Consider the following 72,089-nt stretch of genomic DNA (forward strand, 5'->3'; position numbering starts at 1 on the left):
CCTTCTTGGACAGATCTGTGCTCACCTTTGGAAATGTCTTAGTGAGTTGCAGTGAATGGTGAGTCATAACGGTACACCCCCAAAGGTGATGAGTGTGAAAGGAATTGCTTGGGCATTGTAAGGATGCTTTATGGTGATGGTGTGGGGTGGTTCCAACCTGCTGCATCATGTGGCAGCCAGGGTGTGCAGTGTCAAGTGATGTAAATTTGGCCATGGTGATGCCATCGCTGGCCTCCTGGGCAGCAATGTTGTCGGGTGCTGATGCCATGTCCTGTGCAGCATCAGGTGGTTGCGGAGAAGGTTGGTAATTTTGTTGGTGATGTTGGTATGCCTGGTGATGTTGGTATTAAGGCTGATTGTGGTGAGATTCAGAGGACCAAGGTGAGATTTTTTCAAGGGCACTGATGTTGTTGGAATAGATGGCAGCTGAAGTTGAGATGACAGAAGTGATCTGTCAATGGTGAGAGAGTTTGCTCCAAGGAGGTGAAACTGGATAGAGAGTTTACTCCAAACACTTCCAAACTGCAAACAGCTCAAAAGTGTCTTCCAAGTCCTGAAGGCTCAAGCTTCTGACATTGGAAAGTGATCAGCTGTGAAATGGTAGCTTTCAGACCACTTTTGCAGCTGTCACCTATTCACAGCAATGGGGAGACATAGAGAACACGACCTACTTACCTGACGCGATCTCTGAATGACGGGAATCCTGTTAAAAAAGTGGTAAAAAAGAAATAGGCTGGCAAAATAGTAAAGAAGTGTCTAACAAGCATTTAACTATCTTAAATGCTTCCCCTGCCGCTTGGTGTTGGGTCTGTTCTAAATTCGCTGACCCAACACTTTGGAACCTTACATTGAGGCGGGTTCGGAGTGGGTTTCCAACCCGCTGTGAATCATTTCGATTTTGACAGTGAACCCGCCTCTGAACCCGCCCTCTGAGCGCCGGCAAAATCGCGGCCATTGTCTCACATGAGGTGTCGCAGCCTCCCTGCAACATGGAACTGCGGACAGTTCTCATGCTGGGAAAGAACAGAACAGGCAGAAACCTCTTTCACACCAGATTTTGTGGGGTGCTCAGGCTGTCATCTCCCGAGGCACAGGTCTTGTACAGCTGGCCACAGCCCCAAAGTAAACTTGCTGTATTTGCGAAGACCAGTAGCTAGATCTTCCTGGCCATTGGCCTCGCTGAGTCAGACAATTTATTTTGCAGTAGCTGAAGGCTCCTTGGAACTTGCAAGTCTGAAGCCAGCACCCTTAACATGTCACTAAATCCAATACAAAAGCAGCTAAAGAGACATGAAGAAGCTGCAATTCTCTCTTTTGGATCAATTTGCAGAACGCTCCCTTAGTAATCTAATTTTTACCGAATATAGGATGATACTAGGGTGACAAGGAAATTGAACCTGAGTGAATGAATCTGCTATCGTTTATGAGCACATAAAGTCTGAAGAGAGAAATGGCCTTTCAGCTCATCAAACGCATTCCATCCAGCGCTCGTTCCCTTTGTTCTATCCTGGACATCCCTCTCATATTAATTATGACTTTACATTAAATAAGTGAAACCTAGTTTAAATGAATGAAATCTGAGAGGAAAAATTGAGAGGTTTTCTTTCGAGGTAGACAATAAAAAAAGTGCATGTAAATAGAAAACAAAAATGGTCAACAGTCAGAATGACTTATAATTTTATTCAAATGAAAGGACAGCCTCTTACTAGCAACTTCCATTTGTCAATCCCCTTGAAGAGCGCTGCATTTTATAGGACCTGCTCAACAGCATTTACAGCAGTTTTCCTGTTTATTATAGGATGTTCCCATCAGCAGGTTTCTAATACATTACCTCTCGACATGGAAACCCTAAGATCTGGGAGATGCGATTCCTTCTATTCAAAATGGAGACCCAAATATTTTTGATCCCTCCTTTTCATCTCTGGATTTCTACAGCCATCAGCCCCCCCCCCCCCCCACCCCGGCCTCCATCTCTCTCTTTCCCTCCCAGTCCCCCCCACCCCACCCCACCTGCCACACACAAGCAATAACTGTGACAGGAGGAACTGAACTATTTGTTTGCTGCATCTGTAATGTTGCAATTATGGAGGGCGATCCACAGGTCAGCCATTTCTGGGATTGAGACACAACAGGGGTGGTAAAACAGAAAGGAATAGTTAAACATCTCTGAAGGCTGCAGCCGTCAAATTTATTGCAGAGACAAGACTTTCAGGGCACACTGCTCCTTTCCAGGCATGCAGAACACATTAAAGTGATAATAAATGAATAGGCTCCCCTGCTGAGGTGACTGCTGACTCTTACTACAGATAGCACCAAGAGCCTCTGAATTGGAGTCACAGCTAGCCTTGATTGAGTTAGCAAAAAAAATAGACAAGCAATAGCAGGTGGTGTTAAATTACATTTGGGAAGTGGGGGGCAGCGGGAAATGCATTTACTTGTAGGCATCAACAGTTAAGTTTTCAATTTATTGCAGGGTAGCAGCGAAAGAGCCCATGATGATTACCTATTTTATCTCATTTTCCATAGCTGATTGGAAACAGTTCTTCCCGTACTGTGCCAAAAAAGTTAGAAAGCTGCGGGCGAGCGATTCATTTCTGGTCAGATTGTTATGGTCAGTCAGTGTGAAGATCCTTCATTTTCTCAGTGAGTGCAGTGCAGTGTAAGGCAGGGAGCCAGCTTACATTGTTGTACTCAAGCAAGCACAGCGCCTGAATTCAGAACACACAATAATTCTTCGAACTGACCGATTCTGAATAGCTTATCTCAGCTTTGCAGCGAGTTGAAAAGCAAACTCGCTGCAATGATGCCGAGCCCAGACTCAGTCTCATTAGATTAACCAGCCTGATTTTGAATTCGCACTGCTCTACGTTCTGATACCATCATAACATTGATTTGATTGAGCAGTGATCAACCAGAATACTGTAAAAGGTCTCTGGAGCATGCATTCAAAATGTTACAATTTTTTGTGATTTTGCTAAACTTGTTGTTCAATAGCACACAGTTTATAGGTACATTTGTGTGCGGAATCCTAGACTGGCGTTATGTCTTATAGTTCAAAGGAGAAAGTACAGTAAGAATAAGCATGCCCACAGAAAGGGCAATGGAGTTTGTGCATCCCCGATTTTAATCGCTCCACCATTGGCGGTTGTGCCTTCAGCTGCCTAAGCCCTAAGCTCTGGAATTCCCTTCCCAAACCTCTCTGTCCCGCTATCTCTTTCTCCTCTTTTAAGATGCTCCTTAAAACCCACCTCCACCTGTCCTAATATCTCCTTACGTGGTTCGTTGTCAAATTTTGTCTGATTAGGTTCCTGTGAAGCGCCTTGAGATGTTTTATTATGTTAAAGGCGCTATATAAATGCAAGTTAGAGTCATATGGGGTGATTTTAGCTCAGGTGTGGGCTGTTGCCGTGTTATCCGAATTTTGTGTTTCCCACACGAATCTAAATGGATGTGGGAGATTGATGCAATTTTAACTCAATTGGCCAATTGATTTCCAATGTGTTGGAAGCCTTTGCAAGGGGGTTTTTCATGACTGAAAGTCCCCTCTGATGATGTTATCATTGCTGCTGCATTTAAGGTCCACAGCAAGCCTTGCTTCTTCTGCAGGCTTCCAAGTTCCTCCATTTGGTGTCAGAGGGACCTGCAGGGGAGATGACAAGCGGGAGGGCAAGAGCAGCTCCTCGCTTTGATGAGGCAGCACTTCAGGCATTGGTGGATGGGGCTAAGGCCAACAGGGAGGTCCTGTTCCGTTCATCAGGGAGGAAGAGGCCTCCCACTCAGACAAAGGCTGTGTGGATGCAAGTGGCTGAGGAGGTCAATTCCTTGGGAGTCACCCGCAGAACCTGGACACAGTGCAGGAAAAGATTTCATGACCTTCAGCGCACTGGAAAAGTGAGTATGAATTTCCCATCACCCTCAATCTGATCCCCATTGCCTTTCCTCGCCAGCACTCAGCTTCAGCAATCTCTTCCTCCACATCCCACTTGACACTGACATCCATGCACCCTTACCCATTCCCTCTCTCTCTATGCTCACATTCACATAACTATTCCACCATGCAGCCCTCACACACCCTCTCACTCTGATGCTTGGAACACAACTGATAACACACAGGGAGGGCCCTTGGTCTTGCCACCTCACTCCATCTTTGTCTCCTTCTAAATATCTATGCTATGCAATCTCTACACTCACTCCTTCATTCTCACTCAACCTCCACTTGCCTCCCTCATTGCAGGAAAAGAGAGCTCACAACAAAAGAGAGCGAGCCAGGACAGGAGGAGGGCCACCCTCAATAGCCCACCTGACCGGAGGCTGTCCTGGTCATCATTGGTTTTGAGGATGATTCGCGCATGGGGGACGGACAGACGGGTGCAACACAGCAAGCTGGTAACAGAAAAGTTTCCCATCTCTCTCTTTGACATTGCATGAGTCGCTGATAATGATTGTGAAGCTGTGACAGATGGACTTATGAGCATCTGCAAAAAACTATGTGCATGTAGCCTTTGCATCACATCTCTGACTCTTTCCTTTACTCCCCCACAGGACCATCGCAAGCATCCGTCCCCCCTAGTCAGGAAGAAGAAGCTGAGCAGCCAGACTCCTCAGAGGAAGCTGCAACCTCTGAGGGCGCAGCGTCAGCAGAATTCTGCGCACCCAGCACCAGCGCAGACAATCACACCTCGGTGGGACCTTCGGGACATAGAGTAGTGTTGTCACCTGGTGTATCACAGCTCACAAGTGAGCATCAGCAGATTGTGGAGACAGGGACAGCAGTGGAGAGTCCTAGTCAGAGGGCGCAGGACTCTGCCAGCTCGGCTCAGCAGCATGTCAACCCTCTGCCTCTGGGTCCATCCATGAGATCAGCGGTGATGGACCTCCAGGAACAGATGCAGGAGTCTCTGGCAGGTTTTGTCTCCAGGGTTGCTGCGAGTGTGGAGCGAATGGAGGAGTCCATAGCGAACATGAGCAGAGCCTTTGTGAAGTCATTGGCGCATGAACGCATCACCACGGAAAGGATGACTACCTCCGTGTTAAGGCTGGCTACCATGCAGGAGAGGATGGCTACGGTAGAGGAGAGGAGGGCTACGGCCATGGAGGAGCTTAGTCACCGGGGTATGGAAAACATGGTCATTGTTCAGAATAGAATGACCTCTCTTGAGGAGCGATGGGCATCTATTGAACAGAGAAACCAGACCTTCATGGAAGTCCTGAGTTGGACTGCCAATGCAGATACAGAGCCCCATGGCCCCCCTGATGTGCAGCAAGGTGCTCTCCAGCCACTTGCAGGCGCTGAGGGGGACCTGACCTGCTGTGTATGTACCTTTAAGAGAATAACTGGTCTCAGACTGCAGTACCGGCAGTCACCACCCCTGTATAAAAGGCGCTAGCGAGCCTCTGTTTGTTAGTTTTTCACTATTGACTTCCACCAGTAAAGACTTGTTTGTTTTCACTCCTGCTGGTCCGTGTCTCAATCATTCACGGACTTAACACTAGCGACGAGTAAGAAACGAACTTACCTGCAACTCGGCAGCACCTCAGATCACGTTGTTGAAGGTCGGAGCCAGAAGAAAGAAAAAAAAAATAGAGTCCAAAGAAACTCGGGAAACGGGCGTCGACCGTCAATCATCGGTTTGAAAACTTGCAGGAGAGACTGTCCAGAGCCAGGCTGGGTTCCTCGGTCTGTGGTTTCCCAGCTAATCGGGCTGGTGGCAGGTAGTGCTCTGATCCTTCCTGGGCTGCGGCGGGCTGAAGCTCGATCGGGTGGCTTTTCAACGGGGCCGGGCAGCGAGTCGGGAAGCAAAGAGAGAGAGAGAGGGTGGAGCACACAGGGCGCGGCCGGTGCTTCGAAGCCGGGCAGTGTTCGGACCTAAGATGAGGGAGGGAAGTGTCCCAGAGGGTCCGCTCCATGACGGGAAAATAATAAAAGAAAAAGAATCAATATTTAATGCGCAAGAAACCGTGGAAAGCAGCGCTAACAACAGCGGGAAAGAAGGCAAAACGCGGGAGTCGCCATTTTGTTAAATCGGGGAAGAAGGCAAAGCGCGGGAGGTGCCATTTTAGATTTGCAAGATGCTGAAGACTGGCTGTATCACTGCTTTTGATAATACATTAGAGGACTGGACCACGTATGTGGAAAGAGTCGAGGTATATTTCGAGGCAAACGAAATAACGGAGGGGAAAAAGGCATCGATATTGCTAAACTTAATCGGCGCTAGAACGTACGGCCTATTGCAGGACCTGATTACTCCAGCCAAACCGAAGGCGAAGAGTTTTAACGAAATTGTTGCTGTCCTACAGGAACACTTAAACCCTGCACCGCTGTTGATAGCAGAAAGATTTAAATTCCACAGGAGAACTCAGCACAAAGATGAGAGCAATGCTGAGTATCTTACGGAACTACGCAAGCTATCAAAGCACTGCCAGTTCGGAGCAGGACTGGCAGATACCCTACGGGACAAATTTGTCTGTGGACTCCTGAGTGAAGGAACACAGAAGAAGTTACTCTCAGAAAAAGAGCTGACGCTAGATAAGGCTTTCAGCGTGGCAGTATCGTATGAAGCAGCAGCCAGGGGAGCTGCAGAAATTCAACAAAAACCACAGGAATACGGCACCCACGAAATGACACGGGGATTTGCAAAATGTTATCGCTGCGGCAGAACTAATCATGACCAGAAGGACTGCTGGTCCAAAGACAAAATATGCAGACAATGCGGGAAGATTGGACACATTGCACGAGTTTGCAGGTCTGGGAAGAAGACCAGCGACAACAAAACGGCTACTAAGGAACCGTACAAGAAAGTACAAAAGATGACGGACAGTAGTTCCGAAGACCAGATGAGCGATAGTGAATCCGGAAACAGGAGACTAAGCTGTCTCAAACTTCACAATGTAATCGCAAAAGAGGATCACCGAACCATTTGGGTCACCCTCACGATAGCAGGGTCCCAAGTTAAAATGGAATTGGATACAAGATCAGCGCTAACCATCATGAATCGACGAGACTACGAGCGGCTATTTTCACACATACCCTTGAGAGAGACATCCATCGTCTTGACGACGTATACGGGGCAAAAAGTATACCCCAGAGGAAAAATAAGGGTGCCTGTCGAATACAATGGCAAGAAAATACGGAAATTGTATCTCTACATACTGCCAAATGGTGGACCACCGTTATTGGATGGGAATGGATCAGGAAGATAAACTTAGATTGGCATTCCATTCATGCAATGACGGTGGACGGTAAAAAAGATGAAGACGTCACTCCTGGACGATTGTCAACAATCTTAGCTAACGCCAAAGAGGTATTTCAACAAGAACTGGGCACGCTTAAAGGCGTAACCGCCTCGATAAAAATAGAAGAGAATGCAGTTCCCACGTTTTTCAAAGCAAGACCGGTACCATATGCAATTCGCCCAGCCGTCGAGGCAGAGCTGGAGAATCTGGAGAAGGCAGGCGTGTTGTCTAAGGTCGACTGGAGCGAGTGGGCGACACTCATCGTTCCTGTCATGAAGAAAACGTTAAGCAATAAGTCCGGAGAGCCAAGGAAGATTCGCATCTGTGGGGATTTCAAGGTGACGGTGAACCCTGTCCTTCACACAGTACAATATCCTCTTCCAAGGATAGAAGACATCTTCGCCTCACTGTCTGGAGGGAAGCGTTTTACAAAAATTGACCTAGCACAAGCATATTTGCAGATGGAGGTTGAAGAGTCCTCTGGGAAGTATCTCACGATAAACACTCACAAAGGTCTTTACCAGTATCATCGATTGGTATTCGGAGTAGCATCGGCTCCGGCGATATGGCAAAGAGCGATGGAACAAGTCCTGCAAGGGATTCCGGGGCCTCAGTGTTACTTGGACGACATCCTTGTGACAGGTGAAGATGACAGTGAACACCTTAACAACCTAGAACTGGTGCTCACTAGACTACGGGAACATGGGCTGCGAGCCAACCGCCCCAAGTGCGAATTTTTTAAGAAACAGATATCGTATTGTGGCCACGTGATTGATGAAGAGGGGTTACATAAGTCCCCTGACAAAATTGAAGCGGTTGTTAAGGCCCCAGCACCTGAAAATGTGTCGCAACTGAGGTCATTCCTCGGGTTGGTGAATTACTATCATAAGTTTTTGCCGAATTTGTCGACAATTTTGCACCCACTGAACGCCCTGCTACGAACGGGGGTAGCATGGAAATGGAGCGATGATTGTAAGCGTGCTTTTCAGAAGAGTAAGGACTTAATCACTTCAAGGGAAGTATTGGCTCACTGCAACCCAGCACTGCCAATCAGACTGGCGTGTGATGCGTCTCCCTACGGCATTGGGGCGGTACTGTCACATAAATTCCTGATGGTTTAGAGAGGCCGATAACTTTTGCGTCACGCTCGTTAACTTCTGCCGAGCGTAACTACGTCCAGATTGACAGAGAGGCCCTCAGCCGAGTGTGGGGGGTGAAGAAGTTCAATCACTATCTGAACGGTCAAAAATTTACTCTACTAACCGATCATCAACCTCTTGTCTCCATTTTCAACCCTCAGAAGGGCGTACCGATAATGACGGCACAACGGCTGCAGAGATGGTCCCTTTTCCTAGGGGCACACCAATATGACATCGAGTACAAAGGAACTAAACAGCATGGAAATGCTGATGGATTGTCACGCCTACCGTTGCCGATGGTGGAAGAAGAAGACCTTGCAGTGGATCCAATGGAGTTATTCCACTTGACCATAGTCGAATGTCTCCCTGTGACGAATGCAAACATAGAAAAGGAAACACGGAATGACCCGACACTATCACGGGTCTGTGATTTCACGGTGAAGGGATGGCCAGCACATGGCGAACCACTGCTGCCAGCATTCTCGCCGAGAAGAGAACAGCTGTCAGTGTGCAGAGGAACCTTGATGTGTGGATCCAGAGTAGTAATTCCACCTAAATTGACGGATAGAGTACTCAATGAGCTTCATGAGGGTCATGTGGGTGGGGTAAAAATGAAGAACTTGGCCAGAGCGTTTGTGTGGTGGCCGGGAATCGATAGAGAAATCGAAGAGATGACCAAGAGCTGTGCAGGATGCCAGAAGGTCCCAAACGCCCCACCACAAGCTCCTCTGCATCCATGGGAGTGGCCCTCATCTCCATGGCAATGGGTGCACATTGATTTTGCTGGTCCCTTCATGGACTCGATGTTTTTAATTGCGGTGGATGCACATTCAAAGTGGCCAGAGGTAATAAAAATGTCCTCAACCATCACGGAAAAAACTATCACAGTTTTGCGAACCATATTCGCCAGGAATGGGCTGCCTGAACAGATTTGCTCTGACAATGGACCACAGTTTGTGTCTGAAGAGTTCCGGAGGTTCTTAAAGAACAATGGCGTTAAGCATTACACATCTGCCCCATATCATCCAGCCACTAATGGATTGGTCGAGAGGTTTGTCCAAACAGCCAAGAAGGCTATCAAGGCAATGTGTAATGAAGATATACCCCTACAACACAAGGTGGACAACTTCTTGTTTGCCTACCGGAATGCGACACATGCGGTTACCAACCAAACTCCAGCCATGATGTTCTTCAATCGAAGACTACGATGCCGCTTGGATTTGGTTAAGCCAAACGTCCGATGAGATGTGGAGAACAGGCAGTTTCAGAATATGAATGAAAGGCCGACCAGGAGTTTTAAGATAGGTCAACCAGTTTTGGCCCGGGACTACCGCACTGAGAAATGGCAGCCAGGAACGATTTGTACACAGCAAGGACCTCTCATGTATACCATGGACGTTGGAGAGAGCATTGTAAGGCGCCATGCTGACCAGATTCTAGAGTCACTGGAAAACGTCAACTCCACACCACGATCTGATACACCTGGCAATGAAATCGACGTACCAATTGCACCTACCGTAGAATCGGTGATATTGGAAGTAGATGAACCAAACAACGACATTGATCTCGACTCAACATTGCCAGAAGAACCTGATACCCCAAAGAGGCGTTATCCAGACAGAATCAGGAAGCCTCCTCAAAGACTGAACTTATAATTGCTTAAACTTAACCAATGTATCTAGCAACCATAATTGTGATTGTAATTAGTTATCATTTAGTTGTTAAATGAATGTTATGTACTGTTTATCTAAAAGGGGAGGAATTGATGTGTATGTACCTTTAAGAGAATAACTGGTCTCAGACTGCAGTACCGGCAGTGACCACCCCTGTATAAAAGGCGCTAGAGAGCCTCTGTTTGTTAGTTTTTCACGATTGACTTCCACCATTAAAGACTTGTTTGTTTTCACTCCTGCTGGTCCATGTCTCAATCATTCACGGACTTAACATGACCCATGAGAGGAAGGTTGGTGGCAGACCTCAAGGAAGTGGGGGCTCCTCTCCAAGTGCCCACACTTCCATGCCACTGCAGAGCCCTCGGTCAGAGCCCCACTCCGGAGTCCACACCCAAGTGAGATAAGCGTCTCAACCCCTGCACAGCTGCAGGAGCAGCAGACTGTTGACGAGCCCTCACAGACTCGCAACCCCAGAGGACGCCCGCCAAAGGTGTCAAGACAGTAGCAGCAGGAAAGTGAGCAAGGGGCCTCCACATCTGCTGAAGCCACAGGGAAAGTACTACGTAGGAGCATGCGTAAGAGGAAAATTCTGCACAAGTAGTCACAAGGGTAGTCACTTGGGTGAAATGTGTTTATTGTAAAAATGCAATCAGTTGGTTCTTGTACATAAAAATTCTGATGGCAACTGTTGCAGTTGTGGCGTGTGTCATTTCGCAAATGGGACTTTCACATTGAGGGCTTAGGATTACTTGCACTTGTCAGTGTGCTGGTCAAATAGCTGGGAATCCACAGGGTCTTGGCCATTGTCGATGCTCAGGTAAGAAGCTGCTAAGCAAAAGTGTTTGATTGACTAGGCTAAGCAAATCTGGCCAGGATGAGTGCGTTCCTTGCATCCCGGGCAGCAATATTCTCGCGTAATGCTGCCGCTGGTTGATGGGCCTCTGCAGGATCTTCGTTTTTGCCCTCCTCCTCCTCCTCCTCATCTGAGGAGGATATGTGAGGAGCCACTTGGTCCTCAGGAATCTGTAAGCCACGACGCTGTGCCATGTTGTGAAGTACACAGCAAACCACGACAATTCTGGAGACCCTGGCTGCTGAGTACTGTAGGGCTCCACCTGATCTATCCAGGCATCTGAAGCACATCTTCAGCAAACCGATGGTTTGCTCGATAATGGATCTGGTGGAAATGTGGCTGGAGTTGTAACGCTCCTCAGCTTCGTTGGCTGGCCTCCTCAACGGCGTTATTAGCCACATCCTCAGGGGATAGCCCTTGTCTCCAAGTAGCCATCCGTTAAGTTGGTCTGGAAGACTGAATAGCAGAGGCACACTAGACTGGCGCAGTATGAAGGAGTCATGGCAACTGCCAGGGTACATGGCACTAACATGCAAAATTTCCTTCTTGTGGTCACACACCAGCTGAACGTTGAGGGAGTGGAAGCCCTTGCGGTTGACAAAAATACCTGGATTGTGATGGGGTGCCCTAAGGGCCACATGTGTGCAGTCAACAGTGCCCTGCACCCTTGGAAAGCCTGCTAGATGAGCTAATCCAACCGCTCACGCCGTGACACTTGCTCGATCCTTAGTGAAATGGATGTGATTGTGCGCGAGGGCAAAGAGGGCATCGGTTACCTGCGTGATGCAAGTGTGTGCGGCCACCTGGGAGATGCCGCTGAAGTCTGCTGCTGATCCCTGGAATGAGCCTGAGGCAAAAAAGTTGAGTGCGGTAGTGACTTTGATGGCCACTGGTAATGGTAGTCCACCTGGTCCTCTGGGCAGCAGGTCTTGCAGTAGCATTGCGCAGATGTCAGTCATTACCTGTCGCGAAAGTCGGAGCCGCCTTTGGCACTGCTGCTCAGACATGTTGAGGTAGCTGACCCTGCGTCTGTAGACCTTGTTTGGGGGGTATCTCCTGCGACGACGGGCATCCATGCGCTGGCCCCTTCTGGCTTGTGCAGCTTCAGGTGGGTGAGCAGCAGCCTGGCGCTCCTGCTGCTGCTGCTGTTGCTGGTGCTGCTGTTGTTCATGGTTCTGCTGGTGCCACGGCTGGTGCTCGAGCTCCTCTAATGCCCAGATGGGAAGGAAATAAATGGCTCCCATGCTTCTGGTATATGTCTCTGTTGAGGAAGCGCTGAGTAAAGGTGGCGAGAGGGGTTTCCCAGGAGGTCACAATGGAGATGGGTGTGAGGCTCCAACCTTCCACAGGTGTGGTAAAGCCTTGTAAAAGTTGCTCCAGACCTGAGACCATGAAGTCCTGCCACCTGCAAATCATGGCTGATCAAATCTCAACTTTAATGGTTGACCTGCAGTTGAAAGTCACCAATGCAATCGTGCTCCCGCCAGGTTTCACATTCGTGATTCCCACCAGGTGTGTTTTACGTGGGAAAAGGGTTAAAGTTGCAAGGGCCTGTTAAAATAGGATTATAGAGGTCATTTAGTGGTAATTAAGGGCCTTAAAGACCAGTCCCAACTGTTGGATGCGGGACGGAGTCGGGACCATCAGACACGCCTGAGTTAAAATTGCTCGGAGTGGGGAACCAGGCAGTGGGGGGGGGGGGGGGGGTCCCGCCCGCCATTTTTTGCGATTTTAACACCCCGCCTGCCTAAAAGCCCGCCTCACGGCCGAAAGAAAATCGAGGGCTCGAATTTCACAGGGCCGTGGAGGCGGGAATGGAGGCAGGTGGGGTGTTAATATTGCAAAAAGTGGCAGGCGGGCCCAACCCCGCCTCCATCCCGCCTCCAAGCAATTTTCAAGCAATTTTCAAGAAATCATGTTTACTGCTCTCGTCTCCGTCCCGCCTCCAAGAGGTGGGATAGGCCCTTAAGGCCCTTATCAAGCACTAAATTACCTCTAATATCCCATTTTGAAAGGCCATTGTGATTTTAACCCTTTTCCAACGTGAAGCACACCTGCTCTGAGACACAACAGTGAAACCTGGCGGGAGCACAATTGGATTGCTGACTATTAGCTGCAACTCCACCATTAAATAGGATATTTGATCAGCCATCATTTGCAGGTGGCAGGACTTTGTTGTCTCAGGTCTGGGGGAGTAGGGGTTGATGGAAATAAACAGACTGCGAGACTTTCATAGCAGCAAAGAAAAACGCGTGTTAGCTTTATTAACTCTCCGCATGGACTGAGGGACTCGGCCTCGTCGCAGGGCTATGATGTCATCACACAATCGACGACTCTTAAAGGGACCCTGCCCCGATAACCCAACCAAGTTCCGTACATAACGTGGAGCGATAACAACATTGGCTATACATAGTGAATTGTGTTACTGTCCCTATGTGGTCTCCACCACATACGTCCCCCGGAATTCACTAGAACTGGCATTGTCAGTCATTGAGGGGCCCGGATCACACGGCCGAAATGGCTCCTTAAGTCCGGGGCGGGGATCGGTGGGGGTTGCAGGAGGGTCCCCGGGCGCTCGGTGGCGGACTGAGGGTGCAGAAGCCGGAGGTCGGCCCCGCCGCGGGGGCTGAGCCAACCCAACGGATCGGTCCAGATCCAGGTGGGCCAGCTTAAGACGGTCCACGGAAATGTAGTCAAGCTTACCGCCGACATCCACCATGAAGGCCTTGTCCCTGGCTTCCAGGACGCGGAATGGTCCGTCGTAGGGTGGGTGAAGAGGTCTCCGGTGGGCGTCGTGGTGGACGAAAACATACTCCGCTGCACGAAGGTCGGGCGGAACGTGGGACTGAGGGAGGCCGTTGTCCAGGAGGGCGGACCGCTGACGGGCTGCGGACCAAGGGTCCGTGGCGTTGGGGATGAAATCCCCGGGAACCCGCAGCGGCTGCCCGTAGACGAGCTCGGCGGACGAGGACTGGAGGTCCTCCTTGGGGGCGGTCCTGAGTCCCAGCATGACCCACGGGAGTCTGTCGATCCAACTGTCGTCCCGGAGGCTGGCCCGGAGCGCGGCCGTCATGGAGCGATGAAACCGTTCGCACAGCCCGTTAGCCTGAGGGTGATATGCGGTGGTGCAGTGGAGTCTCAACCTGAGGCCTTGGGCGACAGTGTTCCAGAGCTCCGACGTGAACTGGGGCCCCCGGTCGGAGGAGACGTCAGATGGGGCGCCGAACCGGGCGACCCAAGTGTTGATGAATGCCCGAACCACATCGGCAGACGTTGTTGATGACAGCGGGACGGCTTCCAGCCATCGGGTGGTTCTGTCGACCATCGTGAAGAGGTGGGTGAACCCACGGGAGGGCGGCAGGAGCCCCACCAGGTCCACGTTAACATGGTCGAACCGCCTCTCGGGCACCGCGAAAGGCGCCAATGGGGCCTTAGCATGGCGATGCACTTTCGAGTGCTGGCATACCACACAGGTATTGGCCCAGTCGCGAACATCCTTCTTGAACCCATGCCAGATGAACTTAGCCGCCACCAGCTTCTGTGACGGCTTCCTGCCCAGGTGGGAAAGGCTATGGACGGCGTCGAAAACCTGCCATCTCCACCCGTCGGGCTCGACGGGGCGTGGCTGCACAGTGGAGACGTCGCACAGGAGCGTGGTACCGGCATCGTCAAACGCGACGTCCGCTAACTGAAGGCCCGTGACAGCCGTCCTGTAGGCCTGGACGTCCGGGTCGGAGGCCTGGTCGGCCGCCATGCGGGTGTAGTCGATGCCGAGGTGTACGGCACTGGCGACGGCCCGGGAGAGACAGTCGGCGACAGGGTTGTTTTTCCCAACCACATGCTGGATGTCCGTCGTGAAGTCGGAGACGAAGGAAAGCTGGCGCTGCTGATGGACCGACCACGGCTTGGAAACTTTGGCCATGGCGAAGGTCAACGGCTTGTGGTCCACGAACGCTGTGAACGGGCGGGCCTCCAGCAGGAAACGGAAGTGTCGGACGGCGAGGTAGAGGCCGAGAAGCTCGCGATCGAAGGTGCTGTACTTCCGTTCGTTGGGGCGGAGCTGCCGGCTGAAGAAGGCGAGCGGCTGCCAGGTGCCGTTGACCCACTGTTCATGGACGGCGCCGACAGCATAGTCTGAAGCGTCAGTGGTGAGAGCGATCAGCGCATCAGGCAACAGATGCGCCAGCATGGTCACGTTAGCCAGGGCCCTTTTCGTGTCCATGAAAGAATTGGCCATCTCCTCGGACCAGTCGACGGCGAGCTTGGCGGGCTTGCCTTTGAGGGCCTCGTAAAGGGGGCGCATAAGCTGGGCTGCCCGGGGAACGAAGCGATGATATAAGTTCACCATGCCCAAAAACTCCTGCAGGGCCCTCACGGTGAGGGGTCGCGGAAAATCCTTCACGGCCTCCACTTTCGACGGCAGTGGCACCGCCCCGTCCTTCGTGATGCGGTGCCTGAGAAAGTCGATCGAGGACAGCCCGAACTGGCACTTGGCCGGATTGACGATTAGGCCGTGCTGGCTGAGGCGTTCGAAGAGAGCCCGGTGGTGGGACACATGCTCCGTCCTGGAGGCGCTGGCGATGAGAATGTCATCCAGGTAGATGAACAGGATTGGCAGGTCCCGTAACACGGTATCCATTAGGCGTTGAAAAGCCTGAACAGCGTTTTTGAGACCGAATGGCATGCGGAGGAATTCGAACAGCCTGAACGGGGTGATCACCACGGTTTTCGGGACGTCCTGCGGCCGAACGGGGACCTGGTGGTAACCCCGAATGAGGTCCACTTTAGAGAAAACAACTTTCCCGGCCAGGCGGGCGGAAAAGTCCTGGATGTGTGGAATCGGGTAGCGGTTGGGGGTCGTAGTGTCGTTGAGGCACCGGTAATCGCTGCACAGGCGCCAACCACCACCTGGTTTTGGTGCGATGTGGAGGGGCAAGGCCCACGGACTGTTCGACCGGCGAATGATGCCGAGGTGCTCCATCGTGTCAAACTCAGCTTTAACAATGGTGAGTTTCCCCGGGTCGAGGCGCCAAGTGCGGGCGTAGACAGGCGGACCGGTGGTCAGGATGTGGTGTTCTACCCCGTGCTTGGTGGCGGCGGACGAGAAATTGGGCTTCGTGAGGTCCGGGAACCCGGCGAGGAGGCGGGAAAACTCGGAGGAGGCCGAGAGTGCGCTGGACAACTTCGTCGTGCTGGAACCACTGAGCGAACACGGGCACGAACTGAAAGTCTCAGCGTTGACGAGACGTCGGTTCTTGACGTCCACCAAAAGGCCATTGGCGCAGAGGAAGTCAGCGCCGAGAAGGGGGGTGGACACTTTCGCTGTAAAAAAGTCCCAAGCGAAACGCTGCCCGCCAAATCACAGCGCCACGCTCCGTTTCCCGAAAGTTCGGATGGAACTGCCGTTGGCGGCTTCGAGGGCGGGGCCGTGGTTCCCCCCCTGTATGTCTACGGTTGACGCGGGCAGGACGCTCACCTGGGCACCCGTGTCGCAGAGGAAACGACGTCCAGTGTCAGTGTCCGTAATGAATAACAGACTACCTGAACGGCCGACAGCCATGGCAGCTAATGAGTGGGCCTTCGCGTTTCCCGACACGGTAAAGCTGCACGGGGGCCGACACTTCTTAGCGTTTAGGCCGAACTGCGCGTGGTAGAAGCACATGCTTGGGGGCTGCCGCCGTTGGGCTGTGGTGGTGGGGGCAGAGCCCCGCATGGCCGCGCAGTACTGTTGCCCGGCGGAGAAAAATTTGTCGGCCTCCTTGGCCAGGGCGCGGAAATCACTAATATGAGATTTGGCTAAAGCCGACCGTACCTGCCCTGGCAGCTGTTGTAGGAACAGTTCTCTGAAGAGGAAGCACGGCTTGTGCTTGCCCAGGAGGGTTAACATGTGGTCCATCAGTTCTGAGGGCTTGGAGTCGCCAAGCCCGGGTAGAGAGAGAAGCTGGCGTGCGCGCTCGGGTTCAGTTAGTCCAAAAGTCACTTTGAGGTGTGTTCTCAGCGTCGCAAATTTGTGGTGCTCCAGGGGGTCCTCGAGCAGGCTCACGACTCTGGCAGCAGTGGAGCTGCCGAGAGCAGAGACGATGTAGTAGTACATCGTGTCGGCCGCGGTGATGTCCCGGAGAGCGAACTGAGCCTCGGCCTGGGTGAACCAAGCGGCAGCCTGCCGTTCCCAAAACTCCGGTAATGTGAGAGAAATGGCGTTCGTCGCCACCTCAGATAAAGTCTTTGGAAACGTCCAAAAGAGAAACGGGGTCACCAATGTAGGGGTCACTGGAAATAAACAGACTGCGAGACTTTCATAGCAGCAAAGAAAAACGCGTGTTAGCTTTATTAGCTCTCCGCATGGACTGAGGGACTCGGCCTCGTCGTAGGGCTATGACGTCATCACACAATCGACGACTCTTAAAGGGACCCTGCCCCGATAACCCAACCAAGTTCCGTACATAAAATGGAGCGATAACAACATTGGCTATACATAGTGAATTGTGTTACTGTCCCTATGTGGTCTCCGCCACAGGGGAACTTTTAGAAGGCATAACCACAGCTGTGGAAGTTTGGAGCCTGACACCCATCTCCAGTGTGACCTCCTGGGAAACCCCTCTCACCACCTTCACTAAGTGCTTCCTCGACTGAGGCATATACCAAGTAATCCTAAGCCCTCAATGTGGAAGTCCCATTAGCGAAATGACACACGCCACAACTGCAGCAGTAGCCATCAGATTTTTTATTTACAGTAACCATCTGATGGCCTTTTAACATTAAACATCAAATCTCACCCAAGTGACTACCCTTGTGACTATTTGTGCAGTATCTTTCTTTTATGTGTGCTCCTACGTGGTGCTTCCCCTGTGGCTTCAGCAGATGTGGAGGCCCCTTGCTCACTTTCTTGCTGCTCCTGACTCGACACCTTTGGCGGGCATCCTCTGGGGTTGCGAACCTGTGAGGGCTCGCCAACAGTCTGCTGCTCCTGCGGCTGTGCAGGGTTTGAGATGCCGATCTCACTTGGGTGTGGACTCTGGTGGGGCTCTGACCGAGGGCTCTGCAGTGGCATGGAAGTGTGAGCGCTTGGAGAGGAGCCCCCACTTCCTTGAAGTCTGCCACCAACTTCCCTCTCATGGGTCAGGTCCCCCTCAGCGCTTGCAAGTGGCTTGAGAGCACCTTGCTGCACATCAGGGGGCCATGGGGACCCGTATCTGCACTGGCAGTCCTACTCAGAAGGACTTCCATGAAGGTCTGGATTCTCTGTTCAATAGGTGACCATCGCTCCTCAAGAGATGTCATTCTATTCAGAACACTCACCATGTTTTCTGCACTCTGGCGACTTATCACCTCCATGGAGGTTGCCATCCTTTCCATGGTGATGCGTTCATGCGTCAATGACTCCACAAAGGCTCTGCTCATGTTCGTTATGGACTCCTCCTTCGCTCCACACTCGCTGTGACCCTGGAGACAAAACCTGCCAGAGACTCCTGCATCTGTTCCTGGAGTTCCAGCACCGCTGATCTTGTGGATGGACCCAGAGGCAGTGGGTCGACATGCAACTGAGCCGAGCTGGCAGAGTCCTGCGCCCTCTGACTAGGACTCTCCACTGCTGTTCCTGTCTCCACCATCTGCTGATGCTCACTTGTGAGCTGTGATACACCAGGTGACAACACTACTCTATGTCCCGAAGGTCCCATCGAGGTGTGAGTGTCTGCACTGGTGCTTGGTGCGCTGAATTCCGCTGACGCTGCGCCCTCAGAGGTTGTAGCTTCCTCTGATGAGTCTGGATGCTCAGGCTCTTCCTCCTGGCTAGTGGGGATGGGTGCTGTCGATGGTCCTGTCGGGGAGTAAAGGAAAGAGTCAGAGATGTGATGCCAAGGTTACATGCACATTGCATATTGCAGATGATCATAAGTCCATCTGTTAAAGCTTCAGAATCGTTATCAGCAACTCATGCAATGTCAATGAGAGAGATGGAAATCTATTCTGTCACCAGCTTGCTGTGATGCACCCATCTGTCCGTCCCCCACTTGCACATCGTTCTCCACTCCCACGATCTCCAGGACCGCATCCTCCCAGGGGGTGAGCTGGGTTACTGAGGGTGGCCCTCCTCCTGTCCTCACTCTTTCCCTCTTATTGTGAGCTCTCTTTTCCTGCAATGAGGGAAACAAGTGGAGTTTGAGTGAGAATGAAGGAGTGAGTGTAGAGAATCCATAGCATAGATGCTTAGAAGGAGACAAAGATGGAGTGAGGTGGCATGACCAACGGCCCTCCCTGTGTGTTGTAAGTTCTTTTCATAGCATCACAGTGATAGGGAGTGTGAGGGCGGCATAGTCGAATAGTTAGGTGAATGTGACCATAGAGAGAGAGGGAATGGGTAAGGGTGCATGGATGTCAGTGTCAAGTGGGATGTGGAGGAAGAGATTGCTAAAGCTGAGTGCTGGTGAGGAGAGGCAATGGGGATCAGATTGAGGGTGATGGGAAAGTCATACTCACTTTTCCAGTGCGCAGAAGGTCATGAAACCTCTTGCTGCACTGAAGCCAGGTTCTGCGGGTTATCGACAAAGAGTTGACCTCCTGGGCCATCTGGATCCACACAGCCTTGGTCCGCTGGGGAGGCTTCTTCCTCCCTCAAGAAGGGAAGAGCACCTCTTTATTGGCTCTTGCTCCCTCCACTAAAGCTGCAGGGCAATATCATCAAACCTGGGAACAGACCTCGGTCTCTCGCTGGTCATTCTACCTCCAGGTCCCTCTAACATGAAAGGCCAAAAGGTTGGCAGTCTGCAGAAGAAGCAAGGCTTGTTGCAGGCCTTAAGTGCAGCAGCAATGATGACGTCACCAGAGGCGAGTTTCAGACTGAAAAAACGAATTGGGCCATGGGTTCTCACACGCTGGAACTCAGTTGCCCACTTAAGTTAAAATCACTTCATTCTCCCACATCGATTTAGAATTGGGTGGCTAACACGAAAAGCGGATTACATGACCCCAGCCCGCCCCAGTAACAAAATCGAGCCCATAGTGTCATAACGGCACAGAAGGAGGCCATTTGGTCCATCGAGTCCATGCCGGCTCTCTGTAGAGCAATCCAGTCAGTCCCATTCCCCCGCTCTACCCCCGTAGCCCTGCAAGTTTATTTCCCTCAAGTGCCGATCCAGTCTCCCCTTGAAAACATTGAGTGTCTCCGCTTCCACCACTTCCCGTCGGCAGCGAATTCCAGGTCATCACCACTCGCTGCGTAAAAAAGTTTTTCCTCACATCCCCCCTGTATCTCTTGCCCAAAACCTTAAATCTGTGTTCCCTAGTCCTTGTACCATCAACTAGTGGGAACAGCCTTTCCCCGTCTAGCCTATTCAAACCCGTCATAATCTTGTACACCTCTACCAAATCACCCCTCAACCACCTTTGCTCTAATGAAAACAAATCCAGCTTCTCCAACCTGTCCTTGTAGCTAAGATCCCCCACCCCCAGAACCATTCTGGTAAATCTCCTCTGCACCCTCTCAAGGGCCTTCACATCCTTCCTAAAGTGTGGAGGCCTAAACAGCGCTTGGTTGTTTTTGTTTGCAATGCAGGAATCCAAAGGCTTGTGCTTCCCCTCCCTTCTGTTCCCTGCAATCTAATGCACCTGTTTAATGCCACTCCAGAAGTCTGCTATCTCCTTTTCTTATAGCGAGGGTCACAGAACATGACACGATGGTTAGAATATCTCACCTTTCCCTGCAATATTGTTGGAGTCGCTAGAAATCAACAGGCTCTGAGATTTTTGTTGCAGCAAAGGCAAAACGCGTGTTACTTTATTCACTCTCCATGAGGACTGAGGTTCTCAGCCTCGTTGCAGGGCTATGACATCATCACGCTACCGACGCATGACGTCATCACGCTACCGACACTCTTAAAGGGACCCTGCCCCGATAACCCAACCAAGTACATACATATAACAACATTGGCTATAGATAGTGAATTGTGTTTAGGTACATATAACCACATTGGCTATACATTGTGAATTGTGTTATTGTCCCTATGTGGTCTCCGCCACAATATCAAGATTTACTGTAATGAGAGCAGGCCGAGGCTGATACAGCTCTAATTCTCAGTAACATGCCCAGACTCTCACAGTGAGGGCAAGAACTGGAGGTCACAGAGGCTTATGGAGGTAGAAAGATTAGCGTCAGATACACAAAACTCTATCTAAAGCGAGGCTCGTTTGGATTACAGTGATGATAGAATTAATGGTGCTTTCTGTCTACAGATAATTTAGAAAAATTATAAGCTGAGAATTCATACATCAAAAATGCTGGATATTACTGCAAGCACACAACAGGATGGTATTCCTATTCTATTGTCAGCACCGACTATACATGCGACTTTGTAAATGCCAGTGTCTGGGATGAAAGCAAAATGCTGCAAAAATCCAGCAGGTTAGGCCGCACCTGTGGAGAGAGAAACAGAGTTAACATTTTAGGTCAATGACCTTTTGTCGACCTGAAATGCTGACTCTGTTTCTCTTTCCGCAGGTGCTGCCTGACCTGCTGAATATTTCCAGCATTTTCTGCTTTTATTTCAGATTTCCAGCATCCGCAGTAGTTTGCTTTACTTTCAGTGTCTGGGATGCTGCTTTAAAAACGGTTTTGTGGCGACACGCCACCACTGGACATAATCCGCTCACGGCGGCACAGGCAGTCTAAGCAGAAGCCCCCAGCCGGGGGCCCTTTCCTCCAGCAACTTGTTTCCCGCAGGGACAGGCTGCCGGGAGCACTTCCTGTCTGGGAAGTATTTAAGTGGATGCGCGGGCTTTTCTAGTTCCTGTTTGTCATGTGGTTGGAATAAAGCAGTTGTGTTTTCAATAGCTCTGGTCTCGACTCCCACGTTTGCTGCGGTATCTCAACACTGGTGACCCCGACGCTCAGGACGAATCCTAAGCTAGCATGGCGGATACAAACGCAGTCACGGTTAAATTACCAGACTTTTGGGAGAACCTCGCCGAAGCCTGGTTCGTTCAAGCTGAGTCCAGATTCCGGCTGAAAGGCATTACAGTCGACGCCACGAAGTACGACTGCCTCGTCGCCTCGCTCACCTACGCTACAGTCCCCAAGGTTTGGGCAGCGCTGCAGAATCCACCAACGGAGGGCAAGTACGAACATCTGAAGGCTGCGCTACTTAAAAAATTTCAAACGTCCTCTTACCAGCGCCACTGCCAACTCCTGGACTTCCCCGGCCTTGGTGACGCTTCACCATCAGACCTGCTTTCCCACATGCTGTCCCTCTCAGACGACAAAAATCCCGGCGCCCTTTTTCGCACGCTTTTCATTCGGCAGCTCCCCACCAGCATCCGCCCGCTCATTGTGGAGTCTGACTCCACGGACCTGAATGATATAGCCGAAAAGGCCGACCGGCTGCTCTCTGCACAGGCCGCTCGCGATGTCGCGCCCGACCTCACGGCAATGACCACGTGGTCTTCCCGGGCCGCTAGGCCCGACCGCCCTACCACTCCGGGTCACTGCTACTACCACACCCGTTTTGGCGCTAGGGCTCAACACTGCACGCCACCATGTACCTTCAAACCCCCCCCCGCACCGGCCCCCGCGATGGCCGCGGGGCAGAAGGAGCCCCTACTGTACGTCACTGACGACAGAACCAACCGCCGATTTCTGTGCGACACAGGGGCCCAGCACAGCATCACCCCCGCCTCCGCCCTCGAGATCCAACGCGGCACACGGGGTATCACACTGGCTGCAGCCAACGGCTCTGAAATCCGCACATATGGCACCCGCATGGTCACGCTCGACCTCGCGGGCCGCCGCTACCGCTGGGAGTTCCTCACAGCCAAGGTCCTCTGCCCACTCATCGGCGCCGACTTCCTACGCGCCCACGGCCTCCTTGTCGACATTCCGAGGCACCGCCTCGTCGACATCAACACTATGGCCCCCATCCCCGGCGCCTTTACCCCGGCCCGTTCGGCCGGCCTGATGACCTACTGCCTCGCCAGAGCCACGGACGACTACTCGGCACTCCTAGCTGAGTTTCCCGCCCTCACTAACCCGACCTTTTCGGCCAAAGCCGCCAAGCACGGTGTGGAACACTATATCCCCACCACCGGCCCCCCAGTTTCTGCCCACGCCCGCAGACTCAACCCGGCCAAGCTGGAAATCGCGCGGGCCGAGTTCACCAACATGGAACAACTCGGCATCATCCGCCGCTCCAGCAGCCCTTGGGCCTCGCCCCTCCACATCGCCCCCAAGCCCGGCAGAGGCTGGCGCCCTTGCGGGGACTACCGCCGCCTCAACGACGCCACCACCCCCGATCGATACCCGGTGCCACACATCCAGGACTTCTCGGCCCCACTGGCCGGACGAATCGTCTTTTCCAAAGTCGACCTGGTGCGCGGTTACCAAGTCCCCGTACACCCCGCGGACATCCCCAAAACGGCCGTCATCACCCCATTCGGCCTGTTCGAGTTCCTGAGGATGCCCTTCGGCCTCAAGAATGCAGCACAGGCTTTCCAGCGCCTTATGCACTCAGTCCTCCGGGACCTGAACTTCCTATTCGTCTATCTAGACGACATTCTCGTGGCCAGCTCCTCCAAACAGGAACACCTCGAACACCTTCGCATCCTGTTCGGGCGCCTAGCCCAACACGGGCTCATCCTCAGCCCGGCGAAGTGCCAATTCGGCCTAACCGAGATCGATTTTCTCGGTCACCACATCAACCCTGCTGGGGCCGTCCCCCTGCCCAACAAGGTGCAGGCCGTCCAGCAATTCCCCCGCCCCACAACCATCAAGGGCCTCCAGGAGTTCCTCGGGATGATGAACTTCTACAACAGGTTCATCCCCAGAGCCGCAGCCCTCATGAAGCCCCTATACGACTCCCTCCGAGGAAAATCTGGCAAGATGGACATAGCCTGGACCACTGACATGGCAGCTGCCTTCGACGCCACCAAAAACGCGCTCGCCGACGCCACTCTGCTCGCGCACCCGAGGGCCGACGCCCGGGTCGCGCTCACCACCGACGCCTCCGACCACGCGGTCGGGGCCGTGTTCGAGCAGTGGGTCAATGGCGCGTGGCAGCCACTTGCCTTCTACAGCCGCCAACTGCGCCCCCCGGAGGTCAAATACTCCACTTTCGACCGCGAGCTTCTCGCACTCCACCTGTCGGTCCACCGTTTCAGGTTCCTCCTGGAAGGCCGCCCCTTCACCGCGTATGTGGACCACAAGCCACTCACATACGCGATGGCCAAGCACCCCGAACCCTGGTCCGCTAGGCAGCAACGCCAGCTCGCGGCCGTCTCCGAGTTTACTACGGACATTCAGTACGTCTCTGGTAGAGACAACGTGGTCGCCGACTGCCTTTCCCGTCCCGCCGTCTGTGCGAATCACCTCGCGGCCGACTACGCACAACTAGCAGCGGCCCAGCTCACGGACCCAGACCTCCTCTCGGCGGCTACCAGCCTGCCAGGGCTATGCCTAGCCAAGGTTGCGCACGGGCCCGAAGCCACGGCAGTCACGTGCGACGTCTCACTCGGCCAACCCAGGCCGGTCGTTCCTGAGACCTGGCGCCGCCGCGTCTTCGACGTGCTCCACGGGCTCTCTCACCCGGGTTCCCGCGCATCCGTCAAACTCCTCTCCAAGCGCTTCATCTGGCGCGGCCTCAGCAGAGATGTTCGGACTTGGGCCACCTCCTGCCTCACCTGCCAACGGGCTAAGGTACAGCTGCACACCAAAGCACCCCTGGGAGACTTCGAGGTACCCAGCCGGCGCTTCGACCACGTACACGTCGACATCGTCGGTCCCCTGCCGCCATCGCAAGGCCAAACTTATCTCCTCACGATGGTCGACCGCTACACACGCTGGCCTGAGGCAGTGCCGCTGACCTCCACCACCACAGCCGACATCGCCAGGGCGTTCGTTAACACCTGGGTTGCGAGGTTCGGCGTACCAGCCGACATAACCTCCGACAGAGGCGCCCAGTTCACCTCCGAACTCTGGACGGCCACAGCACGCAACCTCGGGGTGACGCTCCACCGCACCACGGCGTACCACCCGCAGGCCAACGGACTTTGTGAACGCTTCCACAGGTCACTCAAGGCCTCACTCCGCGCCGGCCTGCAGGACAGTACCTGGACTGACCGCCTACCGTGGGTGCTACTCGGCCTACGCACCGCGGTCAAGGAAGACCTCCAGTCCTCGGCAGCGGAGTTAGTCTACGGACAACCGCTGCGCGTCCCAGGCGAATTCCTTCCGGAGCCTACCAAGCCTTGGTCGGCCGAACAGCAGCGGCTCGACTCTCTCTTCCGCTCAGCAGTTCGCCCCACTTCCGGTCAACCGACACGGTGAACTCGCACCTCACGTCCCGCCAAATTTACAGCAGGCGCGCTTCGTCTTCGTGCGACACGACGCGCACCGCGGGCCCCTGCGACCCCCGTACAACGGTCCGTACGAGGTACTACAAACCGGGGACAAGGTCTTCAAGCTGCGACTCGGCGACAGGGTCGAGACATTCTCCATCGACCGGCTCAAACCAGCACACACAGAACCAGGGGAACAGGTCCCCGTGGCCCAGCCTCCAACTAGAGGCCGTCCCCCCGGCAAGCCAGCACAGCCAGCGGCGAACCGCCCGACCCAACCAACCAGACCGGCGACCACTCAGAGCCGCTGCGGCAGAACCATTAGACCACCGTCACGACTCGTCCACTCCTCCTAAGCGGATTCTGGGGGGAGCTCTGTGGCGACACGCCACCACTGGACATAATCCGCTCACGGCGGCACAGACAGTCTAAGCAGAAGCCCCCAGCCGGGGGCCCTTTCCTCCAGCAACTTGTTTCCCGCAGGGACAGGCTGCCGGGAGCACTTCCTGTCTGGGAAGTATTTAAGTGGATGCGCGGGCTTTTCTAGTTCCTGTTTGTCATGTGGTTGGAATAAAGCAGTTGTGTTTTCAATAGCTCTGGTCTCGACTCCCACGTTTGCCGCGGTATCTCAACAGTTTCAGGATTAACCACCTACTTCACCTGTTTCCCTGGTTCAAGTTGATGTGTCTGCCTTTGTTTCAAAACATCGAACCTGCAGCCTACACGAGCGTTCACTGAGTAAATCGCAGTAAAACTCACTGAGGTCAATTATAGTCACTGTTTGAAGAAGAATTCCCAAACTTTACTGAAACTGTTAATGGCACCCTCTATAGGAGATGGCAAGCAACCACATCATCTAAACTCCACTGAAACTTATTTCCTGTTAATAAAATTTGTTCAGATTAACAGGTTGATGAAGCAATGAGTTGCTCTGTGTAAGTGTAAATGAATTCACTCTCTTCTGTATAAGGTAAAAACACACAGTTTATTATACGAAGCACTTCGGGAGAAGAGTTTAAAGACTCCGCAGTCTAGTAACCCTCTTCTCGCCGTCACAGTGGTAGCGAAACTCCTTTTATACATTTTATGAGCCGGATAAGCAAAATATTACACACAAATGTCTTCACCCAATCACATTCCCTTAGCAACAATTCCCTTGTCCAATGATACACTTTCAATACCAACTTAATTATAGTTTGTGCCTTAAGCTGAGTTTGTTTTGTCTTAAGCTTATGTTTGTTTTGTCTTAAGCTGAGTTTGTTTTGTTACTTCCTTGGTGGACTTCATGTTGTTCTGCACGTACACAGTTTGATTGCTGACATTACTTGCCGCACTCAGATCGGTGGAGCCATTTTGTCTTGGTTCATGTCCCTTATTTATAATTTCACTTCTTACAGTCACTCCTGTTGGTCCCTGGCCAAACCCAATTGGCCCGGGGAACCATTCTGATATGATTAGTCCTTGTATCCCATTGCTTGTATCGATCGTTCTTTTCTGGTTGTATTCGGAATCTTTTAGATGAACAAGTCAGTTCGTCCTTGATAAACTTTTACAACTGGGGCTGCAGGAGCAACATGTTTGGCCATCTGGGCACAGCAACATTTCAACAATAAAAACATACAATATATCACGATTACTATTACAAAGAACAATATCAGTCCCTGTACCAGTGAGGTCCCAAGCGATCCCAACCAACCAGTCGCCCAATTCCACAGGGTCGAGGTAAGTGATTATTTGAGTTTCTCCACTTCCTTTCTTATGTGCTCGGCCAAGTTCTTAATTTTCTCCGATTTGTCTGGGATATATGTGCAACATTCAGTCTCTGTACTTGTGAGAGGTGGTCCACAAACCTAGTATAGGGGACTACGTAGCCTAGGTAGCAAGACCTGATCCAGGTCAGTGGCAACCATGGGTATGTTTTGTGACCATAGGTAAAGTAAGTACCACTATAGGAGGTGAGATTTTGAACTACTGACTCACAGACTCTCCATCTCCATCTGATCCCTTCCATATCCTTTCCACTTGTTTTGTTTAGAACATTTGTTAGTTCAAAGAAACCCTGCCCCCAGTTCTGTGTCCTATTAATCTTCGTAACACTAAAAGACAGGGTACAATTACTATGTCCCACTGCTTGTCCTCCTGTTTCATTTCTACTTAAACATATCGCCCCCTGTGGTCTTCCAGCTCCCGAGGTGTTAGTGAGAACCAAGAACGGGGGTGGTCTGGTGCGATTGTAATTAGGCTGGTACCATCCCTGGAAAGTGGTCAGATTATAACCTGCTGACCTCCATTGTTCCCTATCCCCCTCTTGGCCATCTGAATCATTAAAATCACTACTGTCGTTTTGGCGCATGACCCATTCAGCCGTCTCTGATGCATTAAAGGGGATGGGTCTCAAGGGGATGCCTCCCCTCGAGTGGATGGGCACATGTGCACATACCCAACATCCCTTTGTTTTTCCTGCTTGCGCTGCAGATTGGTACGACATATACAAAAAGGTATTTACATTTAGTTCTCTGGGGTTTCTCTTATTGCTCTCCGGCTCTGGAGCCTGCCTCAGTATTAATAGGCAGACCCCCAATAAACACGTACATAACACCAAAATTAATTTTACCATTTTTACATCAATTTATATCCACACTTATAGAAATTAACAATGTTCAAAAAGGCGTCCTTGTGTCAATTCTATCCAGCCATCTTAATTTCTTCTCTAGCCGTCTTCCTGGTGAAGGTTTATTCTGAAAGGCTGGACAGACATAATTGTCTGGACAGCTATGCTTACACTATGTTTTTGTCCTTGTATATCTCTCCCCCCTGTTGGCCATGATAATGAGCCAGTATTTTTCGCAACAAGGCCCGTACGTTTAATCGGGGTTGTACACTTTCAACTGTGTCCAATGTTTCCATCTACCCACCCCCTTGATGTCAACGCAGGCACAGGTATCCCCGCTGATGATGACCTGATAAGGTCCTGACCATTTTGGGGCAAAACCGGGTTTACCAGGTAAACTTTTACCATGACTTGACTTCCCGCGGGAGGGACAGCTGGAAACTCAAGCAGACTTGTTTTGTCATCTGCCGCAGCCTGCTTATCTCTAATTTGTTGTCGCATTTCTTTTAATTGGTTGCTTAGTTCGAGGACATAGCGGCGCAGCCTATCCTTTAAAGGCCCTACATCAGTTCCTCTGGTAATTATACCTTCTGGGAGTAACATTGCTCTCCCAGTCATTAGCTTGTATGGTGTTAAACTGGTGGTACGATTTGGGGTAGTCCGCAGTTTCATTACGATGATGGGCAGTACATCTACCCATGTTTTTCCCGTGTGTGGTAAACCACTGTTATTGTTGTTCACCGTTGTTGTTGTTGTTGCACACTGTTGTATCTATGCATGCCTCAGCTGGCTCCGCCCCTGGCTCCACCCACATGCCCAGGTATAAAGATGACTGTTCTGCAGCCCCCTGCCTTCTTGGAAACCAGTCGACCATGAGAGGCATGCTCTGTTCTTTGTTAATAAAAGCCTTTTAGTTACTCTCCTAACTCTCCGTCTTTTATGAGTAATTGATAGCGCATCAATTTTATTAACAAAAACAAAATGTCGGCACCAAACGCTGAGCAGCAGGCACTGCAGCAAAGGACGGCACCAAACGCTGAGCAGCAGGTGCTGCTGCATGCCCTCAGACCAACATGCCTGGACCTAGACCCTCAAGAGGCGGGTTCGTCTACCAAGTTCGCACAATGGCTGCGTTGCTTAGAAGCTTACCTGGAAGCCTCAGCCGTGACACTAGATGGAAACAAACTAAAAATCCTGGCCTCCAAGGTGGGCCACCAAGTCTACACGCTCATCCAGGACGCGACTACCTACGCGGCGGCTATCGATCTGCTAAAAGAACAATACACACGCCCGGTAAATACGGTTTATGCCAGACACCTCCTGAGATCCTGCAAACAGCAGTCCGGGGAATCGGTGGAGGCATTCCTACGGGCACTACAGATACTCAGCCGAGCCTGCGATTGTAAAGAGGTATCGGCCGTGACACACACGGAGGGACTTATCCGAGATGCTTTCATTGCGGGCCTCAAGTCCGACTACTCCCGGCAGAGACTGCTGGAGAAGGGCGAAATCGACCTGAAGAAGGCAGTGTCCCTCGCGCTCTCGCTAGACGCGGCCCACCGGAATATGGACGCATTCTCCCCTAACCGCTCCGCACCGTGGATGCCGCAACCTTGGGTCATGGGACCGCCACCCCCGTCACCAACTGCTGCAGCGATGTCCAAGGGCCCGAAATGTTACTTTTGTGGCCAGGCAAAACACCCCAGAGCACGCTGCCCGGCGAAAAACGCTACCTGCTCTGGCTGCGGGAAGAAAGGACACTACGTCAGCGCCTGCAAAGGTAAAACCGCTAACGCCAGCAGCGCCGCGTGTGAGCCGTGGGGGCAGCGATCTTGTCCGCCATCTTGGACACCTCCAGCCGCGTGGGGATCGGGATCATGGGCGCAGCCATTTTGTCCGCCATCTTGGACGCCTCCAACTCCAATCGCGGGTGACCCGGACTCAACCACCGCCTCGTCTGACGACCACAGCGACTCGCTCGACCATACGCTGGCCTCCGTGACGCTGGACCAATCTCTTCCTCACCAACTGTCCAGGTCCATGATGGACATTACGGTAAACGGCCGCGCCACTACCTACCTTTTCGACAGCGGGAGCACGGAGAGCTTTATCCACCCCGACACGGTGCGCAGTTACTCTCTCCCGGTCCTGCCAACGCGCCATCGGATCTCTATGGCTTCCAAATCCCATTCAGCAGACGTCGGTGGCTATTGTGTAGTGACCCTTTCAGTAAGGGGCACAGAATACAAAAATTTTAAACTTCTTGTCCTGCCCCATCTCTGCGCTGCCGTTCTACTGGGGTTGGATTTTTAGTGCCACCTTAAAAGTGTCACATTAGCGTACGGCGGACCCCTCCCCCCACTCACAGTCCGCAGCCAGCAGCTTTTAAATCGCCCGCCGCGCACCATTTGCAGCCTCTCCACGATTAAAGTCTCCCCCCCCCCCTTGTTCGCTAACCTCACCCGCGACTGTAAGCCCATCGCTACCAAAAGCAGGCGGTACAGTGCCGGGGATAGGAGCTTCAATAAATCCGAACTAGCAAGACTCCTGAAGGAAGGGATTATTGAGGGTAGCACTAGCCCATGGCGAGCACAAGTGGTGGTAGTGAAGACTGGCGAAAAACAGCGCCTAGTTATTGACTACAGCCAGACGATCAATCGCTACACCCAGTTAGATGCATACCCACTCCCCCGCATATCTGACATGGTCAATCAGATAGCACAATACCGGGTGTTCTCGACGATTGAACTGAAGTCAGCATACCACCAGCTCCCCATCAGGGCTGAGGACCGCCAGTACACAGCTTTTGAAGCTGACGGTCATCTCTACCACTTCCTCCGAGTCCCCTTCGGCGTCACCAACGGGGTTTCGGTCTTCCAAAGGGAGATGGACCGAATGGTTGACCAGAACGCGCTGCAGGCCACCTTCCCCTATCTAGACAACATCACCATCTGCGGCCACGACCAGCAGGACCATGATGTTAACCTAGAGAAATTCCTCCGTACGGCCCAGCGGCTGAATCTAACATACAACAAGGACAAATGTATGTTTCGCACCACGCGCCTCGCCATTCTTGGCTGCGTAGTGGAGAACGGAGTCATCGGCCCCGACCCCGACAGAATGCGCCCCCTTATGGAGCTCCCCCTCCCCCACTGCCAAAGAGCACTGAAGAGATGCCTAGGGTTTTTCTCTTACTATGCGCTCAGTGGGTGCCCAACTATGCGGACAAAGCCAGACCCCTCATCAAGTCCACCTCCTTCCCCCTGACAGCAGAGGCATGTGCAGCCTTCACTCTCATAAAAAGAGGTATTGCGAAGGCCACAATGCACGCAGTGGATGAGTCCATCCCTTTCCAAGTGGAGAGCGACGCATCCGACTTCGCCCTAGCTGCAACCCTTAACCAGGCGGGGAGACCCATGGCCTTTTTCTCAAGGACCCTCAAGGGCCCCGAGATTCGACACTCCTCTGTCGAAAAGGAGGCCCAGGCCATTGTGGAAGCGGTGCGACATTGGAGGCATTACCTGGCCGGAAAACGATTTACCCTGCTCACTGACCAGCGTTCAGTAGCTTTTATGTTGAACAATAAGCAGAGGGGCAAAATCAAGAACGACAAGATCTTGAGGTGGAGAATTGAACTCTCCACCTACAATTACGATATCTTGTACCGACCCTGGAAACTCAATGAGCCCCCAGATGCCCTATCACGTGGTACATGCGCCAACGCGCAGGTTGATAGACTGCAGACCCTCCACAATGACCTCTGCCACCCGGGGGGTCACCAGGTTCTTCCATTTCATCAAATCCCGTAACCTGCCCTACTCCATCGAGGAGGTCAGGACCATGACCAGGAACTGCCAAATCTGTGCCGAGTGCAAACCGCATTTTTATAGGCCAGACAGAGCAAGCCTGATCAAGGCCACTCGCCCCTTCGAGCGCCTGAGCGTCGATTTTAAAGGGCCCCTCCCCTCCTCTGACCGCAACGTGTACTTCCTCAACATAATTGATGAGTACTCCCGTTTCCCGTTTGCCATCCCTTGCCCAGACATGACCAGTACCACGGTCATTAAAGGTCTGAATGACCTTTTCGCCTTGTTCGGCTTCCCTAGCTATATCCATAGCGACCGGGGCTCATCCTTTATGAGCGACGAACTCCATCAGTACCTGCTCACGAGAGGTATTGCTACAAGCAGAACCACCAGCTACAACCCCCGGGGGAACGGCCAGGTGGAAAGAGAGAACACGACGGTTTGGAAGGCCGTCCTCTTAAACTTAAAATCTAAGGGCCTTCCGACCTCTCGCTGGCAGGAGGTCCTCCCTGCGGTGCTCCACTCCATTCGGTCACTGCTTTGTACGGCCACCAATGCCACCCCCCATGAAAAAATGTTCACTTTACCCAGGAAGTCCACATCGGGGACCTCGCTACCGACATGGCTGACGTCTCCAGGACCCGCCCTACTGCGGAAGCACGTGAGGTCCCATAAAATGGACCCCCTGGTCGAGAGGGTGAGCCTCCTCCACGCCAACCCCCAGTATGCTTACGTGGCATACCCGGACGGGCGGGAGGACACAGTCTCCATCCGAGACCTCGCACCTTCGGGTGCCCCTGAAACACTACCATTGCCATCCACCACTACCCACAACCCAACCCCTGTAGATGGCATGCCGCAGCCCCAGGACCCGTCATTGACCACCCAACCACTCAATGAGACGCCAGATTCAACGTTGGATGCTGCACCATCACCGCCGCCACCACGACGATCAGGACGGCATACAAGGCCACCTGATAGACTTACTTACACGAACCTTTAGTACACTTCACCCCGCTGGACTCAATTTTAAACAAGGGGTGAATGTGGTAAACCACTGTTATTGTTGTTCACCGTTGTTGTTGTTGTTGCACACTGTTGTATCTATGCATGCCTCAGCTGGCTCCGCCCCTGGCTCCACCCACATGCCCAGGTATAAAGGTGACTGCTCTGCAGCCCCCTGCCTTCTTGGAAACCAGTCGACCACGAGAGGCATGCTCTGTTCTTTGTTAATAAAAGCCTTTTAGTTACTCTCCTAACTCTCCGTCTTTTATGAGTAATTGTTAGCGCATCACCGTGTCATGGATTGCCTTTGCGAGTGCCGTCTTTAAGGTGCGATTCATGTGTTCTACCATCCCAGAACTTTGGGGGTGGTAGGGAATATGAAACTTCTGTTTTATTCCCATGAGTCCACACATTGCCTTCATGATCGCTCCAGTGAAATGGGTTCCCTGATCGGAGTCAATTTGGAGGGGCATTCCCCATCTAGGGATAATTTGTCCGCAGGACATTTGGCTCTGACCAATTGATGTATATCCCGGGGATGTATTCACAGAAACAGAATTCACAGAAACCCCACAGTGCAGATAGAGGCCATTCCGGCCCATCGAGCCTGCACCGACACATATCCCACCCGATCCCCGTAACCCCTACACCAACACATATCCCACCCTATCCCCGTAGCCCCACGTATTTAATCCCCCTAACACTAAGGGTCAATTTATCATAGCCAATCAACCTAACCTGCACATCTTTGGACTGTGGGAGGAAACCGGAGCACCCGGAGAAAACCCACGCAAACACGGGGAGAATGTGCAAACTCCACACAGACAGTCGCCCGAGGCCGGATTCGAACCCGGGTCCCTGGCACTGTGAGGCAACAGTGCTAACAACTATGCCACCGTGCTGCCCGTCGTGGATGTCCCACATTTCCTCAAGTTCCCTCCAAAATTCCATATTAGTACAACGGGGCTTTAATGTCCCCAAATCTTTTAGTATCATTTGCTTCTCCAGAGGACTAAAGGCCTGGTATTTTGCCGTGGGGGCCGCTAGCATCCCTCCTCTCTTGAGGGGTGCTACCTTTGTCCCCTGTTTTGTAGTTTCATCCTCACTATCACTATCTTCTACCGGCAGTGCTGATGTCGCCGGGGCGTAAGGAGGTGGTTTTTCATCTTTAGATTTGGAACCCTGTATTCCTACAGGGGCGCAAAGTTGCGCCTGTTTTTCGTTCCAATACTCGGAATTCTCATCCTCGTGGTGACCGAATTGTCCCCTCCCCATTAATTGACTCTCTAATTCCTGGATCCTCTCGTTTTTACTTGCAAGTCTAGTGTGAAGTCTCTGTACCTTATTCGTTAATGCAACTAACTGGTGAACTAGTATCACCCCCGCCTTCTTTCCCTTTTTCTGTTTTTGTCCTTCACCATCTTTGGGCTTTCGGATTCTGGAGCAGGTCCCACCCCTCCTTTCTCATCTTATCAACTAAACCCTTCCGGTCGTCTGCATAGAACCTAGTAAGGGACCCTGCTGGTCCACATTCTATTTCTTTCCCTGACGCCATTATGTAGTCCAACTTACAGTCTTACCAATGCTGAGTTCCTCTACGCGGGTTCTTGATGCCTATTAGGGATTTCAAGGGTTTGTTAGTCACAATCCTTCTGACGTCACGATCCTGTAGAGACCAAGCTCAATCTCTACATCTACTTGATCCTGGCCATTACGTGGGGCCCAATCGCCCTCTTAATTCCGGCTCAGGCTAGATGAACGAGATGTTGGCTCTACCTTGTCCTCTGTCGATCGGTCAGAAACTTATCTATTCCTCCTTGACATTTATCGCTACCACATTAGGTCTTATCAACTCATACTTCACACTTTACATGAAACTGTGTCTCCATACCTATCACAGATCCTTGGATTTTTGATGCTCCGGTACCATTGGTTCCACCCCTCTTCCGGGTGACTCAATTTATGGGTGGTCAAAACTTGGCTTACACCCGTGTTCACCGGTGCGGAGTGGACCTTGGCCCCAGAGCATCCTGCCGACTACCTCAATTGTAAGTGTAAATGAATTCACTCTCTTCTGTATAAGGTAAAAACACACAGTTTATTATACGAAGCGCTTCGGGAGAAGAGTTTAAAGACTCCGCAGTCTAGTAATCCTCTTCTCGCCGTCACAGTGGTAGCGAAACTCCTTTTATACATTTTATGAGCCGGATAAGCAAAATATTACACACAAATGTCTTCACCCAATCACGTTCCCTTAGCAACAATCTCTTGTCCAATTATACACTTTCAATACCAACTTAATTATAGTTTGTGCCTTAAGCTGAGTTTGTTTTGTCTTAAGCTGAGTTTGTTTTGTTACTTCCTTGGTGGACTTCATGTTGTTCTGCACGTACACAGTTTGATTGCTGACATTACTTGCTGCACTCAGATCGGCGGAGCCATTTTGTCTTGGTTCATGTCCCTTATTTATAATTTCACTTCTTACACTATGCCTCAGTATTGGAAACCAAGTTCATTGCTACTGAATCACACATAGGCACATTTGCCAGGATCACATGAAAACACTGAAGGTTTGCAACAGGAGAAGAGTCACAAACACCAATGGACACAGGTAAGGAAGACGTCCACAACTGAAATGTAGAATCCGGTTTACAATGTTCCATTTTAGTCTTCACCATTTAAAACTGAGATTGTATGCTCCCCTGTTGTTCTACTTTTTTTTATTCGATTATGGGATGTGGGCATCGCTGGCAAGGCCAGCATTTATTGCCCATCCCTAATTGCTCGAGAAGGTGGTGGTGAGCTTCTTGAACTGCTGCAGCCTGTGTGGTGATGGTACTCCCACAGTGCTGTTAGGTAGGGAGTTCCAGGATTTTGACCCAGCGATGATGAAGGATCGGCAATATACTTCCAAGTCAGGCTGGTGCGTGACTTGGAGGGGAACTTGGAGGTGGTGGTGTTCCCATGCGCCTGCTGCCCTTGTCCTTCTAGGTGGAAGAGGTCACGGGTTTGGGAGCTGCTGCCGAAGAAACCTTGGCGAGTTGCTGCAGTGCATCTTGTAGATGGTACACACTGCAGCCACGATATGCCGGTGGTGGAGGGAGTGAATGTTTAAGGTGGTTGATGGGTTGCCAATCAAGCGGGCTGCTCTGTCCTGGATGGTTTTGAGCTTCTTGAGTGTTGTTGGAGCTGCACTCATCCAGGCAAGTGGAGAGTATTCTATCATACACCTTACTTGTGTCTTGCAGATGGTGGAAAGGCTTTGGGGAGTCAGGAGTTGAGACACTCACCGCAGAATACCCAGCCTCTGACCTGCTCTTGTTGCCACAGTATTTATGTGGCTGGTCCAGTTAGTTTCTGGTCAATGGTGACCCCCAGGAAGTTGATGGTGAGGGATTCGGCAATGGTAATGTCATTGAATGTCAAGGGGTGGTGGTTAGACTCTTGCTTGTTGGAGATAGTCATTGCCTGGCACTTCTGTGGTGTGAATGTTATCTGTCACTTATCAGCCCAAGCCTGAATGTCGTCCAGGTCTTGTTGCATGCGGGCATGGACTGCTTCATTATCTGAGGAGTTGTGAATGGCACTGAACACTGTGCAGTCATCAGCAAACATCTCCACCTCTGACCTTACGTTGGAGGGAAGGTCATTGATGAAGCAGCTGAAGATGTTTGGGCCTAGGACACTGCCCTGAGGAACTCCTGTAGCGATGTCCTGGGACTGTGATGATTGACCTCCAACCACCACAACCATCTTCCTTTGTGCTAGGTATGACTCCAGCCAGTGGAGAGTTTTCCCCCCGATTCCCACATTGACTTCAGTTTTACTAGGGCTCCTTGATGTCACACTCGATCAAATACTGTCTTGATGTCGAGGGTAGTCACTCTCACCTCACCTCTGGAATTCAGCTCCTTTCTCCATGTTTGGACCCAGGCTGTAATGAGGTTGGGAGCCAAGTGGTCTTGGTGGAACCCAAACTGGGTATCAGTGAGTAGGTTATTGGTGAGTAAGTGCTGCTTGATAGCACTGTTGATGACACCTTCCATCACTTTGCTAATGATTGAGAGTAGACTGATGGGGCAGTAATTTGCTGGGTTGGATTTGTCCTGCTTTTTGTGGACAAGACATACCTGGACAGCTTTCCACATTGTCGGATAGATGTCAGTGTTGTAGCTGTACTAGAACAGCTTGGCTAGAGGTGCGGCTAGTTCTGTTAACCAAAGCTATTAAGGGATATGGGCCAAAGGCAGGTATATGGAGTTAGGTCACAGATCAGCCATGATCTCATTGAATGGCGGAACAGGCTCGAGGGGCTAAACGGCCTACTCCTGTTCCTATGTTCCCATGTTCCTATGTGGAATAGAATGGAGGGAACAGCTAGTCATTAACATATTTTTCAAATGTTGTAAAGTCAGCTGCTTTTGAAGCTGAAGTTGAGGTGCTTACCTCACCAACTGTCACCAGTAAGCAACAAGAAATCCCCCACTGCATCAAACAAAGTAGACAGAGATTTACTTCCACACCTGTTTAGGATTAGATGTAACCACTATCTTCCCCCAACCAAAAAATAAAGGTAAGGGGGGAGGAGTCAGTCTGCAAGGGGCACATGCTATACCATTAGTCTTTCAGGTGTTAGTTTAAATATATATTTTACTTTATCACCATAGCTTCAGCAACAGATAACAGACAAATACTCAATGGAAAAATATTGGAGACTGAATTAAAAAAACAGGAGTGGGAACACAATTAAAAGGGGGAAAAAATCATTGGCTGACAAGTGCACTTCATTCATTGAGCTAAATTTGAAAAAGAAATAAAGGGAAGCAAATGCAATTGCGAGCTTTGTGCAATTAAGCATTTTGCTCTGACGTCTAAAGCACAGCACAAGGCATTGCTGGATATGCAAATACGTATTAATAAAGTAAACATGAAGTAAAAGGTTTGAAGAATCCCTAAGCCAAACCATTCAATATTCCCATATCATTCACAGATATTATTACTATTTGATCTGTAAGTCTGTCAGCCTCACCAAATTTTCTCACATCAAAAACAGCCCAAGTTCTTTTATGCAAGTTGCCAACTTGTCTACATAGTATTATGTGCTGCCTAATTCTCAAGTGTAGATTACTGAGCGCCACAATTAATTTCAACCCTGTTTATCATTATTAGAGGAGGTTTACAATTCACTGGCTGCTGTATATACACATATAATATATTCTACAAAGGACTTGCCAGTAGCTGTCAGACTTTAGTGCTTGCATGCTAAATTCATGAGCCAGCTCTTGACACACAGCAGCAGAATGAACACCCTTTAGATGTAGAACAACAGCTGGCTGCGAGTGAGAGATAAGGCCATAACAAAATCAAGGGATTTGAATGAAATAAAGCACAAGAATAAAACTCAAATAAGATAGGATGCAGGGGTGAATGATAGTGAGGCAAGGGTTGCAGTAGCACAACAGAACCTACTCAAGCCTATTCCTTCCACTCTGACCTCGGCCTCCTACACTGTTCAGGGTTATCCACAATGTAAGCTGGGGGAGTAGCACCTCATCTTTCGATTAGGCACTTTATGACCTCAATGTTGAGGCTGGACGGCTGTAGAGTCATAAGGCTGGATTTTGTCAATGGGGAGCTTTTGGAGGCGGGACTCCCACTTGTTGGGTTTTAGTCCCGCTGTAATGTATATACCTTTAAGGGGGAGAACTACTTTTTGCAGCTCATGTATACTGTAGTACCGGCAGTGACCACACCTGTATATAGCACTGAGTAGTAATCAGTACAGTTCAGTTCCAGAGTGAACCACGTTGAGTAAACACCTGTTGTACCGTTCTCCTGCAGTCTGTGTCTTACTACTGACGGACAAAACATTGGCGACGAGGCAAATTCGATCCTACCTGCAACTCTGCATCACCTCCCAGGGAGTCATTCCTGCAGACCAGTCGATTGGAGGTCAAGGCCAGAGACACGGGCGTCGACCATGGGCAACCGCCCAGTCATCCAGCAGAGACTCGAGAATTGCGGGGGAGGCTGTTGAGAGCCAGGCTTGGCTTTCCAGTCGCGGTGGTCCAGCGAAACAGGCTGGCAACAGGTAGTGCACAGACCCTTCCCGGACAGCGGCGGGCTAGAGCCCAACCGAGCAGCACAGCAAAGGGCCGAGCAGCGTCGACGGGAGAGAGAGAGAGAGAGGGCAGAGTGCACAGGGCGCAGCCGGTGTTCAGGGGCCGAGCAGCGTTGAGGAGAGAGAGAGAGACGTGCAGAAACCCGCGAGGCACCGCCATTGCCACGAGGACCGCCAAGAGCGGCGTTGGCAGCAGCGCAGGAGAAGCACGCGAAACCTACAGGGCGCCGCCATTGCCACAAGGACCGCCGAGAGCGGCGTTGGCAGCAGCGGGGGAGGAAGGAAAGTGCGGGAGATGCCATTTTAAGCCATTTTAAACCACACCCAAAATGCCGAAGAGTGGCAGTATCACCGCATTTGACAATGAAGTCGAAGATTGGACTACATATGTCGAACGAATAGAGGTATACTGCAAGGCAAATGAGGTGTCAGATGACAAGAAAGCGCCGGTATTGTTAAATTTAATGGGTGCAAAGACGTATGGCTTATTACGAAATCTAGTAACCCCAGCGAAGCCAGTGGAAAAGAGTTTTGGAGACATAGTGACGATACAACAGGAACATTTAAACCCCACACCGCTGCTGATAGCAGAAAGATTCAAGTTTCACAAACGGAACCAGCATAAGGATGAAAGCAATGCTGAATATTTAACAGAACTGCGCAAACTATCGAAACACTGCCAGTTTGGAACGGGACTGGCAGATATCTTAAGGGACAAGTTTGTGTGTGGGCGTCAAAGTGAAGGAACCCAGAAACGGCTTTTATCTGAAAAGGACCTTACGCTGGACAAGGCTTTCAGCATTGCGGTATCATATGAAGCAGCAGCACGGGGCGCTGCAGAGATACAACAGAGACCGCAAGAATATGGCACAAACGAAATGCCATACAGAACAGAGAAGTGCTAACGCTGTGGCAGAAGAACACACGACCACAATGATTGCTGGTTCAAAGAAAAGTGTGCAGACAGTGTGGAAAAGTAAGACACATAGCACGAGTCTGCAGGTCGGGAAAAAAACCAGCAATAAGAAATCTCCAAAAGAAAAGTACAAGAAGGTACATAAGGCGACGGAGAATAGTTCAGAGGAACAAACGAGTGATACCGACTCCGAAAACAGGGAGCTGAGTTGTCTGGAACTACATAATGTGATCAAAACGGAGGAACACCGAACCATTTGGGTCACTCTCAAGATAGCAGGAGTCCAGGTAAAAATGGAATTGGACACAGGATCAGCCCTAACAGTCATAAACCGACGGGACTATGAGCGGCTATTCTCACACATACCATTGAGAGACACAAAAATTATTTTGAAGACGTACACGGGGCAAAAAGTCTACCCCAAAGGAAAAATAAGGGTGACCGTTATATATAACGGTAAGGAAACACCAAAACTAGACCTGTATGTATTGCAAGATGGAGGACCACCATTACTGGGACGTGAATGGATCTGGAAAAAACAGCTGGATTGGCATTCCATACAAGCACTGACTGTGGCTGCCAAAAAGGATGACGACGTCACACCTGGGTGACTGTCAAAGATCCTAACCGACGTGCAAGAAGTGTTCCAGCAAGGACTCGGAACACTGAAAGGCATGACAGCAACAATTAAAATCGAAGAAAACGCAAGCCCAAAATTTTTTCAGGCCAGACCGGTACCTTATGCGATCCGCCCAGCTGTCGAAGCAGAGCTGGAGAGTTTGGAACGTTCAGGAGTACTGTCCAAGGTAGACTGGAGCGAGTGGGCTACACCCATCGTCCCTGTGATGAAAAAGTCATTGAGCACCATGCCTGGGGAACCAAGGAAGGTTCGCATCTGTGGGGACTTTAACGTAACAGTGAACCCAGTCCTTCACACCATGCAATATCCACTTCCGCGGATTGAAGATATTTTCGCCTCGCTATCTGGAGGGAAACGCTTCACTAAGATTGATCTGGCCCAGGCGTATCTGCAAATGGAGGTAGAAGAAGCATCAAAAAAATACCTCACAATCAACACCCATAAAGGGCTCCAGCAATACAACCGGCTGGTATTCGGGGTAGCATCAGCTCTGGCTATTTGGCAAAGGGCAATGGAACAAGTCCTGCAAGAAATCCCAGGGACCCAGTGTTATTTGGACGACATCCTGGTCACGGGCGAAAATGACAGTGATCACCTCGCCAACCTGGAGCATGTGCTCACTAGATTGAAGGAATATGGGCTCCGAGCTAACCGCCCCAAATGCGAGTTTTTTAAAAAACAGATCTCGTATTGTGGCCATGTTATCGATAAAGAGGGGCTACATAAGTCCCCAGAAAAGATTGAGGCAGTAGTCAAGGCTCCAGCACCGGAAAACGTGTCACAACTGAGGTCGTTCCTCGGGCTGGTAAACTACTACCATAAGTTCTTGCCAAATTTGTCTACAATACTACACCCACTGAACACCCTACTGCAAACTGGAGTGCCAAGGAAGTGGAGTGACGAATGTAAATGAGCTTTCCAGAAGAGCAAAACACTAATCACATCGAAAGAGGTATTCGCCCATTTCAACCCAGCACTACCAATTCGGTTGGCGTGTGATGCGTCACCCTACGGCATTGGAGCGGTGCTGTCGCACAAATTCTCGGACGGCTCAGAGAGGCCAATAGCCTTTGCGTCACGATCACTAACCTCAGCCGAGCATAACTACGCCCAGATTGACAGGGAAGCCCTCAGCCTAGTGTGGGGAGTGAAAAAGTTCAATCACTATCTGCACGGGCAGAAATTCACCTCGCTGACTGACCACCAGCCTCTTGTCTCCATTTTTTATCCGAAGAAGGGCGTTCCGGTGATGACTGCACAACGACTACAAAGCTGGTCACTCTTTCTAGGGGCGCACCACTATGAGATTGAATATAAGGGCACGAAACAGCATGGAAATGCTGATGGGCTATCATGCCTGCCACTGCCTACTGCGGAGGAAGCACCAGCAGTGGATCCTGTCGAAATATTTCATTCGACTATAGTTGAATACCTATGGTAACTAACGCTCGTATAGCAAAGGGGACCCGAAATGACCCGACACTGTCTCGGGTATATGATTTGACGGTGAAGGGATGGCCAGCACATGGCGACTCACTGTTGCCAGCATTCTCGACAAGAAGAGAACAGCTGTCAGTGTGCCGGGGGACCTTGATGTGTGGATCCCGAGTGGTAATTCCACCCAAGTTAAGGGATAGAGTGCTCAATGAGCTTCATGAGTTTCATCTGGGAGGGGTAAAAATGAAAGGCCTTGCCAGGGCATATGTGTGGTGGCCGGGAATCGATAAACAAATCGAGGACCTGACCAAGAGCTGCTCAGGATGCCAGAAAGTCCAAAATGCACCACCACATGCCCCTCTACACCCATGGGAGTGGCCCTCATCTCCATGGCAATGGGTGCATATTGATTTTGCTGGTCCATTCATGGACTCAATGTTTTTAATAGCCGTGGATGCGCACTCGAAATGGCCTGAGGTCATCAAAATGTCCTCCACCACCACGGAGAAAACTATTGCATTCCTACGGACCATTTTTGCCAGGAACGGCTAGCCAGAACAGATTTGCTCCGATAATGGACCACAGTTTGTGTCGGAAGAGTTCCGGAGGTTTATGCAGAAGAATGGGGTAAGGCATTACACATCCGTTCCGTATCATCCAGCCACAAATGGATTGGCTGAGAGGTTCGTACAAACCTTTAAGAAGGCAATAAAGGCTATGTACAATGACAACATTCTGCTGCAGCATAAGGTGGACAATTTCCTGTTCGCCTACCGGAATGCGACACATGCATTCACCAACCAAGCCCCGGCCATGATGTTCTTTAACCGAAGGTTAAGATCTCGCCTGGATTTGCTCAGACCAAACGTACGAACAGATGTTGAGAGTAAGCAATTCCAGCACATCCATGAGAAGCCAACAAGGAGCTTCAATGTAGGGCAACCAGTCTTGGCCCGCGACTACCGAACAGAAAAATGGCAGCCAGGAACGATATGCACACAGCAGGGCCCACTAATGTACACAGTGGATGTTGGGGAGAACATCGTGAGACGCCATGCTGACCAGATCCTAGAGTCACAGGAACAAGTCAACCCCATGCCTCGCCCATACGTACCTGGTGAGGAAACCGACCTACAGGTCACATCTACCCCAGAAACAGTAGCATCGGAAGCTGATGACCCTACCGACGACAGGTTGCCAGAATCGCCTCCGCACCAAGAGCGAGACACTCGGGAAAGGCGCTATCCAGAAAGGATCAGAAAGCCTCCCCAAAGACTGAATATATAAAGGGACTATTTTCAGCTAACGTTGTATGTTAAATGTGTTAATTGTAATTAGCTTGACATTTAATTGTTAAATGAGTGTTATGGTACTGTTAATCTAAAAGGGGAGGAATTGTAATGTATATACCTTTAAGGGGGGTGTTATCACAGAAATCACAGAAACCCCACAGTGCAGATAGAGGCCATTTCGGCCCATCGAGCCTGCACCGACACATACCCCACCCGATCCCCGTAACCCCACGTATTTAATCCCCCTAACACTAAGGGTCAATTTATCATAGCCAATCAACCTAACCCGCACATCTTTGGACTGTGGGAGGAAACCGGAGCACCCGGAGAAAACCCACGCAAACACGGGGAGAATGTGCAAACTCCACACAGACAGTCGCCCGAGGCCAGATTCGAACCCGGGTCTCTGGCGCTGTGAGGCAACAGTGCTAACCACTATGCCACCGTGCTGCCGTTCATTAATAAATAGACATTCTTATTATGAACACAGCTAGCTTTTGCTAGACCTTTTATTGAGCACATGTGGACTAGGTACAGTATCTGTAGAGGCTTCCATCTTGACTGCTGCCTTGTGGGTAGCCTAGTGCCTCATGGGTAATGTAGTCTTAATATATATACAGCTGGGTAGTGTAGTCTTATACATACAGCTATATATAGCTCTACACAGCTCTACGGCTCCACCTAGTGTCCACTATAGAATGACATGTTATTGATCATTACATCCCCCTTTCTGAGTTTTAACAAAACCAATATCAATCAACTTTCAAGAAAACAATAAAGATAATATCAGTAACACTTTTGTTAGTGCTCTATAAACATAAACATTTACAAAACAGTCAACACATTTTCAAAGCTTTACATTGTACTCAAAGATTAAGTCTATCAGGCTCTTTTACTTCACATGTGGATCTTCTCAACATGGGTAAGTCTGATGTGTCTTCATGAGATTGTTCTGGCGGTGAATGACAAGATGCAGTTGCAGCATTGTCATCAATCTGCTCTAGAATAGTCTCTTGTGTTTTTAGGAGGGAACGGCGGTTCCTCCTGAGAATCTGTCCTTCCTCAGTTCTAACAGTGTATGACCTTGGTCCCACTTCCTCAAGAACTGTAGCTTTCCTGTTCCATGCATCTGGATCCTCAATCCTGACAACATCATCCCTTGTCAATGGTTTTAGAGTTTTGGATGACTTGTCATAGTATGATTTCTGTTTCAGCTTTAACAGTTGAAGTCTCTGTCTCAGTTCCTCACTTTGCTGTTCTTTTGCACAGCAGGGTAGCGTGGTGCGCAACTTGCGACCCATTAGTGTTCAGCAGGTGAAGAACCACAGTCTAAAGGTGAGGCTCGGTAGCTCAGCAGGGCGAGATAAGGATCAGACTTGCTTTCTGTCGCTTTCTTCAGTAGCTGCTTGAGAACTTGAACACCTTTCTCTGCCTTACCATTTGACTGAGCATACAAAGGACTGGATGTGATGTGCTGGAAGTCATACTGTGCTGCAAACTGTTGCCACTCCTTACAGTTGAAGCACGGACCATTGTCGCTAATGGCAATCCTGGGAATTCCATGTCTGGCGAAGATGGATTTCACATGCATTATGACACTGCTTGCTGTGGTGCTTGAGAGCAGCGCCATCTCAGGATAGTTAGAATAGTAGTCAATCACTATTAGATAGTCTTTACCATTTAAATGAAAAAGGTCCATACCAACCTTTTGCCATGGTGCTGTTGGTATGTCAGCTACTATCATTGGTTCCTTTGCTTGTTTGTTTTGGTGTTTCTGACATGTCTCACATTTGCCTATCATTTTATCAATGTCCTTATTTATGCCAGGCCAATAAACAGTGTCTCTTGCCCTCCTTTTGCATTTTCAATTCCGAGGTGTCCCTCATGGATCCTTTTGAGCATGTCTTGACGTAGAGCCTGTGGAATGACTATTCTGTTCTGTTTTAGTAATAGTCCACTTGCGACACTCAATTCTGACCTGATGTGAAAATATTTTGGACAGGAACCTTTTGGCCAACCATGATGAATGTTTTCTATTACTGTTTGTAATACTGTATCTTTTACTGTTTCTTCTGCTATTTGCTTTGATTTTGTGTCTGACCCGGGCAGCGCAGCAGTGACCATACTCACATGAACATCCACGTCTTCTTCAGTAGAGCTCACATGACTCATTGTGGGTGCTCGGGATAGTGCATCTGCTAACACTATGTATTTGCCTGGTGTGTAGATCAGTTCAAAGTCATTTCTTTGCAGCTTCATCATGAGTCGTTGAATCCTTGGAGACATCTCATTCAGGTTTTTTTTAATGATGGCAACCAGAGGGCTGTGGTCTGTCTCAACTGTGAAGGTGGGAAGTCCATATATGTAGCCATGAAACTTTTCTAGTCCAACTACCAAGCCGAGACATTCCTTTTCAATCTGGGAGTATCGACACTCAGTATCAGTCATAGACCTGGAGGCATAGGCAACAGGCTTCCAATCTTCACGCTCTGCTTGTAGCAAGACTGCACCTAGGCCATCTTTTGATGCATCCGTTGACACTTTGATTCTTTTTGTTGGGTCAAAGAAGGTGAGTACAGGTGTGGTTGTCAGCACTGTTTTGAGGTTTATCCACTCTTGTTCATGTCTTTCTGTCCATGTGAACTCATTTGTTTTATGTAGCAGGTCTCGCAGACAGGCTGTCTTGGCTGACAAGTTAGGAATGAACTTTCCAATGAAGTTTATCATCCCCATGATGCGTAGCACTCTTTTTTGTCAGTGGGTCGGGGCATTTTGAGTATGGCATTTACTTTTTCCATATCTGGCTCTATTCCTTTACCAGATAGATTGTCTCCTAGGAAAGTGACTTCCTGGACGCCAAACTGACACTTGGCTTTGTTGAGCTTCAGTCCATTCCAGTGTATGCTCTGTAGCACTTTAGTCAGTCTCTCATTGTGTTCTTTCAGTGTGGAGCCCCAGATGATGATGTCATCAACATAGACCCGAACTCCTTCCAGACCTTCAATTATGTGTTCCATCGCTCTATGAAAGATTTCAGATGCAGATATTATCCCGAAAGGCATTCTGAGGAAACAATACCTGCCAAATGGTGTGTTGAAGGTACAGTATTTGGTGCTCTCTTCATCCAGTTTTAGTTGCCAAAATCCTTGTGAGGCATCGAGCTTTGTAAAGTATCTGGCACCTGACATTTCACTGGTGATTTCTTCTCGCTTGGGAATCTGGTAGTGTTCATGTTTTATGTTTGCATTTAAGTCCTTTGGATCCTTGCATATTTTTAGATCATTGTTCTTTTTCTTTACACATACCATGGAGTTAACCCAGTCTGTTGGCTCTTCGACTTTCCTGATGACTCCTAGTGTGGCCATTCTGTCCAGTTCATTCTTGAGCCAGTCACGCAGGGGTGCTGGAACTCTTCGTGGAGCATGTACCACTGGCTGAGCATTCTGCTTTAGCTGGATCTTGTAAGTGAATGGTAGAACTCCGAATCCTTTGAACACATCCTGGAAATTATTCACTACAGAATCCACCGAGTCATCTGGTCTGCTTATGGCACAGTTTATACGGTAGACTCTCTTGACCAGTTCTAAGTCCTCACAAGCTTTGTCACCTAGTAGAGAATCAAGTCTTTCAGCCACAACAGAAAACATGAGATGATGCACTTTGTCTTTGACTGTCACTTTAAGTCTGCATACACCTAAGCTATCTATTTTCTGTCCATTATAGTCCTTCAGTAGTACTGACTTTTTCTGTATTTTGGGCTTTTCTTTCATATTGTTAATGTCACTCATACTGATTAAGTTTGCTTTTGCCCCAGTGTCTAGTTTCCAGGTAACTAATGCTCCATTTACCTGCAGTGGGATCATCCATTTGTCCTCTTTTACTGCATTAACTTTATGTTCAGCATTGTCCATTTCTGAGGGCTGCACATTTTCTGTATCCTTTTTGATATTGTCACATGACACCATTCATACAATAAATGTCACTTAGATCAGTGTCCTCAATTACATTAACTCGTTGCCCATTCTTAGTTTTTACTTTTGAAAAGCATTGTTTGGCAAAGTGATTCTTTCCATTACACTTTGTGCACATTTTTCCAAACGCTGGGCATTGTTTTAACTGGAGTTTGTAACCACAGCGTTTACAATTAAAAATGTCATCCTCCGATTGCTTTTCATTTCTGTTCTGCCCATGTTTCTTCCCCTTGTAGGACACAGCACCGACAGCAGCATTATCACTCATTACAATCGCATCATTATTGATTTCACTGAAAGTCTTCGCGTGCTTTCGAGCTAGCTCGCTGGCTTGGCATATTTTCACCGCATTTTCCAAATTTAGTTCGGTTTCTCTCAACAGACGTTCCCTGACTTTTTTATCATGAATACCAAACACAATCTGGTCACGAATCATGGATGCTTTGAGCTCAGAGAAATTACATGTCTGTGCTTTCAGTTTCAGATCAGTTATAAAGCTATCAAAAGTCTCATTTTGCTGCTGTGTCCGAGAACGGAACATGTATCTTTCATAGGTCTCATTCTTTTTGGGAGAGCAATGTGCATCAAATTTTTTTAGCACATCTTCTAATTTTTCTCTGTTCTCCTCTGGATTAAATACAAATGTATTAAATACCTCTATCGCCTGTGGGCCTGCAACCGTAAGCAGCAACGCTATCTTCCTTGCATCTGGCTTTGTACCGAATCCGATGGCTGCAATGTCGAGTTTGAATTGTTGTTTAAGAGTCTGCCAATTGTAGTCGATGTTTCCCGTGAGTTTCAAATGCTCTGGTGGCTTCAAATTCTCCATTTCGCTTTTCACAATTTTCAGCAGATCTTCACCATCCTGGTACCATGTTATGTTCATTAGTAAATAGACATTCTTATTATGAACACAGCTAGCTTTTGCTAGACCTTTTATTGAGCACATGTGGACTAGGTACAGTATCTGTAGAGGCTTCCATCTTGACTGCTGCCTTGTGGGTAGCCTAGTGCCTCATGGGTAATGTAGTCTTAATATATATACAGCTGGGTAGTGTAGTCTTATACATACAGCTATATATAGCTCTACACAGCTCTACGGCTCCACCTAGTTTCCACTATAGAATGACATGTTATTGATCATTACAGGGGGAACTACTTTTTACAGCTCATGTATACTGTAGTACCGGCAGAGACCACACCTGTATATAGCACTGAGTAGTAATCTGTACAGTTCAGTTCCAGAGTGAGCCACATTGAGTAAACACCTGTTGTACCGTTCTCCTGCAGTCTGTGTCTTACTACTGACGGACACAACATCCACCTCAATCAACTTGTGGCCAACCCACGCTACTTTCCCTTGATTGACCTTGTTAAGCCCTCCCAGCGGGCTTAGCAGGCCAATTAAGGGTAAGCCAGTTACAGGTGACGTCAGCGAGTGCTGTTTCATCTGTCAAGAGCTTTTGACAGATGAAATGTCATCGTTTGACAGCTCTGTGAAGCTGTCAAACACTGACAATCTGTCTTCCAAGTTGTGTCTTTACTCAAGACTCAATTAGAAAGCCTTCCTGACCAGAAAGCAGAAGGCTCGAGTTTTTGACAGTTCAGCGGCCATTCTGCTTTCTGTGCTAGTGAGTTGAGGGACTCCCGAGACCTGAAGGGAGGAAGCCTGCAGGAAGAAGTGAAGGTAAGTAAAACTTATTAAAACACTTTACACACACCTCACACACTTACCTCTGCACACAAGCACCCATTACTCACCTGCACACCGAACATCTCAGCCCCTCCGACCCCCACAGACCGACGGCCCGCCTCGCTGACCCTGGTGAGGTTCGGAGCCATCGGGAAGCCCACACTTCAGGGCTCAAAATAGGGAATAGCCAAAAAACTGCCTGTTAACTAACTGTTAACAGGCAGTTAATTGGCACTAATCCCCTTGCCTCCTGGCAAGATGGCATGGAGGCGAGTTGGGAGCGGGTTGGGCAGCCACCCCCAAATTCTGCCATTTTCCCGGCAGTCCCGCCTCCAAACCCACCTCCGCAGGGCTGTCAAAATCCAGCCCATAGAGTCATAGGGCTCGAATTTCCCTGGGCCGTGGAGGCGGAAATGGAGGCGTGTGGGGTGTTAAATTTGCAGAATCAGGGGCACAAATCCTTCCAGCCCCCAACCCAGCTCCATGCCCATTTCCCAGGAGGCGGGTACCTGCCCTGTGCTGGGAGCCGCCTCCCTGAGGTGGGAAGGGGATTAGTGCCAATTAACTGCCTGTTAACAGGTAGATAACAGGCAGATTTTGGCCTAATCCCTATTTTTATCCCTGAAGTGTGGGCTTCCCGACGGCTCCAAACCATGCCAAGTTAGCGAGGCGGACCGTCGGGCTGAAGGGCTTGCAGGGTTCAAGATATCCGGTGTTCAGGTGAGTGATGGGTGCATGAGTGCAGAGGTAAGTGTGTTTGGTGTGTGTAAAGTGTTTAAATAAGTTTTACTACTTACTAATGCAGGCTTCCTTCCTTCAGGTCTCGGGAGTCCCTCATCTCATGGGCACAGAAAGCAGAATGGCCGCGAGCTGTCAAAAGTTGCAGCCTCTGCTTTCTGTTCTGGAGAGATCTCTAAATCAGCCTGAGAGGAAGGAATTAACTTAGAGTACAGATTGTCAGTGTTTGACAGTTTCAAAGAGCTGTCAAACGCTGATATTTCATCTGTCAAAAGCTCTTGACAGGTGAAATGTCAATCTGTGACGTCACCTGCTGCCGGGTGGCCCTTAATTGGCCTGCTGAGCCCGCTGGGCGGGCGCAACAAGGTCAATCAAGGGAAAATCGAGTGAGTTGGCCACAACTTGATGGAGGCGCGACTACAACCCCAAAAGTGGGAGTCCCACCTCCTACTCGCCTCCATTGATAAAATCCAGCCCATAGAGTTAAACAGAACAGAAAGAGGCCCTTCTGCCCATCAAGCCCTGTGTATTCTATTCCCATTTCCCAGCACTTGGTCCATAGCCTTGTATGCTATGTCATTTCAAGTGCTCATCTAAATGCTTCTTGAATGTTGTGAGGGTTCCTGCCTCTACCACCCTTTCAGGCAGTGAGTTCCAGATTCCAACCACCCTCTGGGTGAAAAAGTTTTTCCTCAAATCCCCTCTAAACCTCCTGCTCCTTACCTTGAAACTATGCCCCCTGGTTATTGACCCCTCTACTAAGGGGAAAAGTTCATTTCTATCAATCCTAGCTATGCCCCTCATAATTTTGTACACCTCAATCAGGTCCCCCCTCAGCCTTCTCTGCTCTAAGGAAAACAACCCCAGCCTGTCCAGTCTCTCTTCATAGCTGAAGCGCTCCAGCCCAGGTAACATCCTGGTGAATCACTTCTGCACCCTCTCCAATGCAATCACATCCTTCCTATAGTGTGGCGACCAGAACTGCACACAGTATTCCAGCTGTGGCCTAACTAGCGTTTTGTACAGCTCCATCATAACAACTTTAGATCATAACCACTGCTCCCATAGAAACATAGACAATAGGAGCAGGAGTAGGCCATTCGGCCCCTCAAGCCTGTTCCGCCATTTAATGAGATCATGGCTGATCATCCAAATTCAGTACCCTGTCCCTGCTTTCTCCCCATATCCCTTGATCAGTTTAGCCTTAAGAAATATATCTAACTTCTTCTTGAATATATTTAATAAGTTGGCCTCAACTGCCTTCTGTGGTAGAGAATTCCACAGGTTCACCACTCTCTGGGTGAAGAAATTCCTCCTCATCAGTCCTAAATGGCTTACCCCTTCTCCTTAGACTGTGATCCCTGGTTCTGGGCTCCCCCGCCATCGGGAACATCCTTCCTGCATCTAGTCCGCCTAGTCCTGTTAGAATTTTATAAGTTTCAATGAGATCCCCTCTCATTCTTCTAAACTCTAGCGAATATAAGCCTAATCGACCCAATCTCTCCTCATACGTCATTCCTGTCATCCCAGGTATCAGTCTAGTGAATCTTCGCTGCACTCTCTCCATGGCAAGAACATCCTTCCTCAGATAAGGTGACCAAAACTGCACACAATACTCAAGGTGTGGTCTCACCAAGGCCCTGTACAACTGCAGCAAGACATCCTTGCTCCTGTACTTGAATCCTTTCGCTATGAAGGCCAACATACCCCAGTTGGCTGGGTGTTATATGTCCTCTCCTTGGATCTTATGTTATCCCTAATTTCCCTTGTTAGCCACGGTTGTGCCACCTTTTTTGTTTTATTTTTATGCCAAACAGGGGTGAACAAATTCTGTAGTTCATCCATGCGATCTTTAAATGTTTGCCATTGCCTATCCACCATCAACGCTTTAAATAACGTTCCCCAATCCATCCTAGCCAACTCGCGCCTCATACCATCATAGTTTCCTTTATTTAAATTCAGGACCCTAGTCTTTGGGTCAACTAATTCACTTTCCATCTTAATGAAGAATTCTATCATATTATGATCGCTCCTCCCCAAGGGGCCTCGCACAACAACATTGCTAATTAATCCTTTCTCATTACATAATACCCAGTCTAAGATGGCCTGATCTCTAGTTGGTTCCTCGACATCTTGGTCCAGGAAACCATCCCGTATACACTCTAGGAATTCCTCCTCCACAGTATTGTTACTAATTTGGTTAGCCCAATCTATATGTAGGTTTAAATTTCCCATGATAACTGCTGTGCCCTTATTGCACGTGTCTCTAATTTCCTATTTAATGCCATCCCCAACCTCAGCATTACTGTTTCGGGATCTGTATACAACTCCCACTAACATTTTCTGCCCATTGGTATTTCTCAGCTCTACCCATACAGATTCCACATCATCAGAGCTAATATCCTTCCTTACTATTGTGTTAATCTCCTCTTTAACCAGCAATGCTACCCCACCTCCTTTTCCTTTTTGCCTCTCCTTCCTGAATATTGAATACCCCTGGATGTTGATTTCCCAGCCTTGGTCACCCTGGAGCCATTTCTCCATAATTCCAATTACATCATATCCGTTTGCATCTATTTGCGCAGCTAATTCATCCACCTTATTATGAATGCTCCTCGCATTAAGACACAAAGCCTTCAGGCTTGTTTTTTTAACACTCTTAGTCCTTTTATAATTATTATTTACTGCAGCCCTGTTTGATTTACACCCTTGATTTCTCTGCCTTCCACTTTTGCTTTTCTCCTTCCTGTCTTTTATTTCTATCCTTTCTTTCCTTTCCTCTGTCTCCCTGCACAGGTTCCCAACCCCCTGCCATTTTAGTTTAAACCCTCCCCAACAGCACTCCCCCGAGGACATCAGTCCCGGTCCCGCCCAGGTGCAAACCATCCAGTTTGGACTGGTCCCACCTCCCCCAGAACCAGTTCCAATGTCCCACGAATTTGAATCCCTCCCCCTTGCACCATTCCTCTAGCCATGTATTCATCTGAAATATCCTTCTATTTCTACTCTGACTAGCACGTGGCACTGGTAGTAATCCTGAGATTACTACCTTTGAGGTCCTATTTTATAATTTACCTCCTAACTCCCTATATTCAGCTTTTAGGACCTCATCCTGTTTTTTACCTATATCGTTGGTACCTATATGCACCACGACAACTGGTTGTTCACCCTCCCACTCCCATTTTCTCAGTGCTGGTAATGGTTCTGCTGTAACCATTTACACCTCCTCTGGACCTCTTTTGAATCTTTACTTGTCCCATTACCACCCTTTTGCCTTGCACCATCTGCCCTTTTGTCATTTAATCTCTCCTGCCTTCCACCCTACGATAAATCTTTCCTTTGTTCTTTCCTCTCCACCCGCCCCCCCCCCCGCCCCCCGCCATTCCCTGCCCCTCTACTTCCTTAAAAACTCTTAAATCTGTAACTCCTTCCAGTTCTGATGAGAGGTCATCAACCTGAAACTTTAACTCTGTTTCTCACTCCACAGATGCTGCCTGACCTGCTGTGTGTTGCCAGCATTTTCTACTTTTATTTTGTATACAATTCTCTCTGTTATGTGCCTTGTAGTGCTTTTCTACATTAAATGCACTATATTTGTAAGGCTATGGGGAAAGAGCAGGGGAGTGGAACTAATTGGATAGTGAAATAAAGAATAGATTTGCCTTCCAAAGCTAGGCTTTATTAACTTTAAAATCTGCAGCACATCTTCCCACATCCAGTCCCAACCAAAGCTGGAAAAGAACTGAATTTAAGGTGGCCACAACACATCATGTGATCATCAACTACCAATGAGATTACAACATATATCCCAAGGCAGTTAACAAACAACCAATCACAATACTTTTACTAAACAAGGAATAATCACCACATTCACCCCTCCTTTTAAAATATACTCCAACCTAAATAACCTTTACAATTTATAATTAATTATTTACAACTAAAACTATGCACAACAAGAATAAAACTGTTCACATGACACAATACTAAGTGAACAACAACAAATAGTAACATTGCACATAAGTATTAAGTATCTCTCAACTAAAACAATATACTATAATATTTCAACAATTTTAAAACATTACTATCAATTTAAAAGTCCATTTTCAATCGGTCGACCGGATATCTTGTTCGTGTCGACCTTCTTAACCTTGGTGAAATTCTTTGCCCTCCCACACCAGAAGGCACAAAAGTATCTTCAGCAGGAAGGCTATCCATATCCCGATTTTCAACGGTTTCCGGATTAGAAATCCCATCAGAAGGTAAACTGGGACGGTCATAAACATCTATCAAGGGCTGACTAATAGAAGTATAATTATTTGCAATCGGATTGGAAATATTCGTAGTATCTGTAACAGCATCCACATTATCTGAATCATGACTATTGTTAATATCCTCAGAAGAGGGCTGGCCCCCACAAGGAGCCAAGTCTTTAATTGAAACAGTACTTTCTTTCCCATCTTGGAATCGAATATGAGCATATTGGGAATTTGCCTCCAACAGCTCCACCTCCTCCACCAAAGGATCATATTTTGACAATCTAACATGGCGTCGAAGCAGCACAGGTCCCTGCATAGTAAGCCATGAAGGTACCGAATATCCCGTAGTAGATCTCCGTGGATAGTTAAAGAGCCTTTCATGGGGGGTCACATTAGTAGCCGTTGAAAGCAATGATCTAATGGAACGCAGGGCATCAGGCAGTACCATTTCCCACTGTGTATTCTTAAGGTTCCGGGATGTCAAAGCCAACATAACTGCCTTCCAGATCACCCCATTGTATCGTTCGCACTGTCCATTACCCTGGGGATTATACGGGGTAGTTCTACTAGTAGAAATTCCCCGACTCTAAAGGTATTCCTTCAACTGGGAAGACATAAAAGAACTTCCCTGATCCAAATGGATATACGCAGGCATCCCAAAGATGACAAAAAGTTGAGTCAGACATTTAATAACTGTAGCAGCTGATACATCTGCACAAGGAAAAGCAAAAGGGAACCTTGAAAACTCAACCACAACAGTAAATATATATCGGTTTTGAGTAGTTGAAGGAAGAGGCCCCTTAAAATCGACGCTCAAACATTCAAAAGGAGAAGTAGCCTTTATAAGATGAGCTCGTTGAGGCTTAAAGAAATTCGGTTTACACCGAGCACAGATAGAACATGATGAAGTCATCTGCTTGACGTCTTCAACTGAAAAAGGCAAGTTCTTACTGCGTACAAAGTGTATCATCCTCGTAACCCCAGGATGACATATGGCATTGTGAAGATTAATAAGCGTATCTCCGTGAATCACAGAACAATAAGCCCTCGACAGTGCATCAGCAGCAACATTATCCTTCCCCGGACGATAAACTATGTCAAAATGGTAACATGCCAACTCAATCCTCCATCTCATTATTTTATCATTTTTGATCTTTCCAAAATGTTTAACATCAAACATAAAGGACACAGATTTTTGATCAGTTACCAACGTGAAATGTCACCCCGATAAATAATGTCTCCATTTACGCAATGCTTCTACTATTGCGTATGCCTCTTTCTCTATTGAAGAATGTCTTTTTTCACTATTGTTCAAAGTACGTGAGAAAAAGGCCACAGGTCTTCCATTTTGGTTCAGAGTAGCCCCAATTGCAAAATCCGAAGCATCCGTCTCGATCACAAAGGGAACCTGCTCATCAATAGAATGCACAACTGCTCCTAAAATATCCTTTTTAAAATTCTCAAAACATGTTCTGGCCTCCCATGATAGAGGATATGTCGTAACCCGAATAAGAGGCCGGATCTTCCATGAAAAATTTGCAATCCAATTAGAATAATAAGAAAACAGTCCAACAACTCGTTGCAAAGCCTTAGAATTAGTAGGACAAGGTAAATCGATCAATGGTCGCAGACATTCTGGATCTGGTTTAATCTTGTTTCCCGAGATAATATACCCCAATAGATTTACCTCAGTAGTCAAAAAGATACATTTCTCTTTGTTAAAAGTTAAACCAACTTTTTCCGCAGCTTGAAGGAATCTTTTTAAATTAGAATCATGCTCCACCCTTGATTTGCCACACACTGTGATGTCATCTAAGTATGAAAAGGTGTCAGAGAGGGAGTTATCACCTATAAAAGCATCCATTGCCCGTTGAAAACAAGCAACACCATTAGTAACACCAAATGGTATTCGGCAAAACTGATACAGCTTTCCACCAGCCTCAAAGGCCGTATATGGTTGATCCTTCTTAACAATAGGAATCTGATGATAAGCACTCTTTAAATCAATAGTGCTAAAAACCTTATACTGAGATACTTTGTTGATAAGCTCATCAATCTTAGGCAAAGGGTACGCATCTAATTGAGTATACCTATTAATAGTTTGGGAATAGTCTATCACCATTCGTTTCTTGTGTCTCTCATTAGTCGTGACAACTACCTGTGCTCGCCAAGGCGAACAACTAGGTTCAATGATTCCTTCCAATAAGAGACGTTGAACTTCAGAATTAATAAATTCTCTATCCTGACTACTATATCTTCTTGACTTGGTAGCAATTGGCTTACAATCCGACATCAAATTGGAAAAAAGTGATAATGGAGGAATAGATAAAGAGGTTAATCCACAAATAGATAAAGGTGGCTTAGTCCCTCCAAATGAAAGACTAAGAGACTCGTGTAACTGAAGCACATCATGTCCAATCAAAATATCCGCACAGAGATTAGGCAAAACAGATAGGCGTATATCAGTATACGTATTACCTAGAAGAACCATTTTCACAAAGCAACAACCAGCTATTTGTGAAGTAAGGGTCGTCTGAGCCATACACACCTGATACGTAACAGGCGAAATTTTCAAATGCTTCTCCTTCGCAAACTGAAGACTTATAAAACTCTCAGTACTGCCCGTATCTATAAGGGCCTTCACTTCCAACCCATTAACTTGAGCTGTAACTATAGCTTTGTTTAGGCCATGAGCAAATGCAGCAGAAATTGATGCAATAAACGCCCTATCTAAAGGCTGAATAGTCACAGAGGAGGAGGAGGTAATTGAACCTGATGATTTACACACACGTGCATAATGACCTCTCTTGCCGCATTTACTACACACAACCTCCCGAGCAGGACACTTCAGACGAGGGTGCCGGATATTCCCACAAAAATAACACTTCTGAATCCTAGAGGCAACAGCCGCCGAAGTAGAAACTGTTTCAGAATCTAGTAAACCACTCCCATTAAGTCCACATAATTCCTTTTCATCCGAAACTGCCGAAACCATAGTCGCAGGCCGACTAAAAAGAGCATAAGAATCCAAACTTCTCTGAGCCACATCCAATGTAGAAGCTTGCTCAAAAGCACTTTTAAGATCCAAAGTCTTATTTTCTAACAACCGCTGACGAATTGATCTAGACAGTAATCCATTAATAAAAGCATCCCGTACCGATTCTTCCTTATATTCTTCAGCCGTCACGGCCTTATAATTACAGTTAACACTAAGGCACCGAAGTGCTTGTAAATAAGTATCCAAAGATTCTCCCACCTGCTGCCTATGGGCAGATGGAAGGTGACGTGCAAATACCTCATTCTTTGGTTTAACAAAAATCTTTTCCAATGTAGAAATAGCCACTTCATAAGTTTTACAGTCCAAAATATATTTATATACATCCGGAGCAATGTAGTTGATCAGCATATTCAGCTTATTTAGAGACTCTTGACCCAACACGCCCAAAAAGTTTTTAAATGTACAATACCAATGTTTCCATTTATCATCCACTCCAGCAGAATTGTAGTCAGCCTTGAATCGTTCTGGTTGAAGATATCGCTCCATTCTAACATAAAGTTAATAAATTGAAATAAAGAATAGATTTGCCTTCCAAAGCTAGGCTTTATTAACTTTAAAATCTGCAGCACATCTTCCCACATCCAGTCCCAACCAAAGCTGGAAAAGAACTGAATTTAAGGTGGCCACAACACATCATGTGATCATCAACTACCAATGAGATTGCAACATATATCCCAAGGCAGTTAACAAACAACCAATCACAAAACTTTTACTAAACAAGGAATAATCACCACAGATAGCTCTTTCAATGAGCTGGCACAGGTACGATGGACCAAATTGCCTTTCTGTGCTGTATGATACTATGATATAAATGCAGGGTGTTGTTGTTATGGATTCTATCTAACTCAATAGATTCCTTGAGGAAAAGTCCCATAACATTTTACCATTCCCCAACAAATCCAGTCAAACAAAATTCATCAATGCCTAACCTACTATGCAATTTACCTCATACAACCTTCACCAGTTGCATTCCTTAATATGGAACTTCCAAGGTCTCACACGCTCCAGAATGTTCCTGAAGCAGCAGGAATGCCTTCAGCTGCTTAGGCCCTAAGCTCTGGAATTCCGTCCCTAAACCTCTCTGCCTCTCTCTCTCCTCCTTCAAGATGCTCCTTAAAACCTACCTCTTTCCTGCCCTAATGCCTCCTTATGTGACTTGGTGTCAAAATTTGTTTGATTACGCTCCTGTGAAGTGCCTTCGGACATTTTACTATGATAAAGGAGTTATATAAATGCAAGTTGCTGCTGTTGAATGGACATCTGCTTAAAACATACAAGGGTCAGTAGGATTCCTGAAACAAAATTGTACATAATGCTGGTGTGAGTTATAATTATAAATATCTTTCTCACAGGTAGAACAGCAATTGAAGGTCACCCAATGAGGCTTATTTTTTTCCATCAAAAAATCTTCTGTACATACTGTTGCGGCTAGGATTAAAAACCTTCTAGAATGCTCTGTGCGATAGGAAATACAGTACAAAACAATGCCTTGCACGTCATTTTTCTTAACTTCAGAGGTATGAAATATCGTTGTCAAGGAGGGTGAAGTTACGGGCATTGTTGATGTGTTAATAATGACCTTAACAACAAGAAGGACACCTTGTATTTATATAGCGCCATTAATGTAGTAAAATGTCCCAACGCACTTCACAGAAGTGTTATAAGACAAAAAATTGACACCGAGCCACATAAGAAATTAGGGCAGAAGACCAAAAGCTTGGTCAAAGAGGTAGGTTTTAAGGAGCGTCTTAAAGAAGGAAAGAGAGATAGTGAGGCAGAGAGGTTTAAGGGAGGGAATTCCAGAGCTTAGGGCCTAGGCAACAGAAGGCACGATCATCAATGGTTGAGTGATTATAATCAGGGATGCTCAAGAGGGCAGAATTAGAGGAGTGCAGATATCTCGTGGGGCTGAAGGAGATTAAAGAGATAGGGAGGGGCGAGGTCATGGAGGGATTTGAAAACAAGGATGAGAATTTTGAAATCAAGGCTTTGCTTAACCGGGAGCCAGTGTAGATCAGCAAGCACAGGGGTGATGAGTGAATGGGACTTGGTGCGAGTTAGGACACAGGCAGTCAAGTTTTGGATGATCTCAAGTTTGTGTAGGGTAGAAGGTGGGAGACCAGCCAGGTGTGCTTTGGAATAGTCAAATCTAGAGGTAACAAAGGCATGGATGAGGGTTTCAGCAGCAGATGAGCTGAGGCAGAGGTGGAGATGGGCTATATTACGGAGGTGGAAATAGGCGGTCTTAGTTATGTCACGGATATGTGGTCAGAAGCTCATTTCTGGGTCAAGTATGACACCAAAGTTGCGAACAGTCTGGTTCAGCCTCAGACAGATGCTAGGGAGAGGGATGGAGTCAGTGGCTAGGGAACAGGGTTTGTGGTGGGGCCCAAAGACAATGGTCTTCCCAATATTTAATTGGAGAAAATTTCCGAGATGGTCTCATTCTTAGAGACAAGCAGTGTGTCAATTTAGAGACTGTGGAGGGGTCGAGAGAAGTGGTGGTGAGGTAGAGCTGGGTGTCGTCAGCATACATGTGAAAACTGACGCTGTGTTTTCAGATGATGTCGCCAAGGGGCAGCATATAGATGAGAAATAGGAGAGGACCAAGGATAGATCATTGGGGGACACAGAGGTAATGATGCGGGAGTGGGAAGAGAAGCTATTGCAGGTGATTTTCTGGCTACGATTAGATAGATAAGAATGGAACCAGGCGAGTGCAGTCCCACCCAGCTGGACGATGGTGGAGAGGCGTTGGAGGAGGGTGGAGTGGTCAACGATGTCAAAGGCTGCAGACAAGTCAAGAAGGAAGAGGAGGGATAGTTTACCTTTGTCACAGTCACAAAGGATGTCATTTGTGACTTTGATGAGAGCTGTTTCGGTACTGTGGTGGGGCGGAAAATGGATTGGAGGGATTCAAACGTGGAGTTTCGGGAAAGATGGGCATATATTTAGGAGGTGACGACATGTTCAAGGACTTTGGAGAGGAAAGGAGGTTGGAGATGGGGCGGTAGTTTGCAAGGATGGAGGGGTCAAGGGTTGTTTTTTTGAGAGGGGTGATGATGGCAGATTTGAGGGAGAGGGGGACAGTGTAATGTATATTCATTTAAGGGGGGAACTATCTTTTACAGCTCATGTACACTGCAGTACTGGCAGTGACCACACCTGTATATAGCACTGAGTAGTAATCTGTACAGATCAGTTCCAGTGTGAGCAAAGCTGAGTAAACACCTGTTGTACTGTTCTCCTGCAGTCTGTGTCTTATTATACACGGACACAACATTGGCGACAAGGCAAGTTCGAACCTACCTGCAACTCTGCATCACCTCCCGGGGATTCGTTCCTGGAGATCACTGGATTGGAGGTCAAGGCTAGAGGCTCGGGCGTCGACCACGGGCAACCGCCCAGTCATCCAGCAGAGACTCGAGAATTGCGGGGGAGGCTGTCGAGAGCCAGGCTTGGCTTTCCAGTCGAGGTGGTCCAGCGAAACGGGCTGGCAACAGGTAGTGCACAGACCCTTCCCGGACAGCGGCGGGCTAGAGCCCGACCGAGCAGCACAGCAAAGGGCCGAGCAGCGTCAATGGGGGAGAGAGAGAGAGGGCAGAGCGCAAAGGGCGCAGCCGGTGTTCAGGGGCCGAGTAGCGCCAACGGGGGAGAGAGAGACGCACAGAAACCCGCGAGGCGCCACCATTGCCACGAGGACTGCTGAGAGCGGCGTTGGCAGCAGCGCAGGAGAAGCGCGCGAAACCTACAGGGTGCCGCCATTGCCATGAGAACTGCCGGGAGCGGCGTTGGCAGCAGCGGGGGAGGAAGGAAAGCGCGGGAGACGCCATTTTAAGCCATTGGGAGATGCCATTTTAAACCATACCCAAATGCCGAAGAGTGGCAGTATCACCCCATTTGACAATGAAGTCGAAGATTGGACTACATATGTTGAATGAATAGAGGTATACTGCAAGGCAAATGAGGTGTCAGATGACAAGAAAGCGTCGGTATTGTTAAATTTAATGGGTGCAAAAACGTATGGTTTATTACGAAATCTAGTAACCCCGACGAAGCCAATGGAAAAAAGTTTTGAAAACACAGTAACGATACTACAGGAACATTTAAACCCCACACCGCTGCTGATAGCAGAAAGATTCAAGTTTCACAAACGGAACCAGCATAAGGATGAAAGCAATGCTGATTATTTAACAGAACTGCGCAAACTATCGAAACACTGCCAGTTTGGAGCGGGAGTGGCAGATACTTAAGGGATAAGTTTGTGTGTGGGCTTCAAAGTGAAGGAACACAGAAATGGCTTTTAACTGAAAAGGACCTTACGCTGGAGAAGGCTTTCAGCATTGCGGTATCATATGAAGCAGCAGCAAGGGGCGCTGCAGAGATACAACAGAGACCGCAAGAATATGGCACAAACGAAATGTCATATGGAACAGAGAAGTGCTATCGCTGTGGTAGAACAACACATGACCAGAATGATTGCTGGTTCAAAGACAAAGTGTGCAGACAGTGTGGAAAAGTAGGACACATAGCACGAGTCTGCAGGTCAGGAAAGAAAACCAGCAATAAGAAACCTACCAAAGAAAAGTACAAGAAGGTACATAAGATGACGGAGAATAGTTCAGATGAACAAAAGAGTGATAACGACTCCGAAAGCAGGGAACTGAGTTGTCTGAAACTACATAATGTGATCACAACGGAGGATCACCGAACCATTTGGGTCACTCTCAAGATAGCAGGAGTCCAGGTAAAGATGGAGTTGGACACAGGATCAGCCCTAACAGTCATAAACCGACGTGACTACGATCGGCTATTCTCATACATACCCTTGAGAGACACAAAAATTATTTTGAAGACGTATATGGGGCAAAAAGTCTACCCCAAAGGAAAAATAAGGGTGACCGTTATACATAACGGTAAGGAAAAACCAAAACTAGACCTGTATGTATTGCAAGATGGAGGACCACCATTACTGGGACGTGAATGGATCCGGAAAATACAACTGGATTGGCATTCCATACAGGCACTGACTGTGGCTGACAAAAAGGATGACGACGTCACACCTGGGTGACTGTCAAAGATCCTAACTGATGCGAAAGAAGTGTTCCAGCAAGGACTCGGAACACTAAAAGGCATGACAGCGACGATTAAAATTGAACATTCAGGTGTACTGTCGAAGGTAGACTGGAGCGAGTGGGCTACACCCATCGTCCCTGTGATGAAAAAGTCGTTGAGCAGCATGCCTGGGGAACCAAGGAAGGTTCGCATCTGTGGGGACTTTAAGGTAACAGTGAACCCGCTCCTTCACACCGTACAATATCCACTTCCGCGGATTGAAGATATTTTCGCCTCACTATCTGGAGGGAAACGCTTCACTAAGATTGATCGGGCCCAGGCGTATCTGCAAATGGAGGTAGAAGAAGCATCACAAAAATACCTCACAATCAACACCCATAAAGGTCTCTACCAATACAAGCGGCTGGTATTCGGGGTAGCATCAGCTCCGGCTATTTGGCAGAGGGCAATGGAACAAGTCCTGCAAGGGATCCCAGGGACCCAGTGTTATTTGGATGACATCCTGGTCACGGGCGAAAATGACAGTGATCACCTTGCCAACCTGGAGCAGGTGCTCACTCGATTGCAGGAATATGGGCTCCTAGCTAACCGCCCAAAATGTGAGTTTTTTAGAAAATAGATCTCGTATTGTGGCCACATTATCGATAAAGAGGGGTTACGTAAGTCCCCAGAGAAGATTGAGGCAGTAGTCAAGGCTCCAGCACCGGAAAATGTGTCACAACTGAGGTCGTTCCTCGGGCTGGTAAACTACTACCATAAGTTCTTGCCAAATTTGTCTACAATACTACACCCACTGAACACCCTACTGCAAACTGGGGTGCCATGGAAGTGGAGTGACGAATGTAGACGAGCTTTCCAGAAGAGCAAAACACTAACCACATCGAAAGAGGTATTGGACCATTACAACCCAGCATTACCAATTCAGTTGGCATGTGATGCGTCACCCTACGGCATTGGAGCGGTGCTGTCACACAAATTCTCGGACGGCTCAGAGAGGCCAATAGCCTTTGCGTCACGATCACTAACCTCAGCCGAGCGTAATTACGCCCAGATTGACAGGGAGGCCCTCAGCCTAGTGTGGGGAGTGAAAAAGTTCAATCACTATCTGCACAGGCAGAAATTCACCTTGCTGACTGATCACCAGCCTCTTGTCTCCATTTTTAATCCGAAGAACGGCGTTCCGATGATGACTGCGCAACGGCTACAAAGATGGTCACTCTTTCTAGGGGTGCACCACTATGAGATTGAATATAAGGGCACGAAACAGCATGGAAATGCTGATGGGCTATCATGCCTGCCACTGCCTACTGCGGAGGAAGCACCAGCAGTGGATCCTGTCGAAATATTCCATTCGACTATAGTTGAATACCTACCGGTAACTAACGCTTGTATCGAAAAGGAATCCCGAAATGACCCGACATTGTCTCGGGTATATGATTTGACGGAGATGGGATGGCCAGCACACGGCGAGCCACTGTTGCCAGCATTCTCGACAAGGAGAGAACAGCTGTCAGTGTGCCGGGGGAACTTGATGTGTGGATCCCGAGTGGTAATTCCACCCAAGTTAAGGGATAGAGTGCTCAATGAGCTTCATGAGGGTCATCTGGGAGGGGTAAAAATGAAAAGCCTAGCCAGTGCTTATGTGTGGTGGCCAGGAATCGATAAACAAATCGAGGACCTGACCAAGAGCTGCTCAGGATGCCAGCAAGTCCAAAATGCACCACCACAGGCCCCTCTACACCCATGAGAGTGGCCCTCATCTCCATGGCAACGGGTGCAAATTGATTTTGCTGGTCCATTCATGGACTCAATGTTTTTAATAGCCATGGATGTGCACCCGAAATGGCCTGAGGTCTTCAAAATGTCCTCCTCCACCACGGAGAAAACGATTGCAGTCCTACGGACCATTTTTGCCAGGAATGGCTTGCCAGAACAGATTTGCTCCGACAACGGACCACAGTTTGTGTCCGAAGAGTTCCGGAGGTTCTTGAAAAAGAATGCGGTAAGGCATTACACATCCGCCCCGTATCATCCAGCCACAAATGGATTGGCTGAGAGGTTCGTACAAACCTTTATGAAGGCAATAAAGGCTATGTACAATGACAACATTCCGCTGCAGCACAAGGTGGACAATTTCCTGTTCGCCTACCGGAATGCGACACATGCAGTCACCAACCAGGCCCCAGCCATGATGTTCTTTAACCGAAGGTTAAGATCTCGCCTGGATTTGCTCAGACCAAACATACGAAGAGATGTTGAGAGTAAGCAATTCCAGCACATCCATGAGAAGCCAACAAGGAGCTTCAATGTAGGGCAACCAGTCTTGGCCCGCGACTACCGAACAGAAAAATGGCAGCCAGGAACGATATGCACACGGCCGGCCCACTAATGTACACAGTGGACGTTGAGGAGAGCATCGTGAGATGCCATGCTGACCAGATCCTAGAGTCACAGGAACAAGTCAACCCCATGCCTCGCCCATACGTACCTGGTGATGAACCCGACGTACAGGTCGCATCTACCCCAGAAACAGTAGCATCGGAAGCTGATGAACCAACTGACGACAGGGGGCCAGAATCGCCTCCGCACCAAGAGCAAGACACTCGGGAAAGGCGCTATCCAGAAAGGATCAGGAAGCCTCCCCAAAGACTGAATATATAAATAGACTATTTTCAGCTAATGTTGCATGTTAAAAGGAATTAGTTTGATATTTAATTGTTAAATGAGTGTTATGTTACTGTTAATCTAAAAGGGGAGGAATTGTAATGTATATGCCTTTAAGGGGGGAACTATCTTTTACAGCTCATGTATACTGCAGTACCGGCAGTGACCACACCTGTATATAGCACTGAGTAGTAATCTGTACAGATCAGTTCCAGTGTGAACCACGTTGAGTAAACACCTGTTGTACCGTTCTCCTGCAGTCTGTGTCTTATTATACACGGACACAACAGACAGTACCTGAGGATAGCGAATCATTAACAATATCAGCTAACATGGGAGCAAGAAAAGAAAGTTGTGTGGTCAGCAGTTTAGTGGGAATAGGGTTGAGGGAGCAGAAATTGGGTCTCATGGACAGGATGAACGTGGAGATGTCAAGAGGGGAGATTGGAGAGAAACTGGAGAAAGATGCGCGTTCAGGGCTAGGGCAGGGGGGATCCTTAGAGGAAGTTTGGCCCAGTGGGCTAGGGGAAGGAAGGGAAGTGACAGAGGCAGCTGAATGGATGGTCTCATTCTTAGAGACAAAGAAGTCCATGAGCTCCTCGCACTTGTTGTTGAAGGTGAGTGGGGAGGAGACAGGGGAGAAGGGTTTAAGAAGACAGTTAGCAGTAGAAAATAATAGCTGGGGGTTATCTTTGCATTCCAGGATGATCCTGGAATAGTGAGCAGTTTTGGCAGACAAGAGTAGGACCCGATAATGCTTTACGTGGTCCAGCCAGGTCTGGCGGTGAATGGCTAAATATGCATTAAAACTTAAGGTGCAAGGATGGCATGCATTACCTCCACATTAGACACTTACGTTAATAATGCTAAATAAGTGCAGTAAAAGATCTAAACTAAGTTGCAATCCTTCATCCCACAAGTTCGTTACAGGTGTTTATTTTTAAATTATACTGGACATATCACATTTTCAGCTGCTGACTGCAATTACCATGACTACACAGCAGCAACCCTGATGCAGAACAATAAAATAAGAGCTCACTATGGTACATGAATCTTCCCCTGGAAGCTAATTGGAAATACAAATTATGTGATTCATCCACAACTTGATGGAGTTGAACAAGGCTTGTGAAGCTAAGCAGAGCCAGGCCTGGTTAGTACCTGGAGAAATGACCATCAGAGAAGACCAGGTGCAGAAGGTCACGGAAGGAGCTCTGAGGAGGGGCGGTTGGTGAGAAGGTCACAGAAGGAGCCTCGGGAGGGGCGGCTGGTGAGCAGGCCCGGGTGTTGGGCTGAAGATTGTCGGAATGGTGGAAATGGAATGGCGGCGCGCACAGACGCAGCGGCTTTGCTTCTCCCAGGACGGTGCTATTTATGTTTAATGTTAATGTTATTTGTACTGGGCTCATGGGAGCTTGCAAGATCACATTTCGTTGTTCATGTACTTGTACAATGACAATAAAGTTGAATTTATTATTGTTGTACTGGATTTTAATTTAAATACTGATGCACTTGTTTTTTAAACTTCAGATTGAAAATGTGTACACATTTAAAAATAGATCCAAGTATATTCATTAAGTTTGGAAACACCATTGAAAAATAACATTTTGCATTGGCATAGCACATCACTCAGAAACATCTCAAAGTGCTTCCTCTACAGTGAGTTACTTTGAGATGCAGTGATTGTCATCATGTAGGCAAACATAGAAGTCATTCTCCAAACAGCAACGCCCCTTTAACTGGAATGAGCTGTATGCTTCTGGTGGTGTTGACTGAGGGAGGAATGTTGGCCAGGGCACATAGAAACATAGAAAAATAGGAGCAGGAGTAGACCATTCGGCCCTTTGAGCCTGCTCCGCCATTCAATATGATCATGGCTGATCCTCTATCTCAGTACCATATTCCCGCTCTCTCCTCATACCCCTTGATGTCTTTTGTGTCTAGAAATCTATCTATCTCCTTCTTAAATATATTCAGTGACTTGGCCTCCACAGCCTGCTGTGGTGGAGAATTCCATAGGTTCACTACCCTCTGAGTGAAGAAATTTCTCCTCATCTCAGTCCTAAATGTCCTACCCCGTATCCTGAGACTGTGACCCCTCATTCTAGACCCCCCAGCCAGGAGAAACATCCTCCCTGCATCCAGTCGGTCTAGCCCTGTCAGAATTCTATGCGTTTCAATGAGACCCCCTCTCATTCTTCTAAACTCTAGTGAATACAGGCCTAGTCGACCCAATCTCTCCTCATACGACAGTCCTGCCATCCCAGGAATCAGTCTGGTGAACCTTCGCTGCACTCCCTCTGTGGCAAGTATATCCTTTCTTAGGTAAGGAGACCGAAACTGCACACAGTACTCCAGGTGTGGTCTCACCAAGGCCCTGTACAACTGTAGTAAGACATCCTTGCTCCTGTACTCAAATCCACTTGCAATGAAGGCCAAGCGAACTTGCTGCCTTCTTAAACTGAACTACTGGAATGGGTTTTCAGTTTAACATCTCATTGATGCGCTATCAATCACTCAAAAGACTGAGGTTAAGCGAGTAACTAACAGGCTTTTATTAACAAGAGAATGAAGGTGTGCCTCGAGTGGTCGACCAGTCCAGAATACAGAGGGACTGTGGAGCAGTCACCTTTATACCTGGACTCGTGGGAGGAGTCAGCCGAGGCATGTACAGACATGTACACAGTGGAATACAAACAGTGGTTTACCACACTCATGAAAAGATATCTCCTTCGACATCGCCCTCCTACAGTAATGCACTGGACTGCCAGCCTGGATTATGTTCTCAGCTATTGTAATGGGGCTTAAACCAACAGCATCCGGATGCAGAGTGCCAACCTGACACTTATTGGTGCAGAAGATACTAATTATTAATAATAATAATTGGTGGAACACGAAACAGTAAAATGAACGTCATAATAGTAACAAAAATTACAATAAACAAAGTCCATTCACACTTACATCAAGACATGGACATTTTCTTTTGTTAATTTGTTTTATTATTTCAGTTCACTTGATGGCTAATGGTGGGATACAGCAGAGCATAAAGGTTCCAGGCTCAATTGCTGCTGGTACTATGCTGACAAGAGCTTCTCTCAGCCATTGTGGCAGTGGAGGCATGAGAATTGCTCTGTGTTCCCCAACTGGTATAGGTTTCAGGGGAGGAATGGGGCAGGAGGGCAGAAATAAAACCAGCCCTGCTTCTAATCACTATCCAGTGTGCCTTGGGTGTGTGGATGTAGGAGAGAACATGTTCAGACTCAGCTGTTGGCTGTCACACCTGGAAAAATGGCTACTTGTGCAGGAATCCTGATGACTGTAAATACCCAAGTCACCATCATCAGGGGGAGAGGGGAAGAAAGCCCGGCAGCGATCGAGCCTGCAATATTCATGCTCTGTATTTCTCAGTATCCCATCATTAGCCACTGAGCCATTAAACCTTAACCCCGTCTGCCCTCTCAAGTGGACGTGAAAGATCCCACGGAAGAGGAGGGGAGTTCTTCCTGGTCTCCTGGGCCAATATTTATCCCTCAACCAATATCACTAAAACATATTATTTGGTCAATTTTCTCATTGCTGTTCATGGGACTTTCTGTGTACAAGTTGGCTGCCGTGTTTCTCTACATCACAACACTTAAAAAAAAGAACTTTAGGGTATCCTGAGATTGTGAAAGGCGTTATATAAATGGAAGTCTTTCTACCATCAATGGAACTGAAATATAATTATATTAAAATAGATTAACACAAAAATGTCAAAGTCCTCATAATAGGAGTATTGCAATTGTCATTACTTTTAAGACTTTCATTAAACCATTTTTGGTCCCAGCAATGTAGAATTTTATTAAACATTAGCTTTCTCTGCACCAATCAAAGCAATAAATGTCAGGTTAGCTCAGTTGATAGCACTCTTGCCTCTGTATTCGAAGGCTCTTAGATCAAGCCCCGTCACAGCACCCGGAAATATAATCCAGATTGACACTGCAGTGCAGCACAGAATAAAACAGAGGTGGGAAATATACAATTGAAAGTGGGGCAGTTCCACAGGATGACACATGAGGTTCCTTGCAGCACATCAACATTATAACATGGCGAATGCAAATCTATGTTGACCTTTTTACAGACCATCCTTGAGCTGTTCATCCGACCATGCTGGCAAGGCAAGTGGCCCAATAGTCTGTAGGCTAAATATGTGAGTTGCATGTGGAGTCACGTCATTCGCCGGCAGCTAGCCCAAAGCTGAGCAAATGAGGTGCGAGGTCCAATTTCAGGTGAGCCTTGGGCCTCCCGGGTTGGTTATGTGCCCAAAAATAAGCCATAACTAATTTCTACACCAATTTGCTTTCCAGAAAATGTGCTACTTTTAATACGGTGGGTGTGGGAAGCAGCCATTGCATTTGCTCAAAAGTGAACTGTTGCAGCTTCTTCAAGCATAATGGAAGAGCAAGTAAGTCTCTCTAGGGCTGTTTACCAACTGAAGATAATGCACCAGTTGCTCTAAGTGTTTAGATGTGCTATAGAAATTTCAACAAAAAATGATTCGGCTACATCAACAAGACACATTAAAAACTCAATAGGAAAAGTCAAGACAAAGTGTTCACAAGCATTTTAGTGCAGTAAACATGTTGATAAGAGAAGTACTGTGATGTCTGCTAATGTTAGAAATTAAAGTTGTTTCTACCAGAATTCACAGCAGCATGATAGTCTGGAAAATATGACCAATGAAGAAAGCTTAGAGAAAAAATGTAAGCTTTGCTGAGGGAGAAAAATAGCAAGAGGGTAAGTTTTAAAAAGTTCTTTCTGTTGAATGGGTGATATTTCAGATCTGGAGACAAAGCAATTAATAAAACATTGGTTTTAGAACTTTTTTTTTGAAAAGGGGAGAGTTTTGGGGGAAGGACGAGTGTAGTGTATGTACCTTGAAGAAGGAACTATATTCTGCAGCCACTGTATACTGCAGTACCAGTAGTGACCACCCCGGTATATAAGCCTGTGTAGTAACTTTGTATAGTAGTTCCAGTTTTGTCTCCATTCAGTAAACACCTGTTATAACCAACTTCTGCAGTCCGTGTCTCAATTACACACGGACGTTACATTGGCGACAAACAGATCCGAACTTACCTACAGTTCTGCACCACCTCACAGGGATCCATCCCTGAAGCAAAGTTGTTAGAGGTCGAGGCCAGAAGGAAGAAATCCAAAAAGAAAAAACAAACAAACAGAAGAAACGGGCGTCGACCGTGGGCAACTGCCCTCTGATTCATCGAATTCGAAGATTTGCAGGAGAGGCTGTTGAGAGCTGGGCTTGGTTCTCCAGTCTATGGTGTTCCAGCTAATCGGGCTGGTGGCAGGTAGTACACTGATCCTTCCTGGGCTGCGGTGGGCTAGAGCTCGATCGGGTGGCTTTTCAATGGGGCCGAGCAGCGTTGTCGGGAAGAGGAGAGAGAGAGAGAGGGTGGAGCACACAGGGCGCGGCCGGTGCTACGAAGCCGGGCAGCGTACAGACCCGAGAAGAGGGAGGAAAGTGCCCCATAGGGTCTGCTCTGACGACGGGAACAGTAATTAAAATAAAAGAAATTAGAAGCGTAGAAAGCCGCGAGGAGCTGCAGTTTGCCACGGGGACCGCGGAGAGCGGCGTTGGCAGCAGCACGGGGGGAAGTGCGTGAAGACCATAGGGCGTCACCGTCAAGGCACAAAAATGCCAGCAACAGCGCTGGCAGCAGCGGAAAAGACAGAAAGCGCGGGAAGCGCCATCTTAATCCAGCGGGGAAGAAGGCAAAGTGCGGGAGGTGCCATTTTGTTCAATCGGGGAAGAAGGCAAAGCGCGGGAGGCGCCATCTTAGATCTCCAAGATGCCGAAGACTGGCAATATCACTGCCTTCGATAATGCAATAGAAGACTGGACCACGTATGTGGAAAGAGTCGAAGTATATTGCAAGGCAAATGAAGTAGTCGATGAGAAAAAGGCATCGGTACTACTAAACTTAATGGGCGCAAGAACGTACGGCCTATTACGGAACCTGATCACTCCAGTTAAACTGATGGAGAAGAGTTTTAACGAAATTGTTGATATCCTACAGGAACACGTAAATCCTACACCGCTGCTGATAGCAGAAAGATTTAAATTCCACAAGAGAAATCAGCATAAAGATGAGAGCAATGCTGATTACCTTACGGAACTACGCAAGCTATCAAAGCACTGCCAGTTCGGAGCAGGATTGGCAGATACCCTACAGGACAAATTTGTCTGTGGACTCCTGAGTGAAGGAACCCAGAAGAGGTTACTCTCAGAGAAAGAGCTGACGCTAGATAAGGCTTTCAGCGTGGCAGTATCGTACGAAGCAGCAGCAAGGGGAGCTGTGGAAATACAGCAAAAGCCACAGGAATACGGCACCCATGAAATGACACGGGGATTTGAAAAATGTGATCGCTGCGGCAGAACAACCCATGACCAGAAGGACTGCTGGTCCAAGGACAAAACATGCAGGCAATGCGGAAAGATGGGACACATTGCACGAGTTTGCAGGTCCGGGAAGAAGACTAACGACAACAAAAAGACTACTAAGGAAAAGTACAGGAAAGTACAAAAGATGACGGACAGTAGTTCCGAAGACCAGAAGAGCGATAGTGAATCCAGGAACAAGAGATTAAGCTGTCTCAAACTACATAACATAATCACAAAAGAGGATCACCGAACCATTTGGGTCACCCTCACGATAGCAGGGTCCCAAGTCAAAATGGAATTGGATACAGGATCAGCCCTGACCTTCATGAATCGACGAGACTACGAGTGGCTATTCTCACACATAACCTTGAAAGACACATCCATTGTCTTGAAGACATATACGGGGCAGAAAGTATACCCCAGAGGGAAAATAAGGGTGCCTGTCGAATACAACGGCAAGGAAATACAGAAATTGTATCTGTACATACTGCAAGGTGGTGGACCACCGTTATTGGGACGTGAATGGATCAGAAAGATAAGTTTAGACTGGCACTCTATTCAGGCACTGACTGTGGCTGGTAAAAAGGATGACGATGTCACAGAATCACAGAAACCCCACAGTGCAGATAGAGGCCATTTCGGCCCATCGAGCCTGCACCGACTCATATCCCACCCGATCCCTGTAACCCCCCGTATTTAATCCCCCTAACACTAAGGGTCAATTTATCATAGCCAATCAACCTAACCTGCACATCTTTGGACTGTGGGAGGAAACCGGAGCACCCGGAGAAAACCCACGCAAACACGGAGAGAATGTGCAAACTCCACACAGACAGTCACCCAAGGCCGGATTCGAACCCGGGTTCCTGGCGCTGTGAGGCAACAGTGCTAACCACTATGCCACCGTGCCGCCCTTCCTTGGCTCCTCAGACTTATTGTTTAACGTTTTCTTCATGACAGGAATGATGGGTGTCGCCCACTTGCTCCAGTCTACCTTAGATAACATGCCTGGACGATTGTCAAAAATCTTGGCTAATGCTAAAGAGGTATTTCAACAAGAACTGGGAACTCTTAAAGGCATAACCGCCTCGATAAAAATAGAAGAGAATGCAATTCCCAAGTTTTTCAAAGCAAGACTGGTACCAT

This window comes from Somniosus microcephalus, chromosome 6 (assembly GCF_052327205.1).
Source record: "Somniosus microcephalus isolate GS21.2 chromosome 6, FLI_Smic_1.0, whole genome shotgun sequence".
Lineage (NCBI taxonomy): Eukaryota > Metazoa > Chordata > Chondrichthyes > Squaliformes > Somniosidae > Somniosus > Somniosus microcephalus.